General features: G+C 35.7%; 1 pseudogene; it reads left to right on the forward strand.

Annotated features, from left to right (window-relative positions):
* Positions 1–27,975: 27,975 nt before the first annotated feature.
* Positions 27,976–28,347, forward strand: LOC144283830 (large ribosomal subunit protein uL5 pseudogene; annotated as a pseudogene).
* Positions 28,348–72,089: the final 43,742 nt, after the last annotated feature.

Here is a 72,089-nt window from a genome sequence, read left to right on the forward strand (position 1 = left end):
TCATTCACGTGTCTCACATTGATTGATTTGTGAATGTTGAAAAACCTTGCATCCCTGGAAGAAATCTCACTTGGTCATGATGTATGATCTGTTTAATGTAATTCTGAATTTAATTTACTAATATTTTATTGAGGATTTTTGCATCTATGTTCATCAGGGCCTCTAAGCTAAAATTTCCTCTTTTTGTGGTGTCCTTATCTGGTTGTGGTAATAGAATAATGCAGGATTTATAAAACCAGTTTGGAAGCATTCCCTCCTCTTCAATTTTTTGGAAGTGTTTAAAAAGGATAGATACTTAATCTTCTTTAAATGTTTGGTAGAATTCACCAGTGAAGCCATCCAGTCCTGGGCGTGTGTTGAAAGGTTTTTTATTACAGATTCAATCTCCTTACTATTAATTAGTCTATTCAGATTTACTGTATTTCCATAATTCAGTCTCAGAAGATTATATGAATGTAATTCCATATAAAACATTCCTGGGAAAAACAATAAATAAAACATTCCTGGAGTCTATTCCTTTCTTCCAGGTTGTCCACATTGTTGGCATACATTGTTCCTAGGAGTTTCTTATGATCCTCTGTATTTCTGTTGTGTCAGTTGTAACTCCTCTTTCATTTTTTGTTTTATTTATTTGAGACCTCTAGGTGAGTCTAGCTAAATATTTGTCATTCTTTTTAATCTTTTCAAAGAAACAGTTCTTAATTTTATTGATTTTTTTCTATTTTATTTTTAATATCTATTTCATTTTTTTTCTGCTCAGATCTTTGTTATTTCCTTCCATCTATTAATTTAATGTTTCCTCTGCTCTTATTTTTCTAGTTTATTTGGGTATAAAATTAGATTCTTTGAGATTTTTTTTGTTTTTTGATATAGGCCCGTTTCATTACAAACTTCCCTCTTAGAACAACATTTGCTGCATTGTATATATTTTGGTATTTTGTATTTCCATTTTCATCTGTCTCAAGGTATTTTTAAACTTCTCTGTTGATTTGTTAACTTACTAGTTGTTCAGTAGCATGTTCTTTAATATCTACATATTTATGATTTTTATATATATATGTGTGTATATATATATATATATATACATATATATATACTTTTAAAGATTTTATTTATTTATTAATGAGAGACACAGAGAGAGAGACAGAGACAGAGACAGAGACAGAGACACAGGCAGAGGGAGAAGCAAGCTCCATGCAGAGAACCTGATTTGAGACTCGATCCCAGGACTCCAGGATCACACCCTAGGCCGAAGACAGGTGCTAAACTGCTGAGCCACCCAGAGATCATGACTTTTCCATATATTTTTTGAGTTTTCTTCTTATAACTGATTTCCAGTTTCATACTATTGTACTCAGAAAAGATGATTGATATGATTTCAATCTTCTTAAATTTGTTAAGACTTGCTTTGTGGCCTAACATATCTATTCTGAGAATATTCTATATACAGTTTAGAAGAACAAGTATTCTTCTCTTATTGGATAAAATTATATATACACATACACACATATAAATATTAAGCTATGTGTTTTAATGTGTCATTTAAGGCTGATGCTTTTTTATTAAATTTCTGTTTGGATGACCTATCCATTGATTCAAGTTGAGCATTAAAATATTTTACTACTATTATATTGCTGTGAATTTCTCCATTTAGTTCTGTCAATATTTGCTCTATATACTTAGGTGCTCCTATGTTGGGTGCATAAAGATTTACAATGTTGTATCCTCTTGTGAGATTGACCCCTTTATCATTATGTAATGCCCCTCTTTATTTTTTATTATACTCTGTTTCAAATTCTATTTTGTCTGATAAAAGTTTTGTTGCTCCAGATTTCATTTGGTTTCCATTTGCATAGAACATTTTTATAGCCTTTCGTTTTCAGTTGGTTTATGCTCTTAAATCTGAAGCAAATCTTTTGCAGGCAACAAATAAATGGGACTTGTTTTTTTAGTGCATTCAACTCTGTATGTCTTTTGGTTGGAGATTTTAATCTATTTACATTTATGTAATTATTTTTAAAAAGATTTTATTTATTTATTTTGCTGAAGGAGAGAGAGAGAGAGACCACATGGGCCAGAGGAAGGGCAGAGGGAGAGGGAGAGAATCCCAAGCATACTCCACACTGAGGCCACAACCTGACACAGGGCTCAATCTCATGACACTGAGATCATGACCTAAGCCAAAATCAAGAGCCAGACACTTAACCAACTGAGCCACACAGGTGATGGCATTTAAATAATTATTGATAAGTATATATTTATTGTCATTCGATTAATTGTTTACTGGTTATTTTGTAGTTCTTCTGTGTTTCTTTCTCTCACTCTTTTCCCTTATGGTATGATGACTTTCTTTAGTATTATGTTTAGATTCCTTTGCCATTTTCTTTTTGTGTATCTGTTATAGGCTTTTGCTTTGTGATTACTATAAGACTCACCTGTAGTATCCTATATATATACCAGTCTATTTTAAATTGATAGCTACTTAAATTTGAACAAATTCTAAAACTCTACATTTTTCCCACTCCCCATTTTCTATGTTTTTCTTGGCACATTTTATATATTTTTATTTTGTGTATTCCTTAATGAATTACTGTAAAGTTATTTATTCTTTTGTCTTTTACCCTACATAATAGCTTTATAGGTAATTAATCTACTATATATTTTTCCATATATTTACCATATATTTTACCATATATTTTTCTTTACCATGAATTTAGACTTTTATGTTTTCTTGTTATTTATTAGTTCCCTTCCTTTTCAGCTTAAAAGAGTCACTTTGTTATTTCTTGAAAGACTAGCTTTTGCTTGTCTAAAAAATTCTTGATCTCTTCTTGAGTTGGGAATGATAACCTTACTGAGTAAAGTATTCTTGGTTAAAAGTTTTCTCTCTTTAGCACTTTGAATATATCATGCCATTCTCTTTTGGCATGCAAAGTTTCTACTGATATTATTATAAAGGTTCCTTTGTGCATAACAAGTTTTTTTTTTCTGCTAATTTTAAGATTCTCTCATTAACTTTTGACATTTTAATTATAATACATCTTGGTGTAGATCACTTGAGCTTCATTTTTTTTTTTTTTAGTAGGGTCCATACCCAGAGTGGAGCCCAACATGGGGATTGAACTCATGACCCTGAAATAAAGATCTGACCTGAAATCAAGAGTTGGTTACTTCACTAACTGAGCCCCCCCTTCCCCCCCAGGGTTCATCTTATTTGGAACTTTCTAGGCTTCTTAGATCTTGATGTCTTCCATAGGGTAGGAATGTTTTCAACTATTACTTCTTCAAATAAGTTTTCTGACTCATTCTCTCTTCTGGGACCACCCTGATTGTGAATGTTAATCCACTTGATGTGGTTTTCCCTTAGGCTATCTTCATTCTTTTCCATTCCTTTTTCTTTTTGCTGCTCTGATTGAATTCCATTGCCTTACCTTCTAGCTCACTGATGCTTTCTTCTGCTTCATATAGTCTGCTTTTGAATCCTGTTAGTATATTCTCAGTTCAATTATTGTATTATTCAGCTCTGTGACTTCTGTGGTACTTCTTCATATTATTTATCTCTTTGTTGAAGTCTTCATTGTGTTCAATTATTCTTGTCCCAAGTTCTGTGAGTTCAATTACTTTGAATACTTTTTCAGGTAAATTACTCATCTCTTCATTCTGATTTTTTTTCCCTTGTAGTTTTATCTTGCTATTTTATTTGAGGATATTCCTCTGTTTCCTCATTTTGTTTGACTCCCTATTTCTTCATATCAGATAAAATATCTACCTCTTCCAGTTTTAAGGGGATGGACTGTGTAGGAGATGAACTCTGTTGTTGAATCTTGCTCTAGCTCTTGGTTGTCTCTTGAATCTTTGTGATTGTTCAATCAGCCTAATTTATTTTTGATAGGTCCCAGTTGTTTAGAGTGTATCAGATCTGTTCCACAGGGAGAGACCTCAGACAACTCTTAGTCTCAGGCTTATTGAGAGGCAGGCCCTTAGGCTTAAAGGCTTATATTTAAAGTATACAAATATAAATAGCCATGTGGGACCACAGTTATAAAGCATGCTGGCCTCCAGACCAGGCAATCTATCTCCTGTGCAATAGTTGCATAAGTTAGGGCTCCAGACAAAAATATAAGCTCTTTTCTGAGAGGTACTGGTGAGCTGAAGCAATGCCCAGAGAGAACACAAAAATGGCATCCCCCATGTTCCCTGAAAGCCTCTAGATGTGTGGCAAACCTGAACCTGCCCCTCATCTGAAGCTCCAGGACAAGTAAGTAGGCCTGTTTTTACAGAAGAGTGAGAGTGTGTTTCAGCCTTCTACCTGTATGATGATGCCCTGAGAATGGTAGTCTGCTAAGAACTATCTCCCTGGTTGTTACAATCCTGTAGGACTCAGAAATGCAAGCCTGCCCACCCTCCACTGGCCACCAGAGCCAGGTGATCAAGAAGAGTCCCTTGTGTGGTCTGCACATGCCTGACAGCTTTAGCAAGACAGCTGATGAGTGCAGGAAGCACACAAGTAGGCTAGCTTTAGTGGGGCAATTGGACACTAGAGCAAATATGTGCACCTACAAGCACTAGCAAGGTAGAGGAAGAGTCCAAAAATGGCGTCCAGCAGTATCTGTATCTGGGAGAGGGTCTTTGTAGGTCCCGACCCCTCCAGCAAACTTTTTAAGATTAGCAAATGGATCTCCTTCACAAATGACCTAGGCATTTTTCAAACTGCTGCTTTTGTATTGAGACTTGTGGAAAGTAAATCTGTGTGGGAGCCCTTTAAAAGTGGTATCTCAGTGCCTACAGCCCTTTGAGTCTCCTGGACATATGCTTTGTTGTTTTTCATTCCTTTTTTTCTCCCCTTTTTTTTTTAATTGAAGCATAATTAACATAAAATATTCTATTAGGGGGATCCCTGGGTGGCTCAGCAGTTTAGTGCCTGTCTTTGGCCCAGGGTGTGATCCTGGAGTCCCGGGATTAAGTACTGCATCAGGCTCCCTGCGTGGAGCCTGCTTCTCCCTCTGCCTGTGTCTCTGCCTCTCTCTCTCTTTCTGTGTCTCTCATGAATAAATAAATAAAATCTTTAAAAAATATATTCTATTAGTTTCAGGGGTATGTTACAGTGATTTAATATTTTTAGACATTACAAAATGATCCCCATGATACGTCTAGTTACCATCTGCCACCGTACAAAGTTATTATAATACCATTGACCACATTTCCTATGCCATACATCAAATCCCCATGACTTCTTTATTTTATAACTAGAAGTTTGTACATCTTAAAGTTAGATGTTTTGGGGTTCATTTTTCTGGTTTAGGTTCCAAGTATTGGGGTGCCTGCTGTGAGACACAAACTTCTCATTTGTCAGGGAGAAACTCCTGCTTTGTGAAACCTCTTCCAATTGTAGGTCACTATCCTGCACAGGTGTGGTTTTGGGAAAGAGCATATCTCTGCCTCTCCTACCTGTCTTGAAGTAGCCCTTTTATCCTTTGTTGAAGAGAAGCTCTTCAAATAGCTTTCAGGCCTTTTTCAGAAGGAGCTGTTCCATATGTAGCTGTATATTTAGTGTGTCCATGAGAGGAGGGGAGTTCTTTCTTTACTGCTCTTTTTCTAAACATTTTATTTATTTATTCATGAGAGACATGAATAATAAATTGATGACAACTTGCGGTTGGGCAAGTTGTGGGCTCAACCGCTGAGCCACCCAGGTGTCCCTCTTTACTACTATCTTGTACTTCCCATGGAAAATGCAATATAGGAGTTGGAAGCAGCACAGTATAGATGAGTGGGATGGGAGTTATGGAAAGCATGGCAATACGTGTAACAGAATGTCCATCATTATCATTATTTTTGTTGTTCTTTCTTACTTATTACTAATATGCTTGTGTTATCCCAACTACTTTCAAAGCTTTTAAGTGGAAGGCCCTTATTAAGCTAAGCACCTTAATACTTTTGGTTGTGCAATTCTGAAGCTAGGAGTTAGAAGAGACACATATATCCATATAGTACAGGGAAAAAGAGGTAAAGAGAATAGGTACACATAGTGTAAAATGTGACCACTTGTTATGACTCCAAATCTGTTGTGAATTCTACTCAACTTAGGAAGAGCTTCACAGCCTAAATGTATGGCAGAGACTACTGAGGAGACTGAGTTTTATGTCTGGACTGGTTGTAGAATATAGAAGCAGATAAAGCCATGAAAACATAATCCCTTAGAAATGAGAAGAATTATGGGAGATGCCATAGAATATCAAGGTCTTAAAAATCATATGTTATCTAGAGGCCTTATAAGAAGAGATTGCTGATATCTTATGAGTTTCCAACAGGTATGGAACTTTGTCTACCTTGTCAGCATAGCATCCTTTGTGCTGCCTGCATAGAAAGTAACCAATATGTATTTGTTACATGAATACTTCTCCTTCAATTCAAACTACATACTTATAGTAAATTTCAAAAGTAACCAGTAACCATTTCTCTCTGTCTCTTTACTAATTTTCTATATCTGTAAATCTGAGGTATTTCATCCCTTATCTTAAATGTAATGACATCTTGCCAAGTTATCTGAATGAAAAATAAATAATTCAGTCAACCAGAGGTTTACTAGTTATAAAATAAAATAAGAAGAATGCAGTGGTTTGAAAAGTATAAAGTATTTACTGTTATTAATCAATCATCAACATAGATCTATATATAATAAAACCTATTTTTAATAATTTGCCTCTTAGTGCTTTTCCAGTCTTTTGTCTCTTTTTCTGATGTCAATACTAAAGGCTCAGTAAGGCTGTTCAAATCAGTGGAGAGTTAAAGAAAAATCCATAAAAAGGAAACTAAAAACTCCCTACTCACCCACCTGTGTTTCAGCTGCAAAGCTTCCAAGAAGAAAATCAACAGAGAAAAAGAGACAAAGAGATAGAAATGGAAAAAGAAGAAAGGAGGTCTATGGAATCGTCCCTTGAATGAGAAATGAAATACCACCCTGACTCTCTCTCTCAAATTTCTGCACCAAAATTATATTGTCTCCTGGTGCAGTTTTCTTAAATGAATCAGACTGCATAATCCTAAATGAAATCACACTGGGAAAAATTAAGGATTTTAAAACTTTATCATCTAAGAAAACCACTGATGATCGAGATGAAGCCATTGGCAACTTCTACCAATACAAAGATTGTTTAACATATTACCTCTGTCAAATCAGTGGACTTTCTAGTCTGTTAAACCATACACTTCTTCAAAATGAATTATAATGAAATAATACCACGGAAAAGAATATTAACATTTGAGCAATGCAATTTCTTAACCCAGATGGGAAACCACTTAAGCTTAAAATATAATGAATAAGGAAAAAAAGATGTAAAACTCTGCATTTCACTTAATTCATAACCCAACTTTCCTAATGTGCTTCCTTAGACTGTTTCCAAGTCTCAGGATTTGCTTAAGATATATTTTAGAACTATGTGGACATCCATTAATTCACATGCAAATACACAGGTCATAGAGCTGTGAAGTTATTTCCTAAATCTTCTCTGTAGGAAAAAGGGAACATGCAAGAATACTCTAATTTGTCCCCAAAAATTAAAGCCTCAGTCCTCCCAATACAGCTGATTATCTACCTTGGTCTTCAAGTTCTTCAAGAACATTGATTTCACAAGCTCTTGATCACCTATTCGATGTTCATTCTGCTTTGTTTGTTGTTTAGAATTCTTTTTTTATACACTTTCAATTATTATATTTTAAGTTGGACTATTACCCTGTATCCATTCCTTAGGTTGCTGGCAGCCCAGAAGAATCTATCCCTAGATTTATAAATTGTCTGCTCATATCCATATCTGTTTTTTTTTTTTTTCAAAATGAATGTTAACTTAAAAACTATTGGTTTTTGGAGATAATGAGATAATTTTTGACTTTCTTTTTAGAGTTGTAGAAAGCTGCCAAAATAGTATGGAAAATTCTCAGATACACTTCACCAAAGCTGTTCCTTTTGTTAGTAACTTACATAACGACAGAAATTTAATAAAAACTAAGAAATTAACCTTGGTACAAATATAGTAACTGAAGTACAGAATTTATTTGGATTTCATGAGTTTTTCCACTGATGTTTTTTTTCTGTTCTATAATCTAAGATTCCCATTATATTTAGTGATCATGTAACTTACATGCCTCCATTCTTTGACAGACTTTTAGTCCTGGCTTACATAACCTTGATATATTTTCTGAGTATGGGTCAGCTATTTTGTAAACAGTCCTTCAAATAGATAGGTCTGAGTTGGTTTTATCTTCATTATATCATACATACTCTCAAGACATCACATCAGGGTATCTATATCTATAAGTGGTGAGGTTAACCCTGATCCCTCAGTTAAGTGATTTCAGCCACAGGTCTTTATTGTAAAGTTACTATTTGACTCTCTGTAAATAGTGCTTTGGGGTAGATAATTTGAGACTGCAAATATATTGTTTCTGCTTAAATTTTAGCCCACTAATTTTAGCATTTATCAGTGGACCTTGCCTATAGAAATTATTATTGTACTTTTTAAAAATTGAAGTATACTTGAAACACAATATTACATTAGTTTCAGGTGTACAACATAATGACTCAACAAGTTGGTGTATTATGCCATGTATGCTCACCACAAGTGAAACTACCATCTGTCACCACCAACACTATTTTAATACATTGACTACATTCTCTATGCTGTACCTTTTACCCAGTGACTTACTCATTTTATAACTCAAAGTCTGTGTCCCCCACTTCCTTTCAACCATTTTGCCCATTGTCCTTCATCCTCCCGTCTGGCAACCACCAGTTTATTCTCTGTATTTATGGGTCTGTTTCTGCTTTTTGTTTGTTTATTCATGGCTTGTTTTTTAGATTCTGCTTATAAATGAACTCATGTGGTAGTTATCTTTCTCTGTCTGACTTATTTCTTAGCATAATACCCTCTAGGTCTATTGTGGCATTTTTAATAGTGATTTTCTATTTCCCTCATTCTTTCCATGTCCTTCAAATTCTTCTGTAAGAGAGAATAATCTCTTCTTGTTTGTCTTAGCATGGATGCTTTGTTTTATTTTTTGCTATAAACCGATATCATTATTTGCATTTTTACAAAAGTCGCTCTTTGTCTATTGGAAGTGCTTTCTGGTTTACCTTTATGCACTTTTGACATGCTTCCATCCTTTAAACCTTCCTCCCTTGTTCTCCTTCTTTCTCTACTGTCCTCTCCCTCTCTCTCTCTTTTTTCTTTTTTGTATTTCCATACTTAATGGCACCACGAGATACTCTAGATTTATCTTATTTTCCCTAGCCCAAATCCGGAATCAACCCATTCCCCAAAGAACCCAGACTTCTTTTATTTGAGAAAGTCATTTACAAACCAAGATCTGGATACTAGATAGGGCTCACTGCTAGTGGTGTCATGACCTCTAGTCTCTCTCAGTGGATAGAGCTAAACCCAAACTATTAAAACAAATCTATGACTCCATATTGGTACAATTCTTGTTCAGAAACATGGATCATTCCAATCTTCATCCTTCTCTTACGAAACTTCCTTCTCCAAAAGTCAGTCATCTGGTTTTTATTATCAACAATATACGTACTACTTCTTAAACCCTAGGATACATATAAAATAATTTTGGAATTTCTGGGCTCATACCTCTGTGAGCAACAAATTTACCAACTACAATATAGGATTTGTGTGTAGTACTTTTCCTCTTCAGTCTTCTATCTAAAGCAATATTGGTCGGTTCCATTTTTCCCCATCCCCTCAGGATTGCTATGAATTTTTTTATTTTTTTATTTTATTTTTTTTATGAATTTTTTTAAATACAATCAAGTTTATTTGTCAGATCTATGCTAAACATTCTGCCTATACTTATGAATTAACTTCTTTGGCTATTTTTATGTGCATAAAGTAAAATTCCATCTTTGCAGTATGGAATTATGTAGTGTAATGGCTGAATTGTGACCCCCACCTCCATATATTGAAGACCTAATACACAGTATCTTAGAATGTGACTGCATTTGGAGAAGAGGCTTTGAAAGAGGTGATTAAGTTAAAATAGGGTCATTAGGGTGGAGCTTAAATCATTTTGACTGGTATCCTTATAATAAGAGGAAATTAGAACACACAGAAAAGCACTAGGGGTGTAGGTGCAGGGGAAAGACCATGTGAAGACACAGGGGAAATGTGGCAATCTGCAAGCCAAAGAAAGAAGCCTCAGAAGAAAACAAACCTGCTAACACCTTGATCTTGGACTTCTATACTGTGAGAAATAAAGTTCATGTTGAAGCAACCCAGCCTGTGCTATTTTGTTACCCCTAGCTATCTAATATGTATGGGTTTTGACAAATATAGTCATCTAGCTGTTACTACAGTTCCACAGAACAACAATTCCATGACCTCAAGTTTCCTTCACGCTGACACTTTGTTGTTAAATTCTCTCTGCATCTCAAAATCAACCAACTATTTTCCATTTCCATAATTTTTATTATTCTAAAGTGTCATATAAGTAGAATCACATTACGTAACCCTCTTTCACTTACCAAAATGCATTTAAAGTTCATCCACATTCCTGCATAAACCAATAGTCTTTTCCTTTTTATTGCTGAATAATGCTCCATTTTATGAACGTATAGCCATTTTTAAGTCCATTCACTAGTGAAGGACATCTTGACTGTTTCCAAGTTATAGTCTGAAGACTAGAAATAAAGTGGCTATACACATTCACATATAAATTTTTTTTGGTGAACATGAGTTTTTATTTCCCTTGAGCAGATACCTAGAAGTGGAATTGATGAATCATGTGACATGTAGATATTTAATGTTTTAAGAAACCATCAAAGTGGGGCACCTGGGTGGCTCAGTCAGTTAAGCTTCTAACTCTTGGTTTCAGCTCAGGTATGATCTCGGGGTCTAAAGATTGAGCTGCAAGTCAGGCTCTGCACTCTGTAGGGGGTCTGCTTGGGAATCTCTCCCTCTGCCCCTCCCCACACTCTCTCAAATTAATTAATTAATTAATCTTTAAAAAAAGAAAAACTGTCAAACTGTTTTCCAAATTGTAGGTACTATTTTTTATTTCCATCAATAATGTGTGAAAATGCCACTTGCTTGTCAGCACTTAATGTCAATTTTTCTTATCTTTTTCCTTTTTGCCATTCTATTAGAATTATTTGCAATGCTCTTTAATATCCTTTTAATATCTGTGGTGAGATCCTCTCTTCTGTTCCTGATATTGTTAATTTGTGTCTTGTCCCTTTTTTCTTGGTCAGTTTGGCTAGAAGTTTTAAATTTTATTGATCTTTTGAAAGAATCAGCTTTTGGTCTCACAGATTTTTTTATTATTGTTCTGTTTTAACCTCATTGATTTCTACTTTTATCTCTATTTCTTCCTTCTGCCTGTTTTGGGTTTAGTTTGTTCTTCCTTTTCAAAAGTCTTACATTAATGATTTGAAATCTTTGTTCCTATCTATTATAAGAAATTAGTGTAAATTTCCTTCTAAACACTGCTTTAGCTACACCTACAAATTTTAATATGTTGTGCTTTCAAGTTACTTTAGTACAATATATTTTTCAATTTCCTTTAAGAATTCCCTTTTTATCCATGAATACTTAAAAGTGCGCCGTTTATTTTCCAAATATTTGAGGATTTATGAACTATTTTTCTGTTCTTGATTTCTAGTTAAATCTCATTATGGTCCAACCAGCCATGTTTCTTATGTTTTCATCTTCTTTTAATTTTTTTGATGTTTATTTTATAGCCTAGAAAATGCTGTCTCTTGATAAATGTTCCATTTATAATTGAATGTACATGCAAGAATTTATACTTTTGTCCAGGTCTTCCAGATTCTTATTGATTACTTGTTCTACTGATTATTAAGAAAAGAGAGTTGAAATTTCCAACTGTTGCTGTGGAGTTCTCTATTTTTCCTTTCACTTCAATGAACTTTTGCCTCATATATTTTGATGTTCTGCTGTTCCTTGCATATACACTGAGGATGTTATGTATGATTGGAGAATTGACTCATTTTTATGATGTAACATCCTCTTTGTGATAATGTTCTTTCTTCTAAAGATTATATTTATCTCATAGTAATACAGCCACTCCAAATTTCTTTTGTTTGTTTGCATGGTATACTTTCTTGCATCCTTTCGATTTAATCTATTTGTGTCTTTTATTTAAAGTAGGCCTATTGCAGATAAAATTTAACTGAGTGTTGCTCTTTCATTCAGTCCTGACAATCTTTGTCTTGTAATGGATGTTTTTTAAAGCTACTTATATTTCGTCTGATTATAGATATGCTTGGTATTTGTTTTCTCTGTTATCTGTTTTTGCCCTATTTTTTTGTCATTTTGAGTGTTTTTCCATGAGTTCACCTTATTATCTCTATTAACTTACTATTTAAATCTCTTTTAAAAAATTTTTACTGGTTTTCCTAGGGTTTGTAAGTAAATATCTCTAAATAATCATAGTCTACCTTTAAATAATATGTTGTTTTACATACAGTTTATGATCTCTGACAATATATTTCCAGTTCTTCTCTCCCATCTTTTTTAACCCAATTAAAATTTACATATACATAAATAAAAATGCTTTGGTACTATTTTTATTTTAGAAGTTATCTTAATTGAAAATCAAGAAAATGAGTTTTATCTCCTTTTGTTTCTCTTCTAGCATTCTCCTTTTCACTATTTAGATCCAGATTTCTCTGATATAATTTTCCTTTAGCCTAAAGAATTTCCTTTCATATTTTTTTTTTGGAGTTTTTTTGGTCTTCTTGCTATGAATTCCTTCAGGTTTAGTTTATCTAAGAAAGTATATGCCCTTCATTTTGGAAAGATAACTTTTTTTCTGAATATAGAATTCCAACTTGTTAATTTTTTCTTTACCATTCAATTGTCTTCTGACATAGAGTCTGCCCTAATTCTCATTCTTCTACCTGTTATGTCTGTTTCTCCTCTGTCTACCTTCAAGATTACTATTTGTTTTTTGTTCTCAACATTTTACATATGGTATGCCAAGGGCTCTTTTTTCTTCTTTTTAGATGTATGGCTTGCTGTCATTAATTTTGGGAAATTCTTTCATGTATTTCTTTTCTTTCGTTCTTTTTTTATTCATAGAGACAGAGAGAGACAGACAGGCAGAGGGAGAAGCAGGCTCCACACAGGGAGCCCGACACGGGACTCGATCCCAGGTCTCCAGGATCACACCCCTGGCTGCAGGCAGTGCTAAACCGCTGCACCACCGGGCCGCCCTCTTTTATGTATTTCTTCTGCCTTATTCTCTTTCTCTTCTCCTTCTGAGATTCCAACCACACATATGTTAGAACATTTGATATGATTGCTTTTAGATGTTCTGTTTGTTTGTTTTCTCTATTTTTTCTTTGTATGTTTCAGTTTGGTTTATTTCTTTTGACTAATCTTCAAGTTCACTCTTTTTCTTTCCTTTGATTGGGCAAAGTCTAAAGATGAGTTCATTAAAGATATTCTTCACTTATGTTACCTTTTTTAGCTTTCACTTTTCAATATTTCCATTTCATTTATTTTTATAGTTTCCATCTCTCCTCTGAAATTATTTACCTTGTTGTCTGCCTTTTACTTTAGAGCCTTTAATCTTTTATGTATAGTTACTTAAAATTCCCTGCAAGATATTTCTAATGAATATTAGACATTCTAATGTCTAGTGACATATCTAAATCTGATTCTGATCTTCTGATCCATGCTTTGATTCTTGGGAGCATTTTTTTCTCTTTTCATACACCTTATAAGTTTTTGTAGAAAGTTAGTCATTGTGTAGAGGACACTAGAGAATAAGGTTGATCTTATTCTTGAAAATGAGAGGACACCTTTCCTTGTTCAAGGTCTATATTATATGGGTTTGGGTTAATCTAGGTATTAGGATTGTTATGTCTAGAGTAACACTCATAGGACTGTAGTGATATTCAGTGTTTATAGTGGAAGTTGGTTGGCCACACAATATCTGTACTGCCCCCTGCTTTAGGCCTTTCTTTTGCACTGTGTCTCAGAGAGGATTTCTTTGTATGTTTTTGTTGCTCTTTTTCCTCTCCCAGCAGTAGTCTATGGTTACTTGATATTAGTATTTGTTAGCTTGGTGTTGTAGGGTGGTGATGGAGGGGAAAGAAAATTCTCATTTTCTGCTTAAATTCTGCCTCACTCAGGCTCCATTGTTCCAAGTTTCAAGTTATGGGTCTTCTTGGTGTGCCTATTCCCCAACTTCACATAGTTCTGAGCCCAATATTTATTCCTACCCCTCCTCCAGGACCAAGTTGTTTCTTCTGTTCTCTTTTCCTGATTGTAATGAGTTTTGGTCAGTGTCCTAAAGATGAGGTTGCTTGTTGCTCTTCTAACTGAAGAATAGGCATTTTATTTCATAAAGTGAGGCAAGAAAGAAGAATCTTACTGAGTTTCTTGCCTATCCTGCATGACTGCCATTCTTATCCCTGACTTTTAGACCATAATGAACACTTTCTTAGGTCCCTTTTGATATTTTCTGTGAGCTCTTGTGGGTTTATGGAGAAAGAGCCTGTAAGAAGGCATGGCCTCCACCAATTTCCGAAGTATCGGGGGTTCACACTCCAGCCAGCCCACCTTCAGTCTTTGTCAAATATCTGATTATATTGATTCTAGGTATATGTGTTCAAGGACTTGTCTCTCCTTAGATTTTGATCTAGTTGTTTGCTTGCCACCTCAGTCCTCTATGAGATCAAAAAGAGTTGTGCATTTGAAGTTAATTTGGCTCTTACTCATTATAAAGTTGGGAAAGACACTGTTCCAGCTTATCACATCCTGGAGTAGAACTCTTTTTATTAAATAATCACATATTAATATACTTATTCTAATTGGTTTTTCTTTAATTAGAAAAATCATTTACATTTACTTCGAAATCAAAACGTACATATTTATATTTTTAAAAATGGAAGAAAAACAGTTACAGATGCTGAAGCTCAGTAATTCTGCACATCTGGGCGAAAAAAATCAATTTATTTTGGCTTAATCTGGACTTAACTGTAATTTAAGTATAAAGCAGAGTGAGAGGAATATTCGTAATGCTAGAACTAGAGCTAAGAATGAGATAAGGGTGATTTTAGAATGAGGGTGAGCAGATGCTATTTTGTCACATGAGACTAAGATTGAATTCCCAATAGCTTCTCAGTCCCTACTCTATCATATTTAATAACATACAATGGCTGGGGATAGGCAAGACATTTTATTATTCCCAAGTATCTTCTCTTTCCTCTTTAGGAGAGTACATTTTCTAGATAATATATTCATTTATTTTTTAAAGAAGATTTATTTTCTACCTAATGACACATACTATATTTAATGTTGGGAATGCACAATAAATAGTTTCCTAAAGCAACTCAGAGAATAGAATCAAGGGGAACATAAACATAAGTTATGTGATAAGTGATATAATAGAGTTGTGTACAACAAGATTTAATATGGCCAAAGAAAACTGACATATTATAATGGGTAAGAGAATGAACGCTGGAGTTAGGCTCTGTCATTTACTAATTGTATACCTTGAGCAAGTTAATTAACTTCCTCAGTGTCCTCTCCTTAAAGTGGGACTAAAAGCAGTGTCGCCTGATAGAGATGTTGTGAAAACTCAATGTGTTAGATTGAACTATATGAATTTGTCAAGAATTAACTCTCTTTGATACACAAAAATGGCATTTTTATATGGTTTGACCTTATGTATTAGAAGTGCTCAACACACTGCTAGAAGGTATTGTAGTGTGTTCATTTTTCTGCTCCCACACCAAATATACATTTAAGTCTGAACTCCTGATACTTGTGCATGAAGCCATATTTGGAAATAAGGTATTGCAGATGTAATCGACTTAACCAAATCACACTGGATAGTCTGGGACCTAAATGCAATGGCTATTATCTTTATAAAATAAAAGGGAGGGAGATATGAGTGCAGAGACACAGAAGAGACACGCAGGGAGAAAAGCCATGTGAAAATGGAGGCAGATATTGAAGTGATGCATCTGTAAGACTAGGAACACCAAGGATTGCTAGCAACCACCAGAAGCTTCCAAGAAGCGATGAAAGATTCTTCTCCAGAGCCTTCAGGGGGAGTATGGCTCTGCAGACATTAGTACAAGCTCCTAGACAGAATAAATTTCTTTCCTGTAAAGCCATCAAGTTTGTGGTACTTTGTTTCATCAGCCCTAGGAAACTAATATAGGTAGTGTCTGCTCAGTAAATCTTATCTACACTTTATCATTGAAACACAGAAGGGAAATAATTCATTTGGTCAGAGGGGGAGCTGCTAAAGAAAGCCTTCAGTGATGATCATCCAGGAAGAAGAAGGGAATGGCAATTCAGATGAGGGGAAATGTCATAAACAAATGTATTGAGAAATACATGCCTACTACCAATTTCATTGGAATGTGTAAGAGGAATAGAAGAAGGTGATTGTAGACATGAATGGTCTTTGGTGGACTTCTTAAGCTATGCTAGAAATATAGTGTCTGTACTACTGATAATAAAATTTCAGAACCACTTTTTAAATGTAAGAGTTACATGATTTAACTAATATTTTATAACTCTGACAGTTTTGGAAGGCTTTTGAAGTTGTCATAGCTTACTTAGGATGATGCAGCCCTGTAAGGAGAACAGGCAAAGAAGACAAGGGGTATATTACATGTAGAATTTATATAATTATAGGTTACTTGGAGTGACTTGGAAGACTGAAACTATGATTATTTCCAGATTTCTGATTTAGGATATAAGTAAAGTAACATTTACAAAGAGATAGAATTCAACAAAAAGAATTGCTCTAGTGAGAATAGAGAAAAACTTGAGTTGAAGAAAATTTCCAGGTGAAAACAGTATTATCTATATAACATTTGGACACATAGATTTGAGTATTTGGGGAGAAGATTTTATTGGAGTTACAGACATTAGAGTTATAAAGTTTAGATAGAAGTTGAAGAATCAGTGGTAGATGTGTTGACCTGGGTGATTGAACAAAAGGAAAAAAATAAGAAGAATGAACTGAAAAAGAGGAACCTATTATGAAGACTAAGAATTAGGAATCAGGATGCCCGGGTGGCTCAGTGGTTGAGCATCTGCCTTTGGCTCAGGGGCCCGGGGATTGAGACCCACACCGGGGTCCCTGTGGGGAGCCTGCTTCTGCCTCTGCCTGTGTCTTTGCTCCTCTCTGTGTCTCTCATGAATAAATAAATAAAACCTTAAAAAAAAGAATTAGGAATAAAATTTATAGCCCGAGAATGGGGAGATAATGGAATGATAAAACTCAAAGGAGAAATTTCAAGGAGAAGATTATGTGACCTTCTATAAAGTGTCTGCACCAGTCAGGATGAGACGAATTATGCTGTGGTAACAAACAAGTCAAAACTCTTAATGCCTTAACACAGCAAAAACTGATTTCTTCTTCATGTAAAGCACAGATCACTGGGAGGACAGAAATTATCCATGTCCCTCAGGAACAGAGCTTATGAAAGCTCCATCCTGACACATACTTTAGTGGTCACCAAAACAAGGAAAAAGTGAACCACACACTGGCTCTTAAAACTTCCCTCTATAGTGATGTGTTACTTCCACTCACAGTTCCTTTACCTCCCAAGTCAAACCCTAATTGTCTAAATGGCAAACTTACCAAGAGAATAGCAAAGGACAATTTTACCGCAGAAGCTTTTCCTGTTACAGTGAGTTTGAACTTGGCTCTTCCTTCTGTCTGAATCACTTTCCCCAGTGGGTTCTCAAGTGGTCTCACAAGTGGCACCTTTTCAGAACATTACCCTTTGGTCAGCCCACGTATAATAGGAATCCTCCTAGTCCTTTCTAACGATGATTTTACCTTCTTTATTTGCTTTATAGTTCTAGATGCAAATGATCTAATATTACATTATTTCCTTTTGCTTTTTGTTGTCGTTGTTTTCTGTCTCACCCAAATAGAATGTAAGGTCCATGAGATAATAAAGTTTTCCTGTCTTATCCATAATACCATATCCCAGTATTTAAAACAGTGCATGGTAACTGCTTACCAAATACTAGCTGAATGATTAAAACTCTGTGTGCTTTTTATCCTCCTTATCCACTCCAATGCTCAACATACTTATATTTCATGGCTACTCAATAAATATCTATTTGCTCAAGTTATAGCTATTGAACATTTCATATGCAAAGCTTTGTGTAAGGCACTGATTGTATGCTGGTGGAGAAGAATGAGAATTAGAACTCTTGTTTCCTTCCAGTTGTGCTGCAAAATATTTAGGAAAATTCTTTACCTACCCTCTGGTAAGGTGAAGGACCTTGATTTTTGCTGATTTCCAAAGTGTGAATGTAGTTCAAACCCAGAACAGCCTTAATTTTTATGCTTAAAATACATGTACTTCTTTTTTTTTTCAATGTCAAATGAATCACTACGTTTTCAACACTTGATGATCCTTATTATCGTGAAATATTCTGCAATTAACAAAAATATTTAGACAACATTCATTTGTAGAATCATAATATAAAGTATTCTCTGTTTGAAAATGAAATCTTGCCTAAGGCTAGTTCTTACCAGGAGTTCTGTGCTTCCACATTACATATGCATTAATAGTTTGCCTGAACTCGACAACAATTTTTAATTTTTCATTGAAATGCAAGTGTTTCTCTTACATTCATGAATCTCAATGATCTTTTCTGGTTGCTGATCTTAAGTCCACAGACTCTTATCTCTTCTGAACACTGCTTTTTGTTACAACTCCTGTTAACTCCTATCTCTAAGAGAGTTGGGTTTTTTTTCAACTAACTGCTCTTTTCCAATGAAGATCACTTTCTGGGCAGCCCAGGTGGCTCAGCAGTTTAGCGCCACCTTCAGCCCCCGGGCGTGATCCTGGTTAGACCTGGGAATCCGCTCCCTGCAGGGAGCCTGCTTCTCCCTCTGCCTGTGTCTCTGCCTCTCTCTGTGTATCTCTCATGAATAAATAAATAAAATCTTAAAAAAAAAAAAAAAAAACACTTTTCTCAGAGAAAAGTAGGAACTATATATGGAACAAGCAATAGTGCTAATTTGTTTTCAAATAATCCAATGATTGAGATATGAATATAAATGATAGTAGAAAACTGAAGAAATATACTGAGAGGGAAGTAATCTCATTTTATTATTCTTGTCCCTCAGAGACAGTATTATCTACAGCTCGGTATTTTAAAAAAAAACTGACTACATTGAATCAAAAGTTATATCTATAAGTCAATTCAGAGGATTCTTGAAGAGTCAACTTAAGATGATGTATATTCAAGGGTGGAGTGATATTTGGGTTATACATAAATAAAATAATTATTTATAATACAAAAAGCAAAAAGAGAACAGATTTATAGTGGTGATTAATAATGAAAAATGACAGAAATATCATGAAAAAAAATCACAACTATTCAAGAAAAAAATCAGAGCAAATACTAAGAAAACTAGTTGTCCTGAAGATCTGCAAATAATTGGAGAGAAAGTTGGAAAGCTACAGACATAAGCATTAGAAATAGCAGTCTCAAAGGCACCAGAAGTCTTTGCAGACAGTGAACAAAAGAGCTTTGGATGATTGGAGGGAAGTTTATTAACTCAGCGGTTAGATAAGTGAATTTGACAATGACATTGAGGATGAACAACTTTCAGATAATTGTGGAATGTGGTTATTTGGAAAGAATAAAGCAATTATAAGTTTTCCAAACTAAATCACTTGAAGTTGTAGGAAAAGTAGCAGAGCAGGATATTGGATTTAGATTCAGTGTAGATTTGAATTTGTAAACTCCTACTCTTCCTTCAAGACCCAGCTCAGATATGTCATCTCCTTTGAAACTTTTTGTGATAGATTGGACTGTTGCTCCTGGCTCTGTAATCAAATATCCATTATAGAATTTACACTCATGAATGGCTCATGTAACTTTGCTCATGTGACTCCTCACTGGCTTGGGTGGGCTATATTTCCTTGTCCCATTAATGTTGAGCTTGACCTTAGATTTCCTTGGCCAATGGATTGTTAATGGGTGGATGGGATGTAAGCAGCATCTTTAAACACACTTCTATGATTTGGCTTAGCCTATTGCGTGTGTGTGATTTTCCATGAGAAGAGCACACTTCAGTCATCAATCTTCAGCCAGGTCTAAGATGAACACATATGGGACAGACATGACAGGAAGCCTGAAGTAAGCCTGGCCCAGACATAACAAGCCAAGATCAGCTAAACCACAGTTAACTTGTAGAACCATGAGCATGAAAGTTATTGTTTGCTTTTGGAAGCCACTAAAATTTAAATTTTTTTTATTATGTGAAAAAATTAACTACTTCATCTTTTCAACATTCTCACATATAGAATTTTTGTTCTCTATAATATTTCCCATGGTACTCTGAATCTATATCCATTATAGTATCATACAGTGATGAACTCTTGCATTCAAATACCTGTGTCTCCTAAAGCACTGTAGTGACCTTACCATAAAGATCTGTCTTTTTGGTGTTTTTATTTCATTGCCCTCAAACTAACTGGCCAAAGCAGACAATTTTGTGTTTGCAATACTACTTGTGAATATTCAAAGGGAAGAACAGCAAACATATTTGTAAGACAAATCCAGTCTGAGATGTTTTGAAGCATCCATATCTTATCAATCACATATTTTATTCTAGGCTTTTTAAAACCTCCATTTTAAAGAGAGAAAAAGAAAACCTGTAGAGAAAAGTTAAATAAATCATGTGGTATTACAAAAAAATATTTGCATAGCATACATAAAATTAGCACTGTCAGTTTAAATGCTAAGTTAATCCTAACTCATTCTCATTTATTGGAGCCTATTAAAAAGCTACCGATTACTTTATTCTGGCTCTATTTTGGCATAACATATTTTTATGTTGCTGAGTAAATTCTATTTAGACATTAGTTCATATGAGCTATTTTTGAAAAGATAAAAAGCAGTGAAACCAGTTCTCAACTCAGAAGCTTAAATTACCCACACAACCGAGTAGCTGTGGATGTAAATATATGTTAAAATGAAAATGTGGAATTTGTCTATACCATTTAGAAACCAAATTTTAGACTGATCCTGAATGTATTGTTAAAAAATTATATTAGAATTTGATTTATAACAAAGTGAACAAACTGAAAGTCACAAACTCTTAGGCCTCAAATTGTCAAGTACGGTAATTTCCAGTTTTAAACAACATGAGTCTATTAGGCTAGCAGACAGGGCTCCTGTTTTGTTAGCACTGTAAGACAATATAACACTTACATATATATAGGATAGTTACAATATACCACGTAAAGAGGCACCCTTACTTTTTTGTTAAATGGTAATGGGCACTGTGCTATACCAAGATGTCCCTGTAGAACTGTAAGCTTTTCCTCTAGGACTTGCCCTCAGCTGAAGAAGACCTCCTGATTCAAGATCACATACCCCTTCCCTCTGGCAGCATACATCCACTGACTGGCACATGCTGGCATATAAAATTGGACCCATAACCTCAAACTGGGACAACTGTAAAGGGCTATCTCAGCTTTAGAGTTCCAGTGTAGTCAGTTGGAAATCTCCATTGGGATTGTATCAGAGCTCAACCACTCCCTCTGCCTAATGGTGCTGTCTTCACCCTCTCATGGTTACTGATTCCAAGTGCACTTCCTCATAAACTTCTCTGTGTCTCTTTCCTGGAAACCGGACTACAACACAAACCATGTCTAATAGATGCAACTCAACATTCATGGAAGTGAACGGAATCAACCTTAATTGAACTTGGAGTTTGAAAAAAGCCCTCCAGGAACTCATAGTTCTAATGAAGAAACAGATATATAAACACATAGCTATCATAAAATGAGGCAAGAATTAGATAAGAGATGAATTAATCACTACCTCATTTTAATAGTTACCTGTGGAAGCACTCTCAATGGTCCCATATATGATTTGTTACAAAGCCATATTACAAGTCCTGGCTAATGAAATGAAAGCAGAAATGACATGTTCCAGGTCTAGACAGAAGCATTTTTGAACTAAAGGATCATTCTCTACCTCTCTTTCTCTGTTATGGCAAATTGAAGGCTCAAGTTGAGATTTTTGGCATAATGAGATAGAGGTAGTCTGATCATTCGCACCACCAGAACTGTCTTACAATGGCCTTTAGGTAGAATGAAAAAAAACAAAAACAAAAACAAAAACAAAAACAAAAACAAAAACAAAAAAACCTGATGTGTGAAGCCTCAAGTTCAAGGAATTTGAGAGGGTAGCATAACCTAGCCTATTCTAAATAACACATGGCTGTTTATCTGTATGCATTTGACAAGGAAGATAAAAATTAGAGGAAATTTCCCAGATCTATGATAATTAACCTGAGCACTGAATAATTGGTAATTGGTTTCTATGTGGCGAAAAGAATTGATCTTTTTTTTTCTTTCTTTTTTTTTTCATAAAGAGGAAATACATCGAAGACCTAATCAGGTGGGTCAGGAAGCAGCAAGTTGCCATGGGCTTTTAGAGTCTTAACCCAGGCTGGAAGATTTCCATCTGTCAAATGTATGCAGTTTTTCTGTGCAGGCACACTTTTCTGGGAAGAGTGAACCCAGAGTTTAGAGCATAGGTTAGGTGAAATCCAAAGGCAACGGATGGAAGGGTGGGTGGGGAAAGTGAAAAATGGCTTGAAATGAGGTCAGGAGGCTGAAATGTATATAGGGCTTCACAAGTCCACTAAAGGAGTTTGGATTTATTTTAACCTAGGCAGTTTATTAAACTGAAGGTAGTACTGTGCAATTTCTTCTTAGTTCATTTTTTTTTAATTTACTGATCATTCCAAAGTAGGAAAAATATCTCCTATGACACTCTTAGGACAAAGTCTAATTTTAACTTGGACCTTGAGACTTTCTAGGATCTGGGTCTTGCTAACTTCTCCAATTACAGTAGTTGGTACCTGAACCTTGAAGATATACTAAGTGAATTTGAATCTTTGCCCTACCAATAGCTGGCTGTGCATCACTATCATTATCTGTGAAATAAGGATAATAACACTACTTACTTGGAAGGTTTGTAAGGAAAAGTAAATGATCAAATCGATGTAAACCATTTGTATTTTAAACAGTGCTTGCCACATAGTACAATCTCAAAATGTTGAGTGTTTTCTATGCTGATCCGTCCCCTTCAACCATCCAGTCTCTGGAATAATGCCTATTCCATCTTTAAATTCACAGAGTGGATGTTACTTTTTTCTTAGAAGGTCCTCCAAAACTAAGTTGGTTGATTGCTGGTGCCTTTCTACAATATCTTGGATTTTTTAACAGACTGTCTTAAAATGTAATCATATCTTTACTTATGTATATCTATACACAGACTTTGTGAAGAAGGACATTATTGAAGAATTTTTAATAGAGAAGTTACAAGATATGCATGTGTCTAAGGAATCATTCTGGCTGCTGTATTGAGAATAGATTCCCTAGGAGCAAGTCACTAGAGCTGGCATTACCTGTCAGGAAGCAACTGTAGAGATCTAAGGTGAGAGAGGATGAAAATGTGGATTGGGGTAGCAGTGGTATAATTCTGATATATGGTTAACTTCTGAATATATTTTGAAACTGAAGCCACAGTTTTCTGATGGGTTGGATGTAGTAGGTAAGAGAAATAGGAGTCAAAAATGATTCCAAGTTTTTTCCTTGGACATATGGAAGGATGGATTTGCCATCTATTGATATAAGAAAGACTATGGTTGAACAGCTTTTAGTAAAAAGAAAAAAATAAGAGTTTAGATACAGACTGTCGTATTTGGGACATTTATTGGACATTCAGTTGGAGATGACGAGTAGTCAGTTGGATATATGAGACTGGATTTCAATAGAGAAGTAGCTGGGAGATGTAAATTTGGAAGTTATCCCCACAAAGATAATCTTCAAAGCTTAAAGACCAGATGAAAGTATCAGGACAGAGAGTATAGGACAGAGGACCAAAGCCCAAACTTTGTAGACCTCTGACACTTAAGTGGTCAGGGAGACAGAGCAATAAGCAAAGGGAGAAAACAGCATATGGTGATCTGAAAATCAGGTAAAGAGAATTTTGAGGAGGAGGCGGTTTCTTTCTTTTTTTTTTTTCTTTTTCTTTTCTTTTCTTTTTTTTTTTTTTTTTTTAAGATTGGAGAATCAGCAATAGTCCAGTAAAAAGCAAGGATTAATGATGCCAGAAATAAGATGAGAGTTGTTGCAATGTTTCCCAATGGGTAGGCAAGATGAACTATGACACACAGTGGCATGACTGAATTTAGACAAGAGTATGGAAAGTTCACCTCTGTTGATAACACAGGAAAGCTTAATCAAAGGATATGAGGCTGGTAGGTAAGAAAGGTCAGGGGTAGGTGAAGGGTGTGGGGTATCTGAAATTTCCTCTCTTTACTTCTTTCAGGTTTTTATTCATCAGCCGAGCCTCAGTTTCATACTGCGTAAAACTAAGATATTAGATTTAGCATATTTCCATGATTCTGTAAATGGGTAATAATTTCAAAAGCACACACTCAAAAAGATTCAAGAGCTGACTATCAACTCTGCATATTTGATTAGTAAGAACGAGCTTTTAAAGCACAGTTATTACTATTATTATATTCTCAGAAAATGAAAAATGTCCCATGTTTTATTACATTTTGCTAGCATGACATCCCCACAGTTTCTGGCACATTTATGATTTCTATAGGAACAAGTGCAGAAACTGTCTTGGAGATTGACATAGCCCATCTGCTTTAAAATAGCTTGTGTTATAAAATGCCATATTTTCTCTGAACATCCTCTTACACTGAAGCAGATTTTATAAGTTAGTATTATTAAGAAATGATCTTTTAAAGTATTCACCTATGTAGAATCATGAGAAGCTTTCTTTAAACAAAATAATTTTGATTGTAGAAAGTTGGTTAGTTCAAATTTTCTCTCCTAATGCAGGATCATTAATGCTTAGCTAATGATGCATACCTATTTTGCCTTTAATAATGAACTAAAAAGTTAATTTATAGTAACACAAGAAAATAAAAATGAATGCACCCTCTATTCCAAGAGGATATGCTTTCTATTTCAAAATGCTGGTGTTCCAGACACAAGTTCCAATTAGGAACTGAAGCAACTAGAGACGAATACAAGGGATTTAAAAAAATTATCATACGCATAGCATATGAGGGAAAAAATGCTTTAAAATGTAGTGGGTTTTTATAGTCATTGAAGTGTTGATATTCAGTATTTTTAATCTTCCAGGTAAGAGAGTCTCATGACTTCTATGCAGATGAACTGTCTGCATTTCAATTTAAAGTAATGATGTGAGCAATTTCACGTCATTACTTCCAGCTTCAATATGTTCATGGTGTCCATGTTAATGCCTACCAACAAAACATGAAAAGAACAAAAGCTTCTAATTTGTATAATGGGCTTGAGTGAGATGGTAGTTTTCACCTCATGGATGAACACACTAAGTGATTTAAAAAAATGGAACCCAGAGTCATCATCACATGCCACTCTCAGGCAAACACACTGAAGAGAAGCAAAATCCTTTTTCATTATACAATGAGTGTCTTGTCAATATGCAGTTACTAGAAAAACCCACTCATGTTACATATTTGCTATGTCAATAGGTCACATATTTCTGTGTTTCTGAGTCTCACTATCTTTTCATATGAATGTACTATGCAGCAGCAAAGTTGAAATTTCTAATCTTTCAAAACCAATTTGTGTCTTTCTCTAAATAATATCAATTGAATCTGTTCAGGTTAAATGCTACAATGAGATGTGTGAAGGGAGATAAGTAGACCAAATGCCTGCAATTGGTAGAATAGTATATAGATTCATACAGTGTAATCTGCTAAGGCATTATACTAAGTATTGGGTAGAGTATTCAAATGTGCATTCTAGCACATGAACAAAACATAGATGACTGCCCGTGTTGTTTTCTGATCTCATTGTATATTTATTTTCCACGAAGATAAGTCTGCTATTTGAATTCACAGTATATTTGTATTTGTTCATTCCTATCAAAAGTATGTTCTCTTTTCTCTCTCCAGATTTAGAAATTGTAGCATGTTTTGTAAAATACTTTACACAGGATGATTCAAGGTTTGTTGTAGGTAATTTCAGCCATCACCTAAAACATGCAAGTGTATCAGAATAAACAACAACAGCAAGACCATATTTACTAGGAAGCTGGTTCAGGTAAATATTTCTTTCAATAACCTTCATGCTAACCAGATCATGTTTCTAAATATTTCCTTTGTTTGAAGAATATAATAGACATGACTTAAATATTGTGCATACCTATTAAATAAGTTGTGTCTTTATGAACACACACACAAAGATATAAAAAGTTCTTTTTTGAAGATTTTATTTATTTATTCATGAGAGACACAGAGAGAGAGAGAGAGAGAGGCAGAGACAGGCAGAGGGAGAAGCAGGCTCCCTGTAGGGAGCCCAATGTGGGACTTGATCCCAGGACTCCAGGATCATGCCCTGGGCCGAAGGCAGTGCTAAACCACTGACCCACCCAGGGATTCCCAAAAGAAAAGTTCTGTTCAAGCCCATAGTCTTTTTAAAAAAGATCTGAGAGAGAAAGAGATACAGAGAGCAAGCATGGGGTGATGTGGGGGGAAAGAGAGGGTAAAAGGAGAGGAGGGGGAGGGAGAAACAGATTCCTGGCTGAGTAGAGAGCCTGATGTAGGGCTCATCCCAGGACCCTGAGATCATGACCTGAGCTGAAGGCAGATACTTAACCAACTGAGCCACCCAAGGCCCCTAAGCTCATTATTTTTCAGTTGCATAGTTAAATTAGATCTCATTGGGCATAGTTTATTTATTTATTTATTTATTTATTTATTTATTTGAGAGCTTGAGTACAGGAGTGGGAACAGATAGAGGGAGACAGAATTTCAAGCAGGCTCTAGGCCCAGTATGGGGCTCAATGTGGGGCTCCATCCCACACTAAGATCATGACATGAATGGAAATCAGAGTCTGATGCTCTACTGACTGAGCCACTCAAGAACCCCAGAGCACTGCCTATTTAAAACCAATACTGTCCTTATCTCCCTTAAATAGCATTTGTTAACTTGGAAACAATCTGATAAGTTGCTGATGGTGGTGTTTCAACAGGATGTCAGAACATCTGTATATAAGTGAAAAAATTGGTAAATTTGTCGAACGATTTCTCCACTCGACTCATGCAATCACTATTTCACTTTTGGATTCATTCATTCATTCATTCATTCATCTATTCAACCAACATTTATTGAGTGGTCATCATTCTCTATGATTAAAAATAGAGAATGCAACAAAATACAGTCTGGCCTTGTGGAGTTCACATGAAAGGAGACTGGAGAAAGCACAAAGTTTATAAATATCAAAGGTAGTTATGATTGCAAGAGGCATTATTAACCAAAATACTAAGTTAGTGTGTGAGTGGCAAGGAAGAGCAAGTAGCAAAATCACAAATCCTCCTTTTGTGTACACTAAGACAGAAAGCCAATGATGTGCTTGATCAGTACATTTTATTTTTTTAGTAAGGCTTCCTTTTTAAAAAATAGTATGTAAAAGTATTTTTAAAACTAAAATATGCAAAGAACTATAATTCAATTATAAGTAAACATGCAGCACAGAGGAAGTGAAATGGACAAAATATTTGAATAGACATTTTATCAAAATAAGGTACATAGATGACAAATAAGCATATGAAAGGATTGCCAATATTATTTGTCATTAGAAATACAAATTTAAACAAGATACAAGTTACCCATCCCCTGCCCACCTCCCTTTCGCTATCCTTTGTTCATTTCCCAGAGTTACGGGCACTGAGGGGGGCACTTGATGGGATGAGCACTGGGTGTTATACTATATGTTGGCAAATTGAACTTCAATTAAAAAATAAATAAAAATAAACAAGATACAAGTACACCCCTATTAGAAAAAAAAAGGGTCATACATTGACCCGCGCGGCCAAGGTGCTGGAGCAGCTTGTTCAGTGTTCTCCAAAGCTAGGTACATGGTTAGATCCTTTGGTATCAGGAGAAATGAAAAGATTGCTGTCCACTGCACAGTCCGTGGGGCCAAAGCAGAAGAAATCCTGAAGAAAGGTCTAAAGGTGCGAGAGTATGAGTTAAGAAAAAATAACTTCTCCGATACTGGAAACTTTGGTTTTGGGATCCAGGAGCACATCGATCTGGGGATCAAATATGACCCAAGCATTGGTATCTACGGCCTGGACTTCTATGTGGTGCTGGGTAGGCCAGGTTTCAGCATCGCAGACAAGACCCGCAGGACAGGCTGCGTTGGGGCCAAACACAGAATCAGCAAAGAGGAAGCCATGCGCTGGTTCCAGCAGAAGTATGATGGGATCATCCTTCCTAGCAAATAAATTCCCGTTTCTATCCAAAAGGCCAATAAAAACTTTTCAGTGAAAAAAAAAATTAGAAGGGCTAAAATCTAAGAAAAAGTGACTGTACCAATTGATGGTGAGGAGGTGGAGCAACAGAGACTCTCTCATTCACTGCTGCTGGGAGTGCAAAATGGTATAGTCACTTTGGATGACAGGCAGCTTCCTCCTAAAAGCCTGCATATGGATATTTAGATCAGGTTTATTCATAATCACAAAAAAATAGACAATCAAGATGTCCTTGAATAGGTGAATGGATAAAAAAAACTTGTATATCCTGACAATGGAATATTTTTCTGTGATAAGCAAAGAGTGAGCTATCAAGTCATTTAAAAAATACTGATAATCTCAAGTGTATCTTCTAAGTGAAAGAAGCCAGTCTGAAAAGGCTACATATGATTCTATATGATATTCTGGCAAGGCCAAATTAGACATATGATGAAAAGGTCAGTGGTTGCAAGGCATTCAGCAAGTGGAGAGAAACTTGATCAGGTAAAGCAGAAGGGATTTTGTCAAGGCAATAAAATCATTCTGTATGGTCCTGTATCCATTTGTCAAAATCTGGAGACCTTTATAGCACAAAGAGTGAACCTTAATGTATACAAATTTAAAACATAATTTAAGAGGCTGGGGGATTCAAAAATAGAATGCAGAATGTAGCAAAATAACCCAACTGTATTACAAATGACTGAAATGATCTCTTTGAAAGGGGTGATAGAACGAGGTCCTGACCTAAATAACTTCAGAAATGAGTGGAATAAGATTCAAATTGCTAAATTTGGTCCCAATAGAGTATGAGCTTAAAAATTCTGAAAACATTACAAATGTATATTGGAATCGAACCATTAGGTAGATGGATGGCAGAGAATGGGAGCCAGAGAGGTTTCTCACTGTTGGGAACAGAGAGGGAGTTTTGGCATATGAGGGGAGAAGGCTGGAATGATCCATTTGGTGACAGATTAGAATTGGAAACATTAAAATGAAACACGCATTTATCTTTATATAGATACAGATGGCTACATGTGAAATGTTTATAAAGGTGTTAGGCACAGGTTAACACGCGCCCATATATTATGTTGCTCTATGAACTGAGAGGACTTTGTACCAAGAATATTTCAGTAGCAATTGAACCTATTTCTCAGATCTTAGTTTCTAATACCATTCTCAAATAAAAGGAAGCAGGGGATCCTTAGAGAAATAATTGCATCTAGGACTGATAAAGGAAGTATTCAAGGTAAACCTAAAATATTTGTACTACCAGAAGCTAAGGAAGTGCTCAATTTTTTTTCCTCCTAATTGATAGAGCTATGTCAAAGGGATAGAGCCTTCTAAAAGAGTTTCCAATGGCCAGAGCAGGAAAAATTTGAGCAACAATATAAATAAAATAATATGGGATTATAAATTGAAGTATTAAATAATCAATATAAAGATATGAACAAGTTACTGAATAAATAAATGAAAGGGGAATAGACAAATATTCCTTATAGAATAATTCCAAATAATTTATGTAGATACCCCACCCTTAAGAAGGTGGAATATGACTTGACTCTCCTTACATGTAAGCTACACGTAGTAACCTCCCTCCAAAGAGTAAAATATGGAAAAGAGGAAATGGAAAAACAAATATCTGTTTACTTCTTTATTGTCTATCTTCCCCATTTAAATGTAGTCACGCCTTTCCTGTTCCTTGCTCTAAATACCATGCTAACAGCAGTGCCCAGTCAGTGAATATTTGTTGAATAAATGAAGATTTAACTTTCTAGGGTCAGGGTCTTCCTGTATGTTTCTGAAAAACTTTTAGAGATCACTTCGTTTTGCCTAATCAACTTCCTCAATTCTCACAGTAGTTGCAACTATTGATAAATAAATAATAAACCCTGACTGAAGATCTGTAATGATCTCAGATGAGGAATTATCTGAACTGTGTGCAAGGACTTTATGACATCAATGTTGGCCACTCAAGGCCTTAAATTTTTCTTGGCCATATTCTGGAGATTTTATGTAAGGTTGCCAAATTGTTATGCTATGAATATAAGAATGGTTAGCTGTTACTTTAATCCTGAACAAAATATGTGCAGTACAGGAAGTATTCTTGGAAGAAAAAAAATGCAATACATTCCCAAACCAAATATTAGCTATTTAAAAATTTTAAGTATTCTCTTAAAAAAAATCACATATCCATGCCACTCCTCTTTAGAGAGTGTAATCAAGAGAAGATTGGATTAATATTGACAAATGCCACTAATTTTATTTCCCGCAAACATCTTCAAATCATGAGTAATATGCTGCTATCTACAGGAACCACAAGATAACAGATTTTTTTCTCGAGGCCACATTGCCCCTACAAAAATAATTTTAACAGGCTAAACTGTCATTCAATTTAGAGTAGTGCAAAATGCATTTCCCTTTGGCAATAAGCAATTTTTTCATTAATAGCCAAGACTGATCGTTGTAAAGTTCCTTTATCTTTTTATACAGTACTGTGCAGCTCAAGGTAGTATCACAAGGTCAGAATGAATATAAAACCCATCTTTATTCAAAATACATTAACAAAGACAGTAGGAACATTCTGTGCATAGCCCAACAATGAAACACACCAAAATGTCAGAACTGCTTTAATTATGTGAGAGTACCAATTGTTCTTAACACAAATCAAATGTGTAACAAAAGAAATAAAATTACTTTTAGCTTCTTCACACACCTACTTATCTTACAAAATTTAAATTTTCAGGGGGCTTGAACTCCCAGTTTTATCTTCTCCTTTCCCGTCTAGGTTCGAAAACAGTTTTTCTCACATCTTTCCTTTTGGAAGGGCCCTCATTTGGCAATTCTCATGAATGTTAGTTACTCCATTCTCATCACAAGGGGTCATATAAACAATGAATATTTCCTTAGCTGAATTCCTTCTTCTTGTATTGTCTCTATAATAGAAAAATGATAATAAAAAATCAAATTTATCCAGACAGCATCCTCTTTAACTTCAGTTGCTCAGTCTGTCCTATGGGAATGAAGTGACCCAGGATGGCAGTGTGCCTATTGATTAATTACTTACTGGAGTCATCTTCACATAGTCAAATTCAGAATGGGGGGGGGGGTGTCTCATGAAGTCTAAGAAGGTTTATAAGCACACCAACAGTATAAATTCTAGCTCATACATATGGGAAGTAGAAAATGATGTAAATGGTCATATAGAAATATACATGAGCACAAAAATATGAAATGCACATAACTAGGGTTAATATCTGAAGCAGAATTATACTGTGAGAATTAATTTTTATTTAGGATTTGTTGTCCATTGTCACAGAAGTAGTTTACTGTTCACACAAATTTATGCTACACTGCCATGTTAATTGAGAGATAGCTGCCCAGACAGGACCATTATTAGTGGGCTTCCCCTCCCCTCATACCATATTCTCAAAGAGATGATGGTCATGTCACTATTTTCCAAAAATGGAAGAAGAAGTAATATGGACCTCTTCCAGGTCAGAGGTTTTCAGAAGCAGGTAGACCTTCTGTTCACTGGCTATATACAGACATATCTCATTTTACTGTGCTTTGCAGATGCTGTATTGTTATTGTTGTTGTTTTAGTAAATTGAAGGTTTGTGGCAACCCTGCATTGAACAAGTCTAGTAGAGAAATGATCACTCACTCCATGCCTCTGTGTCACATTTTGGCAATTCTTGCAATATTTCTAACTTTTTCATCATTACTTTATTCCTTATAGTAATCTTTGGTGTTACCATTGTAACTGTTTTGAGGCACCATGAACTATCTCCATTATAAGATGGCAAACTTAAAGGATAAATGTCATATGTATCTGACTGTTATGTATCTGATTGTTTGACCAGCTGATGGTCCCCTCCCCCTCCTCAGGCCTTCCTATTCGCGGAGACACAACAATATTGAAATTAGGCCAATTAATAACCCAATAACAGCTGTAAGTGTTCAAGGGAAAGAGTCACATATCTCTCATTTTAAATAAAAAGCTAAAAATGATTAAACTTAATGAGGAAGGTATATCAAAAGCCAAGACAAGCTGAAAGCTAAGCCTCTTACATGAAACAGCCAAATTGTGAATGTAAAAGGAAAGTGCTTGCAGGAAATTAGAAGTGGTAATCCAGTGAACACACAAATGATAAGATAGTAAAACAGCATTATTGCTGATTGGAGAAAGTTTTAATGGTCTGGAAGATCAAACCAGCCATAACATTCCCTTAAAGCAAACCTTAATCTAGAACAAGGCCCTAACTCATTCAGTTTGATGAAGGCTGAGAGAGGTGAGGAAGCTGCAGGAGAAAAGTTGGAAGCCAGTAAAGGTTGGTTCATGAGGCTTAAGGAAAGAAGTCATCTTCATACCATAAAAGTGCAAAGTGAAGCAGCAAGTGCTGATGTAAACTGCAGCAAGTTATTCAAAAGATCTAGCTAAGATAATGAAGGTGGCTACACTAAACCGTCATTTTCAGTGTAGACAAAAGTCTTATATTAGAAAAAGATGCCATGTGGGCCTTTCATAGCTAAAGAGGAGAAGTCAATGCCTGCATTCAAAACCTCAAAGGACAGGCTGACTCTCTTGCTGGGAACCAAGGCAGTTGATGACTTTGGCTTGAAGCCAATGCTCATTTCCCTTTCCAGAAATCCTAAGGCCCTCAAGAATTATGTCAAATCTACTCTTCCTGTGCTCTATACATGGGAAACAAAACCTGTGTGACAGCACATCGTTTATAACATGATTGACTGAAACCATGTAAGCCCACTGTTTAGACCTGCTGCTCAGGAAAAAAAAAAAAAAAAATCCTTTCAAAATACTACTACTCCTTGACAACACACCTGGTTACCCAAGGGCTCTAATGGAAGTATACAACGAGATAAATGTTGGTTTCATGCTTGCTAAGACAACAAACCATTCTGCAGCCAATGAATCAAGGAGAAATTTCAACTTTCAAGTCTTATTATTTAAAAGTTATATTTCATAAGGCTATAGCTGCCATAGATAGTGATTCCTCTGATGAATCTGGGCAAAATAAATTGAAAACCTTCTGGTCAAGAGTTGTCCTACTAGATGACATTAAGAACATTCATGAGTCATGACATTAAGAACATTCATGAGTCATAAAAAAATCAAAATATGAGCATTAATAAGAGTTTGGAAGAAGTTGATTCCAATCCTTATGGATGATTTTGACTTTGACCAGACTTCAGTGGAAGAAGTAACTGGGGAATGTGGTTGAAACAGCAAGAGAATAGAATTGGAAGAGGAGTCTGAAGATGGAACCAAATTGCTGCAGTCTTGTTACAAAACCTCAATGGGTGAGGATTTGCTTCTTTTGTATGAGCAAAGAAAGTTGCTTCATGAGGTGATCTACTCTTGGTGAAGATGCTGTGAAGATTGTTGAAACAACAACAAAGGATTTAGAATATTACGTAAACAGTTGATAAAGTAGCAGCAGAGTTTGAGAATATTGACTCCAATTTTGAAACAACTTCTACTGCGCCTATAATGCTTTTCTTTTTTTTTTTTTTAAGATTTTATTTATTTATTCATGATAGTCACAGAGAGAGAGAGAGAGAGAGGCAGAGACACAGGCAGAGGGAGAAGCGGGCTCCATGCACCGGGAGCCCGACGTGGGATTCGATCCCGGGTCTCCAGGATCGCGCCTGGGCCAAAGGCAGGCGCCAAACCGCTGCGCCACCCAGGGATCCCTATAATGCTTTTCAACAAAATCACAATCTACAGAGAAATCGTTCATGAAAGGAAAAGTCAATTGACATGGCAAACTTTGACTGTTGTCATATTGTAAGAAATTGCCATAGTTATCTCAGCCTTCAACAACCACCACCCTGATCAGACAGCAGCCATCCACATCAAGCAAGACTCCCCACCAGCAAAAAGATTTTGACTCACTGAAAGCTCAAAAGATCATTAGCATTTTTTAGCAGTAAAGTATTTTTAAGATACGTGCATTTTTAAGGCATAATTCTATTATATACTTAATAGACTACAGTATAATGTAAACACAACTTTTATATGCACCAGAAAACCAAAAAATTCATTTGATTTGCTTTATTGTGATAGGTGCTTTATTGTGGTGGTCTAGTACTGAGCCTGCAATATCCACAAGGTATGTCTGTATAAAACATGATAAAGTCCTGAGGAATGATGGGATTATAAAATGGATAGGCCCCTGAACCACCATGTGAAGAACTGCTAGCCAACCAGAAATACCTTCAGTAGATCATTACCTCAAAGGAATAATTCACTTCTACTGTTTAAGCCACTGTAATCTGGGGTTTGGCTTCTTACAAACTTTAATACTTACTAGTATTAAAATGCACCCTTCTTTCTATATGGTTTAGGATTTCATCCCTGGCTCAGATCTCATCCTTTCTGTTTCTACTATATTCAGGTCTCCTTTCTTCAAAGGAGAATTATCTGGCAAGTCCAACCTCTAGGATTTTCCTTCCCTGATTTCCCATATCTTGTCTATGCCATATAGTAATGGTTCCCAAACCTGGAAGGATATTGAAATGTTGGGGAGTTTTTACAGAAACCCTTATGCTCCAGTAGACCTCATGATTTAGATTCTCTGATGGTGCATCCTGGGAATATGCACTTTTAAAAGCTCTCTGTATAATACTGATATATATCCAGATTTGGGAACTACTGACATGAGAAATTTAAAGGTTTTTGTATTTCATTATTTCTGTTCTCAATGTTGTTTAGGAGAGTCAAGGATTTTAAATGAATAAAGCTCTAGTCTTATTCACACTTTTGCACAGGTACAAAGAGTTGCCTAAGTGTGAGACAGCTTCACTTCAAATCAATACTTGCAAAAGCTCCTTTTATTTTTTTCTTTAGAGAGAGATTGGGCATGAGCAAAACAGGGGAGGGGCAGAGGAAAAGGAAAAGAGAGAATCTTTTTTATTTATTTATTCATTAGACACACACACACACACAGATGCAGAGACACAGGCAGAGGTAGAAGCAGGCTCCATGCAGGGAACCCGACGTGGGACTTGATCCCGGGACTCCAGGATCACGCCCTGGGCCGAAGGCAGGCGCTAAATTGCTGAGCCACCCAGGGATCCCCGGAAAAGAGAGAATCTTAAGCAGGCTCTATGCCCAGCACTGAGCCTGATATGGGGCTCTATCTCATGACCCTGAGATCATGACCTGAGCTGAAATCAAGAGTTGGACGCTTACCCAACTGAGCCACCCAAGTGCCCTAATGCTTGCAAAAACTATTGAGGATTACTGCCTGCCTCATCCATGCACCCCTCATTAGGTTCCCAAAGGTGAATTTCACACATATTTCCTTCTTAAGACAAATCCCCTTAAACATACTTTCAAATCTAGTAATAAATAGCAAATACCCAAAACATAATTTTATTAATTAAAAGATGAATTGAGCTTATTCTCATGTTTTCATGTTTATCTTCTTCTAGTAAGTAATAATCTCCTTAAAGACAGGATTCTATGTTAAACTTTCTAATTTAATTTGGGTCCCCCAGCTTTCCAAGTTTATGGGACTATAGTAGTCACGTTACTTCTCCCTTCTCTTCTCCTCACTTTTAATGCAAAACATCGAGCTTCACACAAAATGTCACCCATTAATTTCCAAGTCTGTCATGTTGTGTTTTGCATTTCCTTGAGAACTCAAGTTACCAAGGTACCGAAGAGTTGAAGGAAGAATCTCTTCTTGGGAACCACTGTGGCATTATGTTTCATGACAGTATATTCTGGAGATCTTCATGATAACAGCTCTTCTCTTTCTATAAGTTAATGCTAGGGCTCTTAAAAGTAGACCAGAAGATCAATATTTGAGAGAAAGCTCAGCATCCTCTCTATTTACTTCCCTACAGGCAATGAACTCTCTCCTAGATCCTTTTGCTTCTACTGTCAAAACTACATATGCAAATAAACTTCTTTCTAACTATAGAAAGAGATATAAGAAGCACTATTTAATGTGGCACACACAGAATGCTAATACATAAATTTATCTTGTTAATACTAGTAATTTTAGTATTGTTATATTTCCAAGTTATTTATATCATAAACTATTTTTAAAAAATTACACATGTTTTATGGTAAAAATATAGGTTTATTTATTTAATATGTCTGCTATAAGATATGGGTTTAATTTTATAAAATATTAGCTCCTCTATTAAATATAAATAGAATCCTGTTCACAAATCTAATCCTTGCATTTCTCTATTGGCCATAACCCATATACAACATATGTATACACTCTTTGGGACAGTCATAACAAGGTTACATTTACTTTTTATTACATTCAAGTGGGCTATATGTTTAAAGCTATCTTTAAAATATTAATAATTTGATATTTTAATATCAGAGCTTCAATTTTTCTTTGCTCTATGTCCAAATGAGTTGCATTCCATACTGAATTTCTTTGGAGAGTTTCCTATGTCCACTAGACTTATCCTTATTTTCATCAGCTTTATAAGGCTTGAGATAAATTCAAAGCTGCAATGATTGAAACATAATTTAGAATTAGGTTAGTTGGTTTCTCATTATAAGTCCCAGAGTCTTCCAATGTCAAATAACAATAAAGTTGGCTTCCTTTTCTAAGTTATCATACCTGCCAGATATCTGATATTTTTTCATAAATTCCTCTTTTAGGGAAAAGATTCCTGTTTTGGTAGGTTAAAAAAAAGGTCAAAACAGAAACCACTATTTTTGCCAAAGATAATGAAAGAAGAGGCTCATTTCTAGGCTTCTGATTACTAGACATTTGCCCCACTATTTTAGTAGGCTATGTTACACAGGTATTGGCATACATATCCCAATTATTTGCATTTATTCAATTAGGAAATAGATATTGGTTCAATGAAGGAGTCTCCTTTGACCAGAAACAACATTTCATCAAGGATCATTTTAAATATTATCAGCTCCTTTTTATAATGTGGCCATTTACGGATATGTGGCATTTGGCTATAGCTAAATATTTCCATTTCCTCATCTCATATTTACAATGATTCTTAAAGTTAGGAATAATTTTAATAAAAGGTGTAAAGCACCTGTCACACAGTCGGATTACAAGATTCTCAATACATATTAGTTATTATTGCCTATTTCCACATTCTAAGAAAGTAAATTACACAATTTTATAACTAAAATGTCTAGATTTTATAACTAAAGTTCAGATCCATTAAAATAGACATTATTTATGCAACTGCACCTGTTGGATTTAAAGCTTTTTAGCACATTTTCTACCAGTTTATTTAACTGTTGCTCAGCAATTTACTACTTTCTCAGTCCTTTATCTGATAGTAGAATAGAGAAATCTTCCACTTTGTGTTAAACCTATGGAAACTTTCCTTCGTGGTTTAAGATAGCTGACATATGGGCTATTTTTAAGTGCTCATGTTAGTTATGATCTGCTCTGGAACGTATTGAATTAAAAACATAGCTCTGAAGAGAAAACAACTTAGCAGTTATATCTCATGACAGTGAGGTTTAGTGGTAGCCACACATTTTAGTGGAAGTGAAAATAATTAAAATCTTCCTCCAAAATGGAGGGACTTATCCTGAACATGCTGCAGTAGATACGCATAAAACCAAAGAATCAATTTCTTCTAAGAAACCTAGAGAATACTTCCAAATGGACAGAGAAAAATATAAAGCTATGAATGGATGTTATAATGAGTCTCATGTTCACCAATAGGTCATCATGGGAATAAAGGGGTAGGAGGAAATAATAAAATGTCAGTTCCTTTTATGGCCTGCCCCCCAAATTTATCTCTTATACAGAGCTATCATACAGTATTATACAAAACTCACATTAGGGGGATCCCTGGGTGGCTCAGCGGTTTAGCGCCTGTCTTTGGCTCAGGGTGTGATCCTGGCACGGCAGGATCGAGATCCACATCAGGCTCCCTGCATAGAGCCTGTTTCTCCCTCTGCCTGTGTCTCTGCCTCTCTCTCTCTCTCTGTCTCTCATGAATAAATAAATAAAATCTTTAAAAAAAAACTCGCATTAGCCAATTCATGTGAAAGTTCTGCAAACTGTCTTCCATATGATTAATTGTTCATAGGACATGGGAAGTTGAAAGGTGAGTAAAGACTTTGGTCCTTAAAAATCTGTATAACTTTGAGTAAACATATAAGACTCTTTGACTATTGATTCTAAACAAAAGTCTCAAGTTTCATTCAGAATTGTACATTGTTTCCGTCACAAGCAGTAATTTCCAATAATCTATTCTTCTTCCCTCTGTGCTTAACACACACACACACACACACGCAGATATGCACATAAAGTCATTATTATTTTTTATGTTGTACTTTGGAGTAGGATCAATAACAGCCTTCCTATTCCTTGCCTGCCTTTAAAATTCTGCTGGCAGCCAACTGCTGCTATCGTCAAAGCAATGGGACAGTTCGAGTGTTTGCAACAGCACAGTATTTTGTTATGCAATTGAAAGATAAATATGTCTTTATCTTTCCAACTATCCAGTTTAGTTCTGCCAAAGCGTGGTAAAAGTGAAAAGGAAAATATGGGTGAAAAATACTGGGAAATGTAGCAGATACAGAGGGTATTGCTTAAGTTAGAGATTTCCTAATTTGGAAATTTTATTAAGGTAGGTTGGCTGGCCATCTAAGTGATACCTTATGAAAATGATCATTCCATTTTTTTTAAAGATTTTATTTATTTATTTGGGAGAGAGCGAGAGAGAGAGAGAGAGAGCACAAGCAAGAGGGAGTGGCAAAGGGAGAAGCAGGCTCCCTGCTCAGTAGGGCTGATCCCAGAACCCCGGGACCATGACCTGAGCCAAATGCAGACGCTTAATGGCCTGAGCCACCCAGGCACCCTGCTCATTCCATTTGGCAAAGGTACCCTTAGTTTTGCAGCCCTAAAAATAATGATTTTGTCATTGCCACTCCAAGGAATTAACTTCTGGGGACTGATTCCTGCTAAGTAAGCATAGCTATCAAATTCTGAATGGTTCAGAATGTCACTGAATTTTTTACAAAGAATAGTATGAGTATTAAGATCTGTTTAGCAGTTATTTCAGTTTCTCAATATATTGCTCCCTTCTGGAAGCAAATCTGCAAGAAGAGTTAAATTATACTAGAAAGTTATGTATTGGGCATGAGAAAGAACAAGCGAAGCTCAGTTCAGTCTAACTCTGGCTCTTACTATCTTCCAGATATTGCTGCGCACTAGGTATACAAAGATGAATAAGACAAGAGTCCACCCTCAGAATTTCAATGAGGCAGGGAACCAAAACATAAACACATTATATCAGCCAGTGTTCTTAGCTGGAAACCAACTATAACTATTTCATGCAGAATAGTTCATTAAAACAATAATGAGCTGCTATAAGGAATTGCTAGAAAGTGATGTTAGGTACATATAAAAAGGAATAATGCCCCAAGTAACATAGGAAAATCAGTATGGTAAGGACAACACGACCACCATCTCTAACCAGAAAATACTATATCTTGCTTCAGACTCACTGGCACAGTACATTGCCACTGCCCCACTAATGACCACTCCTCTGCCATTGTGACTCCCAGGAGTTTGCGACGATGTTTTCTAGCAATGAGTAACTAGTAACTCTCTCAAAATGAGAGTTACTCATGCTCCCTGAAACTATTGGGTTGGTACAACTAATAGGTAGAACCTAGGTCACAAGCTTGCACATTTTCTCCAAGAGAGCCTGAGTAAGCTAACACGGCACTTCCAATTTCTATACATAAGGCTCTGGTTCCTTTAATATGTTTGTATTTTCTAAGCAGGAGAAGAAAGTTGAATTTTGGGCAGCCATCAATAATGATGAATGTCTTCTAGAATTGACCAATGTCAATATAGTAAGTAAAGTATAAGAGTAGAATTAGGCTTTGGTTTCTAGATGGAGACAGAGTATACGTATCAAGGAATTGGCAAGATTATTTTCATAGTCATGGCTAAAAGCTATGATAATCTTATACGTCTATCTCCATTAAAGTCAAGACAGGCAACAGCAAGAACTCACATCAATCTAGTGTACATGTAGTTCAAGATGTTCTTGCAAGGAAGAAATTATTCTATTTTGTAGAGGTAAATGCCAAAATTTGGTCAGATTAAGCAATCATGCCCAGATTCCTAACTGACAAGTAAAAGAAAACGGTGCCATGCCAGGTATGTCTGATTGTAACAAATCTACTTTTTATAGTAAATCAAACGCATCCTCAGCTATATTTGGTCTTGGTTATTCCATCCAGAATTGACCAGAGTGAGGGAGGACTGTCTCATGATACTATACACATAAAACAAATCAACAATTTTGAGTGCCAAATATTGCAGATTAAGTACTTAGTCAATATGCCCTCTTCTCCGGCTAGTGTTGAATATCCAGTGACAAAATCTTATAATTCTTCCCAGGATATCATATAGATAACCCTTTCTTACTAGCACAATCTTTATTTATACACATAAATACTAACTAGATGAATCTTTTCTTTCAAAGCCCATCACATTTCAGTCAAGAGATATAACCTTAATTAAACTTGAGTGTTTCCCAATTCTCCTCTGACCCACATTTACAAAACTTATCAGAGGGCAGGTGTTTTTCTTACATATGGCTAAATCACAGTACTTTTTGTTCCAGAAAATAAGTGTACTTTTGTTTCCTACAAGTACATCACTTGCACTTCACTGTGTATAAACTTGAGACATACACATTTGCATAAACATCAACAAAACCATGCTCCAGAATAAAAGCACATCAACTTTGCCAACAATCAACAAGATTATCTGCCTGTGGAATCTCAGGTCCCTCCCTGTTTCTTCCTTCACTGTTCTTCTGTACCAGAGGTGAATGACTCCTTATGAATTATACTTCTCAGGTTCTCCTTCCCTGTGGCTTCTTTTGGTTCTGATGATGGCACACACTGAAAAGAATTAGGAAGGTAGGGAAAGGGAAGAAGGAAGAATATTTCTTTTCTGACTCTCTTGGATTTGCATCCAGGGATCCCAGACTCTACTAAGACTGATAAAACCTCTCTTCCTTTTGTTGCCTCAGCTCATGGAATTTTAGTGGCTTTTAGATGTTGTTGATCTCTGGACTGCTTCATTGTCCCCTATTTGCCCTAATGGTTCTCCATTGTCTTTGTAACTAATCTCCATATTATATACTCTCAATTCAGCTATTTGGTATGGATCCTCTTTTCCTGACTGGACTTTGACTGATATTTAAATATTATTGCAAGTGAAAAGAAATACATGAATATTGAAATAGAAATAAATGGAAAAAATTAAACAATGATGGAATAAGAAGTGTCGAAAGTTCATGTAAGAAAGAAGGACAATTATAAATGACAGAGCATGAATCACTTAAGCCTTGGAAAGTCCTCTTCCTATGCATCTAACAATAATAAGCTTGAGAAAAAGTAATAGGAAAAAACAGAGAAAAAAAATTGTTTGATTGGCTCAAGATTAGCATCAATTAATTCAGGAAGCATATAGAAATTTGAAAATATAAAGCCTGATAGAGGAAAAAAAAAAGCCCGATAGAGGAAGAAGTCCTTCTGGTCCACTTACCATCAGGAACCTTATAGTGTTCCTCAAGCTGAAGACCACAAGTCAGCAGTCATCAAAATAAGTGGCAAAGTGGCAAGAGATGATGCTGCAGTTGCTGAAGCCCTTCCTATACATTTCCAGAGACCACCAAAGAGAGAAGTCACCTGCTCCAATAGATGTGCAATGTAGAAAAATCTGAGTTAAGAATGATGCCCAATAATACACAAATAAGCAAGGTGGAGGATGAAACACTCATCTTTAAATTTTATATAAATGGCCTGAGGGAATTGACTGTAAGATTGGATTCTTCTTGACAACTTTGGTCTTAAAAAGAAAAGCATTCATAGGGTGCCTGGGTGGCTCAGCGGTTGAGCGTCTGCCTTCAGCTCGGGGCATGATCCTGGGGTCCGGGATCAAGTCCCATGTAGGGCTCCCTGCATGGAGCCTGCTTATCCCTCTGCCTGTCTCTGCCTCTCTCAATGTGTGTCTCTCATGAATAAATAAAATATGTTTTAAAAAGCATTCATCAAAAAGTACCCTAAAGGTACTTCACTCTTCTTTTAGAGGAAAGTCGCATGATAAAATAGCCAGCAATAAAAAATAAAATAAAAATCCACCTTAAACATGTTTACCCATTTTTAAAAACCAGTAAATTGTTGGGGATCTGTGGACTTACCTTTCATGTTAATTACTGTTTAAGAGCAATTTGGAAGCGCTACAGCATACAAGAATCTGAGAAATGTGAATGTAAATCAGCTACTCAGCACCCATCCTTAGTTGCAACTTGGTCAGTTCCCTCCTCCTATCCATGAATAGAATAATACCCTTGAAGTAATAATTTAAAAAACAAATATACAAGATCCATCTACACAAAAGGTAAAATTTCAGTTAGTTTTTTTTTTTTTTTAATTATAAGCAGTAGAGGATACACACAGGAAACATGTGACCTTTCCAGATGTGATTCAGGAAAAAGCCATGAACCTCTCCAATAGTTCTAGAATATGAAGATTCAAGAAGGTATCGGGGGAAAAATACTTAAAAAACTAGATCAGGATGTTTCCTTCACTGACATCAGTAGCCTAAAGAAATTTCTTTTGATATGATTAAGAATAGCAATAGAATTGAATCCTAGATACAAAAAAAAAAAAAAAATCTGAATATTGAAATTCTTATACTAGACAGAGGTGACTTCTTAATCACAAGATACTTACTTTACTCATCTGATTCATGTAACTCATTTGTTTCCTTTTAGCCAGACAACGGCATTTTCTCAATAACTATATGAAAATAATGAATTGTTCAGCTCCAGTTGGCTCTAACTTAAAAACCTATGAAGTTAATGTAAAAGAAATTTGCTAGAAGCCAGTAGACAAACTAAAGGTTTTCAAAACAAAAGAATTATTTCTCATTTCTTTATTAAAAACTCCTTGCCCTTCCAACATTGTATAGTTCTAAAATACACTTCTAGGTTAAATAGCACAATGTATTGAAATGCAGTATATCTGGACTCATAGAGTATATCAGAGCATTATACACAGTGAGTGCAATGAAAGAGGATAATTACCTTTGGGATTGCGACTATTTTGACGCTACCTACGTCAGGCAAAAACACTGCTGTTACAGCCACACATACTGTGGCTATTGTTAGAAATTCTGACTGTCTGCATTTAGCAACTGGGAATATGAAAACAAACATCGTTCCAACTAAAACAATAGTCAAAGTAACCTTTTCAATTGAATTGTTTCTTGCAATAATGAAATTGTAGTACATGCCACTTAGTTTATTTGCAATCATTTCAGCATGCATTTTTCTCACTGAAGCCACTTTAGACATCTTTAATAGGAATCTTTTTTTTTAATCAGACTACTTGGCAGTCTTCACAGTTCCCTGAGTCCTTTTATTTATCTTGAATGCTGTATCTATAATTGACGCAAGAAAGCAAAAGCTAAGAGAATATTGCTAAAAAAATCAGAAGGTAAAGGGATCGCCTGCATTCAGGTGCAGTAGTCTCCCTAGTGTGATGTTCCTTTGGTCCACTGACTACACCTGACTGGAACATTCTGGACTATTATCAAAATTCATAGTGATATCCTTATGTTTCCAAGCCAACCTTTCACAAAGACTTGGGTGGTGAGCTTAACAGCAAACCTGGCTTAGCTTTGCTGGCACTTGCTATTTTGAGAAAATACTCAAAGGTCCTTCCTGTCATAAAACACTGGATAGAGGAAAGCTAGGAAAAGTCCAACTTTAATTTCATGAATTTGCACTTGCAAAAACACATATCTTCACCAAAATTAAGAAGACTTGAGAATTTGGCTCCAAGCAAAATTCCACTCCTGAGACAGCAGGATTGAATGCAGATTTCTGCTGTGGGCAAAACCTCACTATTATTTCTAGACAATAGGGCTTTCTGTAGTGAAAATGGTGGCGCTCTGCACATAGAATGGCCACGAGCCAGTTCCCAGTTTTCTCCAGTGGATTTGCCAGATTGGCTAAGGGAGAGAATATTTTCACACAGACTGGTAATATGTCTGATGAAGCTTGGGGGAAATTAATCCAGTTAACTTTTTTTTTTTAAATAAGGGTCTAAAAGCTCAGAGAAAGTAATTAAATCACTTCCAAGGAATACAGTAGAAATCCAACTTTATAATCTGCAAGGGACTACCCTCAAATAAGCTCTACATTTGTTTAATGTCTTCAGTGTGATATCGATCAGTGTTTCTCTCACTTTATTGCTCATATGAGTCACCTGAGGGTCCTGTCCAACTGCACATTCTAATTCTGGAGGTTGGGAGGAACCTGAGAGCCCCAATTTTAACAAGTCCCACATGATGTTGAGGCTACTAATCTGCCCACCACACTTTGAATAACAAGGATGTAGATAAACATATATTTCACCTAGGCAACTAGTTCACAAATACTCAATACACTTAATTAGTTAAAAAGTATAATTAACTGAAGAATAGTGTGACTGAAAAAGTCACCCATGTACCTTACACGACTGAGCAATAAAAAGGAGTGAACGATTGATACACACAAATTGAATAGATCTCTGGGACTTAAACTGAGTGGAAAAAATAAAAAACAACATTCTTAAACATTACATACTATGGTTCCATTTATATAACATTTTGAAATAACAAAATTTTAGAGTACAAATTAGTGGTTTTCAGAGATTAAGGATGATGATGGGGGAATGGGAGGAAGGTAGGTGTGATCATAGGCAGTTATTGAATTATAAGCTAACGGTATACAGATGAACAAGGAGATCAGTCTAATATGATGTCCCAGCCTTATAGATAGATGAAAAAAGTATAGTTCAGACTCTTGCCCCTGTTAAACAACTAAATTCGCAATTAACTTTATTTCCAACTGATTCCTTTCTACTAGTTAATACAATCCACATAATTGAGATTTATTGCAATGCAAAGCATTTTCAAATTTCAAATTTTACAAAATTTGCTTAAGACAGATGAAAATGTACTCACCTGAAACATCAACTCTTTCAGTCTAGCAAATATTTTAAATTTATACAAGCATATGCTAACCAAGAAATAATTAGGTTTATAATCCCATATAAAATCCTCCTTAGACAATTACATCAAGTAAGTCACTGTCTCCCATCATCTCTTGAAAGGGAGTTGTGATAAATTTCCCATCTTAATCCATTTCTAAACTGTCTCAAAGGTCACAGACTGTATTGGCTGCTTGCACCACAGATACTTCCCTTCTTCCTTTCAGCAATACCTCTGTTCTGGCAGCTATGTGTCCATATCCAGATTAATCCAGGCAAGGCAACTTTGTACTGAAGTTTCCATCTACCTATCCAAATCCCTAGTTCTTCACACTTGTTCTCTACTCCCACAAGGTTGATCTCTATGAACAATATTGATGGACTCATGTGTCATCTGAATTTGAGTTGGATTTAGCCAATGAACTAGCTAGTGGTCGAAACAAAGAGAAATGATTAAGGCTGGAGTATTTTCTTTTCCAGTTCCTTCCTCATGAAGTCATTGTGTGCTGGCTATATTATGTGAGCAAAGACTATAACTCCAACCAGTTGTTCTTTTCCACACAACTCTCATTGTCTCCAGCTTCAGTAGCCACTTCTTCTATGTGTCCCTTCAGGGCAAGGTGAGAATGTCCTCTTAACAGCTGTCCTCTTAACAGCTCCCACTCAATGCACTATCTCTGTGGTTTCTCTACTCTTCCATCATCTCTTTGTAAAGAGCTTTTGTTAAATTCTCTTTAAATTATGTATTTTGAGTGTGCTACTTTTTCCTGTGTGATGCATAGTTTTTCTGTTTGTGTTTTTCCTTACCAGATGTTCTTTTCCTCAGCTTCCCTTCCAGCTGGGAGTGGGTAGGTGATCTGATTCTCTCCAGTAAAATGTAAGGGGAAATCAGATACAGAATTTGGGAATGGCTTTTCTCCCTGATAAAAGACATAGCAGCTTGCCCATTTCTCTCTCTTATTAATTTAGATGTTTGAGGTAAGTACATGATAGATGAAGTGACCAACCTGTGACCATGAAACATCAACCTGAGGATAAAAGCCAGTACACAGAAGAAGGTGAACGGGGAGAATGATGTCAATAGTTTGGGATTTGAAGACAGTACTGCCTTACACTGACTGCATTTAGACTTCTTATAAGGTATGCAATATGTGCCCTTAAGGTTTAAACTTCTATTAATCAGCTTTTCTTTGTCTGCAATCAAGTCAGTCATTCCTGACTGATGGGGTAGTCTATCTTTATCAAAAATATGACCTTGCCATTCCCCTTCTTAACATAGTCTAGTTGTCATTATCATCCACAGAATAACCTCCCAGCAAAATATGCAATATCCTCATGCTTTTATCCTTGACAGCTTATCTACCTTGGCATGTTGCACTTTATCTGGTACACTGTTAATTCCAATCTCCTGTGGTACCTCACAGCATGGCATTTCTAGCCTCTGTATCTTTGTATTGAGCTTTCTTCCAGAAACATCTTACTTACCTTCTTTCTCTAGTTTACCCATCTTTCAAGAATACAGTAAGCAGCAGCATTTCTTATTGAGTACCAAAATCTACTCAGGATTATTCAAGAAGTGAGACTGACAGAACCAACTCTGGGTAGTTCACAGAAAGCTGTGAGACTAGACTTAGAAAACAAGCAAGAAGAAGAGAAACTAACAGACAGAAACAGAACAAAACTCTGGTGAAAAATGAGTCCAGCAAGTCCTGCTGCAGACTTTCTAAGGAATAGGCATCTCAGCTTACTCAACAGCCAGCTATAGACAACGGAAAACTCAAGTGTTGCTGTGGCTGTCTTCTGATACCAGAATGAAGATCTCATGATACAGGTTTCTTTGCCTCACCAACTTCAAGTTCCAAATCTAGGGAAGGTGTATCTAATTGGCTGAGCCTACATCAACCGCTGATTCCCTAACCAAGAAAGGATCTAGTAACTGCACTTGCTTTGGAGAGAGGTCTCAAATTAAAACTATGTATCAATAAATTTACCTACTATAAGAAAAATGTTCAGATGATGGATTACCAAAAAGCATTATACACATCCAGCATAATTTCAATAAAATGTGCTAAGTGTAATAGTGGCTCTATAAATCAATTATAATAAAAATACAGAATAACTAGTTCTGGTAAAGTTTTCAAGTCTAGTTTTCTGGTAAAAATACAGAATAACTAGTTACCTCCAGACCAATCTGTACAGAGAAATAGTAAGAAATAGATCTAACTTTCTATTTTCAAATTGCTGCATTAATAAGCACACAGAAATAGTTAAAATTAATTTTAATAATATATTTAACCTAACACATAAATATAGTACTTTGACATTTAATCAATATAAAGTTATTAATGAGAAATTCTTACATTATGCTTCAGTATTAAGTCTTTGGATTTTGGTGTGTACTTTGTTCTTTCAGCACATCCCAAAATGGCTATTAGCCACATTTCAAGTGCTCAGTGACTACATGTGGCTAGCTGCTATTATGTTGGATAGTACATATCTACATAAATATAGCAATTAGGAGAGGAACAGTGACATGGATCATCTGCCCAGTGAGTAACTGTGAATTATATATATTTGACTTCAGAATGCCAAGCAGACCTTGCTAATTATTGTTTTACCCTGGCTTAGAAAATCATCTAACATGATTTACTTAGCCCTCTGAGCTATGAGAGATAAAGAACATATATAAGGTCAGGGTAACTGAAATGGAGAGCAAGAGTAGGATTCCTGGTAGCTTTGTCATTTAAATTGTTGAGTTTCAGGTGCCTCGTGACAACTGACAGAGTTGTCAGAATGCTAAATTTAAGTTTTGAAGCTGTTTGTTTGCATTTAGGTTGAGGCCATGGGAGCAAATGAAACCTATTAATGAGAGACTGTAGAGGCATAAAAAAAGGTCAAGGATGAGTCCCTAGGGCATGTCAACATTAGAGACAAGAAGACTGAGAATAGTGCTCATACTGGTAAAAGAACCCAGAATAACTAGCTTCTCAGAAACCAAGCGTCTCAGTTGCAAAATTATTTTCTCCTTGGGAAGCCGACTGAATTTGGAGTCATTTCCCAATGTATGTACATATGTTCCACTAAAAATTCACTATTAACAAATAACGTTAATTAGGTGCTTACAATAACCTACTTCTTCCCAGTCAATACTCATTCACATTTCACAGAATCTCTTCTGAACCTGTCATGTCCCTTTAGCCTCCTACCACTGCTTTCCTCCTGCCCCATCCTCCTGCTGATCTTGCCTCCCACTACAAAGGAAAGGTAGAAAATTTCAGGCTGGAACTCTGCTCTTTCCCAACACCTTCCCTTCCACACACAAATTATTTCACTCATAGTCATCCTTTTTTTCCTGGAGTTTGGATGTGCCTAACAAATGATACCACTGGTCTCCCACTGCCTAGACTCCACCATAGTTTGGAACTAATTGAGACAAAGATATAGAAGTAAGGTAGAGTGCAAAAATGATTTAAATGAGTGCTTACACTGTTAGGGAATGTGGTTTAGGACTGTGGCCAGTTGGGCTTCTATCTAACTATCAGATTATCATTTTCATTTGTAGTCAAGTTTCTAAAAACCACCTCTATTTTCTCAACCTTCATACAACTCTCAATTCAAGGCAATGTGGCTTCTGATCCAATTATTCTGGTAACACTTTTCTTACAGATGTTCTTAATTCCCTCATTGCTCAACCCCAGGGAGACCTGCCAGTCCTTATCTCATTTGACCACTGAAGCTTTCATATTCCTGGCCACTCCTTCCTTTGTGCAACTCCCTTCTAGTTTTTTCTTCATATTCTCTTGGCTGTTTTTCCCCAGCTTCCTTGGGTTCCCCTTTCTGTAGCTAGCTGGTAAATAGTTGCATTTCTTGGGGATTTATCTTCTGCTCTTTTCTATTTTATTCATTCCTTTATTCACATATTTTCCCTGAGTCATCTTATCTAATCCTGAGATTTCAGTCACTACCTGCTACCTTGTCTCCCAGGCTTTTTAGTACTGCCTGTTCTGAATACATTCTTCGCTGTGACCTTTCTGCAAACCAGTTGTGATCTTGCCTAAAACTTTTCTTTGGCTCCTCCTGCAAATACGTGTTTTCTTGTGGCAGGACGTAAACCAGTGTAACACTTCTGGCTAATCTCTGCCCCCTCTCTCACTACAAAGAGAGGAAGGGTGATTCACTTATCTCTCTGCTGAACTTTGACAAAGAAACTGGTCTTGAAAGAGGAGGATTCAGATTCAGACTCCGGAGAGGGTACGTTCTGACCTGCTATTCCGCCTTGTGGTAAGGCACTGGCCCAGTGAGGTAGTGCAGTTTGGGAGAGAGTTTAGGGTAGGAGAGTATTTAAGACCACAAGTCTAAATTGTTCTGCAGACTAGCTTTTGTCGATAACAAAGATAACAATATCATTGCCATTGTCCTGACTCCTCTTAATAGGCGGATTGCTTTGATAAGGAAGCCAAAGTTCTATCCACAGAAAACAAAAACAAAGGGAGAACATTGAGGGAAATTCTTTTTTCCCATTACTCAGGTTTCCAAGTTTAGAAACCTCCTTTAAATATTACTTCCAAACTTTCTCCACATCCTTTTCTCCAGGGAAGGAACACTGATTTACTTATTTAGTAGGTGAGTTTGGTAGGAGAGACTGGACACAGATGGCATTGCCCCTTCTGGGACTTCAGGTTCCACCTACCTGCAGAGGAGGAATCTCTGGCCTGCAGAAAGAGGCTTGCCCCCCTGGAAGTGAACTACAATTTGGGGCATAAGTCTACATTAGTATAGTGTTAGCAAATGCACTTAGTCACAGAAGTAATCTTTTTATAAGAAAAAAATAATTTTCTCAATAAGAAGACTGATATTTTTATATCTATCTAATTCCTGTATATGTCTTTCAATTGGTTCCAAATTCAGCCAGAAAATGAATGTTACTTATTGGATTGTTTCAAATATCTGAAATTTCTCATACATTTTCATTTCTTAACATGAAGTATGAAATTATCTTCTCTTCCCCTCATGATCTATGACATAGGTTAACAAATAATTCAACAAATGCTTGCTGAGCACCTACTAATATACCACTATGCCTGGCTTTAGAGACAGAAAATAAATGAGAGGTGATCCATGCCTTCCAAAAGTTCATAGCCCTGCAGTATAAGTTCATATTTCCTACGACGTGTTTGGGGTATAGTTCCATGTGCATTTTTTTAAAAAGAAGACTGAAACTATAAAAGAAAACCCATCAAAAGCATGACTCATGGGTAGCTTATTTGGTTAAGTGTTCGCCTTCAGCTCAGGTCATATTCTCAGGGTCCTGGGATCCAGGCCCATGTCAGGGTCCCTGCACAGCAGGAGCCTGCTTCTCCCTCTCCCTCTGCCTGATGCTCCCCTGATTGTGCTCACTTTCTCTATATCAAATAAATAAATGTTATTATTTATAACTCATGTTATTATAATCATTGCCATGGCATCTAACTTGATCCTGAGGGTTTTCCTTTCCCTTGTCCTTGATAAGCAAGGGCTGGGATGAACTCCAAAGTTATAGGGCCAGGAAGCGGTGGATAAAGGAGGTAGAGAAAATGAGAATAAGATTTCTTTGGTAGAGCACATCATATCTAGTTAACACTAGAAATAAGATGATAAAAATGCATAACCACTTGCAAGTGAGCGCTGATGAAAAGCATATAAACATTCATATTCAGTACAGGCTTGTAATATAATCAAGAGAATCACAGCAAACTTATAGACTGACAAGATGAGGTCATCTTGATTATTTTAGCCATTACTAAGGACATTTTATATAGGCTACAGAAATATATGTGTCCTGATATGGCACAGAAAAAGACATAGAAAGCCTGGAGAAATTGTCATACAAAACAAATAAGTGTTGGTAATTTCACCTAAAATTTTATCCTGCTATTAAAACTTGGTCTCAAATAAAATGGTGCTTCTAAGATCTGAGACATCCTATGCTATACACTTACAGTAGTGTGAAACAGTGGATATCACATGGCTTAAACTTATCTTTGGGCTTCAAAACCAAAGACACTTTAAAGAAAAGTCATAGGACTCTGGAAAATGTGAAAAGGACTATTGCATTAATTTAGATAGTTAATTCTTTTAATTCTCTTTGTACCTCATTTTCACAAATTCTAACTTCACTCGTAAAAAAAATAACAATCAAAACAGGTGATATGATTTTTTTCTATGTTTTAAATTTTAAAAGTCCCATCTGTCACTAATTACACATTTATTTCATTATGCAGCACTATGAAAATAATTACTTGAGGTTTTTTGTTGACAATTTTGAGTTTAAAGTAAATACTAATTATTTTTGTTATAACTATGTATTAAATTAAAAAATTCACTGCTAGACATTTTTTTGGGCTTCAAATAATTTTATTAGAACCACATAAGACAGCAATTATATAATTAGTGACACATCTGCCAATCTTTTAAGTCCATGTTATAAAATTTGAAGACATTTTTTCTTTTTATTTGTCCTTTTTTAGAAGCACAGACAGATACTTCGTGTGCACATTCCAGCATTTTATAATGATGCATGTGGCCTGTCCAGCCAGCTGGTTTGCTCAGTCACTCTATCAAAGTAGCAATGATTTTAAGCAATTAACGTACTCTCACAAGTATCCTGGCCTTGAGTTGAAAAAAAAATATATATATCTAGATAACTGCAGTGATTTCTACTGTAAGTAAATTCTTTAAGATATTAAAATATTTTTCTCAAACTCCAACCAGAAGTTGCTGTGAGTTCCATTTGGAACTTGTGCTAATAATAATATTTTCTGGAATAATAACAACAGGTTTGGATTTAATTAAATATGTTGCTCACTGAAGCATCTGTTTTAAACATTAATGAATGGCAGCTCCTATGGGATATCCAAATGGAAGTGTTTTCACTCCGTAACACTATCCTAAAGTGTGTTTTGGAATCTTCGAATAATTAGTTGGTCTTTGTTTTGAGAGATTTATCCAGAATAAAAAAAGCAACCCTTTCCTCAATCGTATTGATAGATGGAAGCCATTTAGGGAGAGACAATCAATCATAAAAGCAGTCTCTGAAAAGCTGTTATGCAATCCACAGTATTAAGAGTCAAGTTTTTCTTCATGTTCACACATAACTCCCATTATCATTCATGAGAGTTATTCCCTTATCAAAAAAAGAACACATCCCTTCCCAATTAGGCTAAGCTGCTTTGGGAAGAAAGCCATTAAAAATAGCAGACATGAAGCTCCAAAGACTACAACTAACCTTGCAAGAATTGGAAGCCACTTTTGAAATAACTATTATTAACTTGGTTTGATTAGAAACATTATGTGAATAGAAAATTTCTGAATTCATGGCTTATTCGACACTGAAAAGAAATCATATGGGTAAGACTTGTTTGTAAAATGGCACTATTCTTATAAGGCTTTATTAAAAATAAGTTGCTAGACTTAAGTTTCATAGAAACAGTGATTAAGTATTTCTTATCAACCAATGTATCCTTCCTACATAGACTAGGACTAAGCATAATAGGTACATACAGATATTTGTTGAATGAATGACTGAATAAGACTATTTTATTCTGTTCAATTCAGGAAGCATTTAGTGAAAACCTATTCGATGCTAGATCCCATTAGGGACTAGGGATACAAAGATTTCATTTACTGAATATGTATAAAATATAGGAAGAAAGAGAGAGAGAGATTCTTCTGTCAATGGTACATAACCTCCCAAATGAACCTAAGACATGCTATTTGTTATAGTGTTGTCCATATAATGATAGAGGAATCCATAAGGTGGTATATGAACAAAGCATTTATGTAAGGTTATGGAAGGTATGGTACATGATATCTTAAATAATTTGGCCTGCAAATAAATGCTAAGGTCTGGCTAAAATTTACACCATTCAGACAATTTTAATTAACAGAAAATATAAAATATTCTTAAATATGATCATAAGAATTAACACCTTAGTTTTGGAAAACACATTTTCAAAGAAATGAATGGGGCCTTTAACTATGTAATTGGCCAAAAAAAACCCTATTAAATTATTATGAACTCCTTGGGAACATGATGAGTTGACACTTTGAAGATAGAATAAAGAATGGTTACACTAGAATGTTTAACTGAGGAAAGCCACATGGTTATGTGCAGATTTCCTTAGACTTGGGAAATGTTTATAATTTATAACATGTCCTCACAGAAGAGATAATGATGTGTCAAATTCGATCTCAGAGCATTCAAAGCATTGGATGCTGGCCTCATGTTCACGATTTTAGCCAATGGCAAGGTAAGCCATACTAGAAGATCTAGGCAAGTAGACATTTAGTAAGGTATTATGCATTGAGCTCTGACAAATTCTCACAGGGAGAACTCAGTGGATTTCCTCTAACCCAATCTAACCTCACACACTGGTAAGTTCACAGTGGGAAAATGGTCCAGAAGGTTCATTGAAGCAAATACTCATGTGTACATAATCTTAGTTTCATAATCTATAAAATGAAAGAGTTGGATTTAATTATCTATAAGGTTACTGTGTCTTTGTTGCTTCCCTTTCTTCTCCTCAAATTTCTAGGATCAACAGGTTTGGGTTTATTGAGTCTACTTTCCTTATGTCTTCATGATCCTTTTTCTTTTCCTTCCCATCATCCTGAACACTGTGGCATGCCTTCAGGCCAGAGACTGCTATCCTATTAATCTTTGTATCTCTGCATCTAGTAACAGATTCTGGTATATAATAGATGCCCAGTGAGTACTAACTAAATGAAGGAAGAAATTGGTAACATCTAATAGCAAAGAAACTTCATGGGTTTCTTTGAGTGATTCCAAAGCAATATAAGATACATCTTCTATGTCTAAGGACCAATCATCTGCTCTACTCAGGAGACAAGGCCTTTTCACGTGTAACAGTAAAGAATATAAATTTGTCATTTAATCCTCATAAGAACTATGATGCCATAAAAATAATAACAATAGCATCTGGCATTTATTGAGGGTTTATCATATTCCCAGCATATTAATTGGATTATTTCATTTAATCCTCACAATTGTGATGTAGATACTAAACTGTATCCATTCTATAAATGCAGAAATGTGGACTTAACAGTGTTAAACTGCTCCTCCTAAGTCTCACAGCTATACCAAGATTCGGTGTATTGTTCCAGACCCATACTTTTTTAACCTTTTGTTTAAAAAGAGAGAGAGAGAAGAATAAAAAAGGTCTATTTGGCTCTAAGTGTCAAACACACACAAACATACACACACACAAAGTCCCTACTAGGTAAGCTCACTCAGTGGCATGTTTTGTAACTCTTGGCACTTCCTCATCTGCCAAGGTTATTATACTAGCAGTTAGATGCCTGATTCAAGAGAAGCCAACACAATTTGGCCAGCAACTACTGAAATTGCCTGGTACCAGATCGCTGACCTCAATAGCCAATATTGATCAATTAAATCAATGAAATTCTCTCATTTGGTGACAGCCATATGGACAGAGATAGTACTACTGGTAGGGATGGGCAAAAATTGAGAACACACTAAGAAAAGCAGACAGCAAAGGCCTATAGCCAACAAGATCAGTAAGTAACTAGAGGAAAGGGTGAGGAAAGGGTGAGGTAGCTGGTTGGCACTGGGATTAGAATTAGAAAGACACAGAGAGAAAAGCAGAAACACAGAAAGGCTGACTCGTATTATTGAAAAACTGCAAGAGGAAGTATCAACAAAACCCTCTTATAGGAAAAGTTAGAGATAAACTGAAACCTAGAGCAAGATGGATCTCAAAGGATGTTTTAGTCAATGAAGAAACTGTTCCACATTCAAGCCCCGAAGAGACTGGTCTTCCTGTGAAGCTGGGTTATACCAGTATTCTTGGGTTTCTATAATGCTTGGATATATGACTTAGATACCTGTAGTCTTATTACTACCTGTGTTAATTTCCTATTGCTACTGTAAAAAATTACCGCCAACTTAGTGGCTCAACATAACACAAATTTATCATCTTACAGTCCTGGAGGTCAAAGGTCCAAAATGAGTCTCAGTGGAGTAAAATCAAGGTGTTAGCAGAGCTGTGTTCCTTCCATAGGTTCTAGGGAAATATTTGTTTTCTTGACATCCCCAGCTTCTAGAGACAGCTCACGTTCCTTAGCTTACAGACCCTTCCTACTTCTTCAAAGCCAGCAGTGAAGCATTCACATCTCTGACTCTGACACTGACTCTTCCGCCTTGCTCTTTTGCTTTTAAGGACCCTGTGAGTACATGGAGCCCATGAAGAAAATCCAGAGCCAACTCTCCACTCAAGATCAACTGATTAGCAACCCTACTCCAGTTAACTATTCTTTAATTGCCCTAGTTAATGTGGCAGCCTTAATTTCCCTTTGCCATGCAGTATCGCATGTTCAATGTGTTTAGGATGTGAACATCTAAGGAGGGGCCATTATTGTGCCTACATACCACCTACCTCAGAATAATCCTGATCATTTAAGTACTTGACACAACTTGAGTGAGTCTCTGCTTTTTGCAACCTCAGGATGATATTTTGTCAGGCTGAGTAAGGCTTCTGTTGCAACTTAAAGTCTTGCCTTTAGGATTTAAATTCCACATAATAATTCATGTAATTGTCCTACCTTATTTGCCTTTTCTTCCTCCTGCCTATTCCTTTCTCAGTCTCCTAATTCTCTATTGTGAAAATCCATCTCACGCAGGGCAAATACTATTATACAAGGCAGCACTAAATAGATGGTAAATGAGATCAGCAATAGAAGCAACATGCTAGGGAAGCACAAGAAAACTACTTCTATAGTATAGGATGATCTTGGAAGATTTCACAAATGAAAAGAGAGCTTTTAAACTAGAAGATGCTGGTGGGCCATCCATATGGGGAAGACTCATGTAAGATAGGTAAATTAATGATAGAGCCAGGTACTGCACTCAGTCTTCTGATTTTTATTCTATTGTTCTTCATAAGTGTTTCTGTATTGTGATGTGACATCAGCACATATTTGTTGAGTGAACAGAGTAAATAAAAGAAGAATTCAATAAATGGATGAGTGAATGAATAGAATATGATGGAAGACTCAAAGTGGATGTAAAATATGGATTAAAACAGGTTCGCTCTAACAAAAAGTGAGAGAAGGATATGGATTTGCAAATAATATTCAGCCATGGAATAAATTTCCTATACGTGGGTATTTTTTTGTATATTTTTTTTTACTGGAATTCGACTTATATACATATACAACATGTAGTATACATATAGTATACATATAGTATAATATCTGGTGCTCATCCTGCCAAATGCTCCCTTCAGTGCTCGTCACCCAGTCACCCCATTCCCCTGCCCACCTCCCCTTCCACTATCCCTTGTTCATTTCCCAGAGTTAGGTGTCTCTCATGTTCTGTCACCCTCTCTGATTTTTCCCACTCATTTTCTCTCCTTTCCTCTATGATCCCTTTACCTATTTTTTATATTTCCCATATGAGTGAAATCATATGATGATTGTCCTTCTCCGATTGACTTACTTCACTCAGCATAATACCCTTCAGTTCCATCCACGTCGAAGCAAATGGTGGGTATTTGTCTTTTCTAATTGCTGAGTAATATTCCATTGTATATATATAGACCACATCTTCTTTATCCATTCATCTTTCAATGGACACCGAGGCTCCTTCCACAGTTTGGCTATTGTGGACATTGCTGCTATAAACATTGGGGTGCAGGTGTCTCGGCTTTTCACTACATCTGTATCTTTGGGGTAAATCCCCAGCAGTGCAATTGCTGGGTCATAGGGTAGCTCTATTTTTAACTCTTTGAGGAACCTCCATGCAGTTTTCCAGAGTGGCTGTACCAGTTCACATTCTACATGGGTATTTTAATTAATCTCTTGTGCCTCATCTTTTACCTACCAATGAGGGTAACTATCACCTACTAATCTTATTGCATTATATGAAGTACAGAATGATGCACTACAAGAAAATGCTTTTATTTATTTATTTATTTTTATTTTTATTTTTATTTTTTTATTTTTATTTTTTATTTATTTATTTATTTATTTTACATTTTTATTTATTTATGATAGTCACAGAGAGAGAGAGAGAGGCAGAGACACAGGCAGAGGGGGAAGCAGGCTCCATGCACCGGGAGCCTGACGTGGGACTCGATCCCGGATCTCCAGGATCGCGCCCTGGGCCAAAGGCAGGCGCCAAACCGCTGCGCCACCCAGGGATCCCTATTTTTATTTTTTTTTTAGAAAATGCTTTTAAAGATGAAAAAAATGATAAAGAGGTTGGTAAGTAGATGATTAGATTATAGATAGATAATAGGTAGGTTTTAGAATGTTTCCTAATTATTAACATTGCTTGAATAGTGATTTATATTTGTCCTTTATGTCATTAAAAGCGCTTTCCCATGTATTCCTTCAATTCATTAAAGATATCAGAAAGGGAGACAGAACATGAAGACTCCTAACTCTGGGAAATGAACTAGAGGTGGTGGGAGGGGAGGAGGGCGGGGGGTGGGGGTGAATGGGTGACGGGCACTGAGGGGGACACTTGACGGGATGAGCAACGGGTGTTATTCTGTATGTTGGCAAATTGAACACCAATAAAAAATTAATTTATTAAAAAAAACCATAGACACCTTAAAAAAATAAAATAAAGATAAATAGAAACAAATATGGAAATTAAGAATGTGAAAATATTGTTAATTACTATCATGGAAATTGAGGCAGATTCCCCAAGGTATATGAGGTAAGTTTAAGAGATAACTTGAAGATCTTTAAAAAATTTATCATTTATGATTCACAGAAGTTTTTTATAGAACTTATTATTTTCTATTAAGATCCATTATTGTTAATATTATGCCTACCCTGATATCACAATAAATACCAATAGCAACATTGATTAAACACTTTCTATATGCCCTGCACAATGCTAACTGCTGTATAATTAAGTCACATAATCTTTGCAAAAATCCTGTGAAGTATGGGCTATTTCTACCACTTTAAAGATGATCGATAAGTGGCCACAATGAAAGACTGTACCACTAGAATCCATTCTCCTAGTCACATTTCTGCTGAGGTAAAATTATTATTGCCATTATCATTGTCATCATCATAGTTTTCACAAAAATAAGAATTAATTATATTGCCATTCACTGTACACATACTCTCTCTAATCCTCACAAGTACCTGTGAAAGTTGTCATCCTATTTTATAATTTAGAAGTTCAAAGAGCTTAAATTAATTATCCAAAGGCTCACAACCCACAGTAGATTCAGGAGCAAAACTAGGCCTATCGTTTCATCAGGTCAAGATGTTTCTCAATGTTCCATGTTGTTTTATTAGTTTCGGCAAATTTGTTTATTGGTTTTAGCAAAGAACAGAATGTCAAATCTTTTGGCCAGAGATCTGTCAATCTGGCTTTATGACTCTATTCCAGTGAATTTTGAAATAATTATTTTCTGAATACTTCAGAACTTTACTCAAAATACTTAGTTCAAACTTTAAGTGACATGTTAAAATTAATTATTAGTGAATAATCATAAACCATAACAATGAGTATTGATCTAATCAAAGGGTAGCCAAGATAATACATTGATTTTATGTCCTAATTTTTTTTACAAGTTGTAACGTAGAATCTGCAACTGACATCAATCAAGTTTTCTTTATGTATTGAAATAGTTGATGGTTGTACCCCTCTAGTCAGAATTACCATGAAAATCCTTCTTTATTATGAAATAAATTTTTTTTATTTTTTTATAAATTAGTTACTATGTTTATCTTCATAACTCTAAGCTAAAAAATTATAAGTAAGTGACACAGTACCTTTTTGTAGTGTGATATCTGTAACAATTTAATAGTAAGGAGGATGGGTTTTGGTGTTAACCAAATATAAATGGAATCTTTCTCGGGCAAAAATTTTTACAACTCTAAATCCTGATGTCCTCTTTTATAAAATGAGCACCATCAAACTCATAGAATTATTGACACTGCTGAAAAATATGGATGCAAAATGCTCACTACAGTACATGATGAGTGGTACATAGCCTAATCACTAAAATCACTATATGTAAGTTAATTTCTTGATCTTTCTTTAGCTTTACTAAGTTATTTTTTACCTTCCCTAGTATTAAAGTCTTCTTCCTTAATCTTCGCATCTCATTAAATGGCGTCACCATCCACCAGAGAATGTTTAAGCTAGCACCTAAATAGTCATTCTTTATAAACCCTCTCTATCAGCTCCTTCTAGATATAATCCATTGCAAAATCTTATAATTCTGTCTCCAAAACATAACTGATTCCATTTATACATTTCCATCGCCATCACTAAATAAAATACCAATATTTCATAACAACGTTTTTATAAAACATTCAAAGTTGATAATATAAAAACTATACAATTTGCCTAATATATACTATTTTTTTCTAAATATTCAGAGATCTGTGTGGTAATCTCCTATAATTTCAAGAGAAGTATTTCAAAATGCAAACTTCAGGAGATATGTATATGTAAAGTTAAACCTCTGAGTTCATTGTGGTAAACAAACATTAGACACATAAAATCTTGATTGTCATATACCCTTTATTTCATCCCACTTAAATGTAACTGTATAGTATATTCATTTTTTTTAAGTAATTGACCTTAAATAAAGCAAGAGTATTAGACTGAATTGTTTTCAGTAGCTATGCTATTTGCCTTTAAGTATCTTTCACAAATGCATTTAATTACTATAACATGGGCTATATGTATATAAATATTCAAAATAATTTGTAGGTTTTAGAACAGAGGCATCCACAATCCTACAACCTAAAGAAACCAGCCCCAACAGATGATTCATCTTTGATTCCAATCCCCAGTTCTACAATTTTCTTATTTTCAATAAAAAGTAGAATTTTCTAAGGTAGCCAAAGTATTTTTTACTGTTTTACTTTGTTCCTGAACTCTCATAAATGCTTATTATCTTGAGCTTATTTCTAGATATGAAAATGGAATTCAAATACTTTGAAACAACCATATGGAACTTGTATGAACACAGATCTTATAAACACAGCACTTTGGAACTTGTGACATTGGTCTTTCTGGAAGTTATAAGCCTAGAATAGTTAAGTGGTAAAAAAAAAAAAAAAAGAAAGAAAGAAAAGTTCTGTAACTAGAACAAAGTGATATTATAATAGATTTTGGGAGAAGCTTTATTATATAGAACTCTTCCTAGTAATGGAAGAGTTATGGTTTCCCATCAAATTCTCCCACAAAAAAATCTTCAAAGAAGTCTTTGTTGATTTAGTTACAATACAGTCTTTATGTGGGATAATCTAGTATAACAAAAGCCTTAAACTAACTGAGTCACTGGAGTGTTTAAGCTTTTAGAGGAGACAAAATTACACCTAATTTGGATCCTAAAAGTTGCTGACTGAAACATGGATGGGCACCCTAAAGACTTGGACTGAGTTTGTTTTTGACAGAACAAGTTAGTTTAGAAAACTGGTAGGAAATGATAGCAGGACAGAGAATAGGAAGAGGAACTGGAGAGAAAGTTACTCTGGAAGAAGTGTTGTGACAATATATGTGCATGTAGATATGTGTAAACATTTTAATAAGTGCCATTAAAATTGACATTATCACCAATGACACTCAATTTAGTCAGGGTAAGGGAAGAAGGGCTTCATAGTTAAAAAATTATTTGGAGGGGAGTTTCCCAAATGTTTCTATCCCTCAGGGATTAGGATGTACCTTCTGGGGAACATGCCAGAATGCTGGTGATGGGGGAGAGGGAGAAAGTAGGAAAATGGGCATTTTTGAGTTAGGAAATTACATAAGTGATTCTTATAACTTCCTCTTGTTAATTCTGGTAGATATTTTTATGAAGACTCACTAATAAATCCATTAATCAGTCAAACAGTTCAAACTCTCAAACACTATACAAAACTGAAGGAGATTTGATAATGACAATCTGATTATATCATCTTACCACTTAGGGATAGCACACACTCCCAGTTAATGGGTGTGGTCCATTTGTAAGTAAAGCAAATCCAATGCGTGATATAGATGAATACATCTTTGCTAAAGAATTTTTTAATTCAGCAATCACTTAGGCTGAGCCCTGGAAGAGAGTCCCACCCATTTTAGTAAGATTTGTGGATTTCAGCTTCCTGATTTATAACCACAGATCCAATTAGCTGAAAGTGATGTTCACCTTTTCAATCATTTACTTGTCAACATTGTAAGGCAAGTCCTGGCAATTAAATATTGTGCAAATGTCTCAGCCATCTAGGGCTGGTGGGCCGTTAATTCAACATTTATGGGCAGGAGATGAGTCCAATTACAACTGCAAGAATGCAGGCGAGATGTGGTAATGGCATGGGCAAAGCTGGTTGGTGAGGGAAGGGTGACAGAAATACTCAAATATTTTGAAAATTGAGACAACAGATTTGCTGATGGCTCAGATGTGGCATGTGAAAAACAAATGTTAAAGATGACTCCGAAGAAATTGAAAAGATGAAGGAGCAGATTTAAAGAATTCAGGTGGACCAGGGGCTCAGTCTTAGACAAGTGTATTTTAAAATGTTTATTAGACATTAAAGTTAGAGACGTCGGATGTCCATAGTTGGTTACAACAAATATGTGGAGTGAAGGAGAGAGGTCTGAATTGGACATATTCATTTGAAAGTCGTCAAATATAGACCAGTATTTAAAACCATAGAATTGGATAATGGAGATGTGATCTGCTATGACAGCAAAAATCTACCACAATTCAACCTTTTTTTCTGATTACAACTAAAAACTCCAGAAAAAATGCTATAAACTGCCACCTGAGGACAATAAAATGTACACAAAAGCAGGCAGCATATGAAAAGGACTCAAAAGTTGGAGAAGCAAAATGTGTGGAGGTAAACAAAAGTAAACAAAGCCCAAGGGATCTATGTGATAATATTTACTGATTTAACAGGAGTGATTCAGTCCCATAAAGAAAGGAGAAAGAAATGGAGAAAAAATATTTGAAGAAATAATCGCTGAAAACTCCCCAAGTTTGGTAAAACACACATATACAGACTCATAAACTGTAGCAAATATCTAACAGTATAAATTCAAAGAAAGCTATGGTTAGATACATTAAACTGTTGAAAATCAAAGATAAAGAAATAAATGCTGAAAGCAGCTAAGGAAAAATGCCACACTACATTCAAGTACAAAAATTGAAATGACTGTAATCACGTAGAATCTATTCCAGGAATGCAAGATTGTTTCATATTTGAGAATCAATTGATGTAATTTACCATATCGAGAAAATAAAGGGCAAATAAATTTTTTTCAATAGATGTAGAAAAAGCAGTCAACAAAATTCAGCATTCATTCATGAACAAACTCTAAGCAAACTAGGAATACCAGGGAAAATTCTCTAAATAAAGAGAAGCTACAAATAATATACAGCACTACATAGCTGATGATAAAATATTGAATATTTTCCTCTCTAATATCAAGAACAAGGCAGAGATGCCGACTTTATCACTTCTACCCAACACTGTACTGGCAGACCTAACCAGTACAAAAAAAATGAGAAAAGGAAATTCAAATGATGAAGATCAGAAATTAAAAGTAAAACTTTATCTGCAGATGATATGATTTTTTAGATAGAAAATCCCAAGTAAATCCTAGAACTAGTCTCCTGAAGCCAATATTGCACTGCATGTTTAAACTAACTAGAATTTAAATAAAGTTTTGAGAAAAATAAAAACAAAACCAAAACTAGAATTAGTAAGGGGACAAAGTTCATAAGAGACAAGGTTAATCTGCAAAAATAAATTATATTCTCACATACTAGCAATAAACAACCAAAACATGAAATTTCAAAATTATACAATTTACAGCAATGCCAAAAAATACTCTTATGCTGTCTACTTAGCATTAAGCTAATAAAAATCTCCATGATCTTTACATTAAACAAACAAAAGAGAAATGCTGCTGGGATAAATTAAAGATGGCCTAAGTAAATGGAAATATTTACAGTGTTTATGAATTAGAAGATTCAAAATTAAGATGGTAATTCCTCCAAAATCTGAATGTGGAGTCAACATAATACCATCCAGAACCTCAGCATGATTTTTTTAAATAAAAAAATTATAAAATTTTCCAAAATATATATGGAAATCCAAAGGATATAGAATAGTAAAGCAATTTGAGAGAAAAAGGAACAATAACATTTGATTTCAAGGCTTATTATGAAATTACCATAATCAGGACAGCTTGGCAACGATCAAGAGGTAGACATATATATCAATGGAATGGATACCGTAAAAAAAAAGACATAGATGAATGGACCTAAAGTAAAGCCTAAACAAATAAAACAAATAGACTAAAACATAGGATATAATCTTTGAAACTTTAGCATAGTCAAAGACGTTTTAGATAGAAAATTAAAAAAAAAAAAACATTAACCATAAAAAAGAAAATTAATAAATTGGACTTCCTTAAAATTAAAAGCTTTATCCTATGAAAAATGTAACTAAGGAAATTAAAATACAAGCCACCAAATGGGGGGAAATTTCACATTATATATATAAGACAAAGGACTTGTTTCACAAGTACACAGGAAACTCTTGCACTTCAATAAGAAGCACAACAGAATGAAGTGACAAAAAGAATGCAAATGGAAAAAAATTTAAAAAGATTCACAAAAGGAAATAAGTGAATGGCAAACAAGCACATAGAAAGATGTTCAATCTCATTAGTCATCAAGAAAATACAAATTAAAACCACAATTAAAAACCACTATAACCCATTAGAATAGTTAAAAAAAAAAAAGACCATATAAAGCAGGGGTCAGCAAACTTATTCTGTATAAAGATCGCAGATATTTTAGGCTTCACTGGCCATATGTTCTTTGTCAAAACTTCAACTCTGCGTCATAATATGAAAGCAACCATAGATGATAACGGAATAGATAGGCATGGCTTTATTATTTAAAAAAACAAGTGGCAAGCCAGATTTAGATCTCAGGGCATAGGCTGCCTTAGTATAAAATCTTGGCATGGACATAAGTAACTGAAGGAGTTCTTATACACAGCTAATGGGAATATAAAATGGTACTATCATTTTTAAAACAGTTGGGCAGTTTCTTAAAAAGTTAAGCATACATCTAACATAAAACCCAATCATTTCACTTCTAGGAATTTACTTGAGAGAAATGAAAACATAGGTTCAAACAAAGACTACACAAATGTTCATAACAGCTTTATTCGTAATGGTGCCAAATCAGAAACAAGCGAAAGATCTAGCAACAGTTAAATGGATAAATTATGGCATATCCATACAATGGAATAACAGTTGGCAGTAAAAGGCAACAAGCTATTGAAAAACACAACATTGGTGAATCCCAAAATCATTGTATTAAATGAAAGAAGTCAGGCTTTAAAAAAAAAAAAAAAGAAGCACATATCATATGATTCCTTTTATATAAAAACCAAAAAATGTCAACTAATCTCTAGTGACAGTTATCAAACGAATGGTTACCTGTGGATTACAGTGAAAGACAATAAGATTACAAAGGGAAATGAAATATTTGCGGGAAGATGGAAATGTTTGTAATCTGGATTGTAATGATAATCATTTTACAGTGTATACATACGTCAAAACTGATCAAAATTGTACACTTTAAACATACGCAGTTTACTTTATTTCAATTGAACTCCAAAAGAGTTTAAAAAGAAATGGATGAGATCACCAAGGAAATACCAAGAACAAAAGTCCAAGACTGGTCCCAGGTGCACTCCAATATTTAGAGATGGGGAGATGAGGACCGAGGACCAAAGGGGACTAAAAGGGAACACCCAATGAGGTAAGAGGAAATCCAGCGATGAATAAGGGGTTTATAATCCAAAGATAGGAATCCTATCACGGCAATAAGCATGATTAACTGAGTTAAATACTGATGTTAAGTCAAGTAAGGACTGAAAATTATCATATGAATTCACAAGATGAAAATCACTACAATGAGAAGAATAATTCTCATATAGAGGTAAGAAAGAGATTTGTGGTAAGGAGAGCAGAGAAATAGGATGCAAACTGGGAGATGGAGAGTCAAGAGAGTTTTAGTTCACTTATTATTTTTCCAAATAGTAGAAAACATAGCATATTTGCATATTAATAAGAATGCGGGAGTGTGGATAGATATTGAGGTGCTGTCCATGAGTAGATGAGGGAGGATGAATCTTGTGTATAAGTGGAAGGGCTGGCCTCAACCATGAGAACAGAGGTCATCTAAGGAGCAGCAGAGCATGTGAGAATAGATGTAGACAGGTAGATAAAGATGGTGATGGGCATTTGTAGAACAGTGGTTCTCACCTATATGATATTCTAAAATATTAATGCCTAGTTTCTCCTCTACTCAGCACCCTGAGTTTATTACTTAATTGGTCTGGATTCCAGACTAAGCTATTGCTCCCTTTTGTTTCTATTCTTTAAGTATGGAGCAGATTTGAGGTGTATTTAGATTGAGAACCACTGTTACAGAGAAGCCCTTCTATGACTGCTTCAATGCTTTTCAATAAAATAGGAAACAAAGTCTTCAGCTATGAGAAAGTATGGTAGCTGTGGGTGATATATAAAAGACTCTAACCTAATTTCAACTGGGAAACCAAGAATGATAGAATATCCTTGATGTAATGAGAGAAGATAGATTAGGGAATAATTGAATCAGAACAAGTCTCTAGAATGATGAGGGGAAGGGAAGAGAAAGGTTAATGCAGCATCCATAACAGAAACACAGTAAGGAGTAAAAAAAACAAAGGGGATATTTGGCAAAGATATCTGGAGTTTCTATGGAAGGCTTAGCAAGAATGTGGTGTGGCAGAAGGAGTCAGGGAAACTGGGTTATTACCCTGGTTTCATCACTTGAGCACTTCCCTGCTGGAGTTTAATTTATTATATGTATGGTAACGATTGTAGTTAAATTTTATAATATCTAATAAAATATCTGCCACCAGAGGTGAGGCTGGAGAGGGGTAAAACATTTTGGGGGAAATTATACAAGTTTTATGTGCCAATCTAAGACAACTGGTTTTTTCCTTGAGGGAAGTAACCAGTTGAGGGCATTTGAGTAGAAACTTGACATGATCGAAATGATGTTTTAAGAGGACTCATCTGGAGGTGGCATGAAGGAAAAGACTGGGATAAGTAAGGAAATTATTGTTTATCTAAAAGTGAGGCAATGAGTTTGCAGTAAAGTGGTGGCAGTGGAAATGGAAAGGAAATGATGGATGCAAGATAAATTTTAGAGTAAAATTCAACGAATTGGATGACTAATTGAATGGAGAGTGCAAAGGCTCAGGGATGACTCAGCTTCACGCTCAGTTGACTGGGCAAAGGGTAGCAGAGTGAATAAGAATCAGGGATCAGGATAGAAGTTGGGAGGAGGAGCTGAATTTAGACGGAAAGATGATGAATTTGTTTTTTGACACAGTTGTGGTTTGGTTGGCAACAGACCTGCCAATGAAACGCCCACCAGGCAGACAGTTAGATATTCAGAGCTGGGCTCTAAGCTCAGAAGACATGACCAGAAGATGAGAATTGATGATTAGCCACCAAAGATGTGATTGTCATAGCCATGGTAATAAAGTCTCCCATCAGGGCCCACAGTGAGAAAATCTGAGTGAGAAGGACTCTGTTATGCCTGGCATAGACCCTTACTTGCTGGAGTGTGGGTTGGAAAGCGGCCTGAGAGATTCCAGGGAAGAGGCTGGTGTGGAAACAGGGTGCTCACAGAGCTCCAGGAAGTGGCTATTTAGCAACTTGATTGGAAATATTTTTAATAGCTTGTTTAGCTATATTTGTGCATGAAGGCTGAATGTCAATCCCAAGTGTAAAACAAGATCAAGTATTGGTTGATATCAGGTAAATGAGCAGCTGCATCTTTCTCTCTGGGCTTTCTACAGCTGTGTGCCAACACAGCTGCATTGAAGACAGCAGTTACGGACCTGTAATGTAGTACTGGGATACAGTGAGGATCAAGAATTTGCTTTTCCAACAAGCGCCCCAGATGATTCTGAAACACGGTGGCATATCAGCAACAACAGGGAAAGTTAGTTGAGTGCTGCTTTCACCTATAAGAGCAGAATGAGGATCACCCTTCCAATGCCAATAAAACATCTGAACTCAGGTTGATCCACAAGTAGTATTTACTTCTACACCACAAGCCCCAGAGTCTGGGGCTACCTTACTAGGACCATAAATGGCATGAGTTTCACAGTCAATCTATCTGATTGGTGGGATCTGAGGAGCCCATTTTTTGTGAGATAAACATTATGAGCTGTTGCAAATACAAGCCAGGGAAATAGCAGTAGATCAAGCTGCCTTTGTTCCCAGGTTAATCTTTTTACCAGTTGGATCCATTAAATTTCCCACAGGCCATTTTTGTTCTTGTGGGTGGTAAAGGGAAAGGAGGCCATTCTGGAGACTGGAGCCACATTTATATGGGATATAATTAAAACACAAATTAAATTTAGGTCCTAAAAATAAAGGAAAAATATTCTTCATATCAAAAGTGTGCAGATGTACTATAGCTTTATGTAGTCTGAGTCAATGTCAGTGGAAATAAAAACACTAGAGTGTCATAGAAATAACATTTGCTAAAGGAAAATTGAGCTGGCAGGACTGATCTAATTCTGATAAAAAAAAAATACTGGTTTGAATTTAGAGGCTAAGATGGTTATAAACCACTCTGTGATCTGCTGTATTTTGCCTCAGTTTTAGTTTTCTAAGTTAGAGACTCAACCCTGTGACTGAATAAATAGTCTGAATCACTTAGCAGGTCAAAGCTAAGCCGTGTTGGCAGAACCAGCTCTGCAGTGGCATACATGGGCCCTATCAGTGCTGCGCACTCACAAACATGACCTGAGAATTTAACAGCAGCACATCCCGCAACATGTCTAGAAATGCCAAGGAAGCCTGTGAGAATCACTCAATACCACCTAAAAGGGAGGCCACACTTCTAAAGGAATTAGGATTTTCGGACTGCTGTTCCCAAGGTGCCAATAGCTTATTGGCTCCATCTGAATTAAGCATAATGGCCAACCTTCCTGCTGACCTTAGCACTGTTTCCGATCTGCTGAGATACAAGTGTGCTGCACAATATTGGAAACATAAACCTCTCCCCGAACACACAACCAATGGCCTGATCACTTGCGTCTATTATAAGAAATGAAAATATGGAAAACCTTTTTCTCCCTCTACCATCTTGTTCCACGTGACAACTGAAGAAAATCAGTTTTGTTCATCCTGGCAAAAACAAAAAACAGAAAATGCATTATAAGAAAGCAGGTTTCGACAGACTTGGACAACTAGCCTGGAGCCTTGAAATTCTGCTGAAATGAGGTTGGAGCCCTGGGAATGTGCTATAAACCAATGGGTGTTACATTAATATACTCCTGGAACTGGTAGCACAGAACAGAATCGTATGCCCCCTTGCACAGTCAAGTAGAAAGTAGGTTTCTACAGTCGAGAGGGTTTCTTAGAAAGAGACCTCTGTTCCAGTAATATGTAAACATGACGGAATCTTATAGGGAGAAGGAAATTGAACTAATACCTGTATAAACCTTTAGGATCAACATACATCTATAATCAGTGGTATTCATTTAATCAGATGAGAGGCTATCCTAAGAACAGCAAAATCTGAAGAGTATAGGCCCAGCAAGGTGGGAAAACAACCCAGCAACTGCAAATGTTTTTCATGTGGGCCACCCTTCCCCCGTAGAGGACGCCATCAACTGATCATGGCACTCTTTCTCACCAAATTTGGATGAGTTGTGGAGTTTTTCTCAACATCATGTCCAAGAACGTCACTATTAATCAGCTTTGGAAAATGAAATGAAACTCGTGTTTATCTTTAATTTAGCATATTTTGTAAATGACCTTTAGGGAAGACATTTTCCAAGCATCATCTCATAATTCTTTTCCATATGGATCTTGCAAAAACAAAAGAATACTTATATGTAGTTCATTTACTCATTTCCTAAACCTACATTTTTTGGGCACCTACTATGTGCCAGGCACTGTAGTTTGGAGGAGATGTGGGAGTAGCAAAGCAGGCGAAAATTCCTACCCTGTAAGAGCTTGCGTTCTAATGCTTATGGATTTAGGAACGTTGAGCCAACTAATATTTGTATTCGTCTCTTCCAATTTATTAAAGTGGCCATCTGTTAACAGAGCTACTCAAAGAGGAACTATGAAGGCAGAGCACACACACGTGAACAATTGTTATTTCATATCTGAATATAACCTACAACAAAGCCAGTCAGAAACATGGTTTTTATACCCTTAGTATTACACAGCATGAAAATAAAGGACAGCCAACAAGCCCCTCATGTACTTGACTATGATCAGCATTGTACTGATAGCAAATCCAAGCTTCTCCTGTGGTCGGTTTGTTGGGGGTGGGGTGTCATTGGGTGGTGGGGAGGAATGCAGAATAAATCCAGAATAAGTTATAAATGGAATTATTCAGATACTCTACACTTGAAACTTATGACCAGGAAATAAATTTAGGAAATTCATGAATATTTGACTCTCTAATAGCATTTTTTAAATTCTTACCAGGTTAATATATGACAGGTTCCCAAAGTCTCTCTGCCCATTCAATACATTTGTACCTCAGTGAGGCGACACTCCCTTGCAGGAAAGCCAAGCCTTCCAGAGTTTTATTCTATGTAACTGTGCAGCCCAACACAAGAGGCCCTAATGTATAGGCAGTATACCAGCTAGACAGATTACAACCATGTATTGCTGTTGAATATTTAAATTTCTGCACAGCAAGGTTGCCTTTTCATCTTTCTCATATATCACATTGCTGTTTTAAGGTAAAATCTTTGACAGTTTTATCCAAAAAAAGGCTGACAGTCCTAAATCAAGAATTTTACGTTTTAATGTAGTTCTACATTCCTTAGGTGGGAGGGGTAGATTTTTTTTCCAGCATAAAGATATAGTCAAACAGGAAAAATGCTACTGACGGGTTCATATAGTCAAAATTGTTCCTTTGAAGCTCTGAATGTGTATGCAAAAGGAATCCCATATAAAGAAAAGTGGTTTCCTTTAGAAAATTAACCCATCTTGCAAGCTGAATGCTTTGAGTTTGGCTAACTTAGAGAAACTTCCTTTGTTTGAAGTCATTTAAATCTGGATATTTTTTTTCCCATGGAGTAAAAGATCTCTCTCTAAATTTTCTTTATGAGTAAGTTATTGTCTAAGACAGGATTTTGTGTGTTCCAGGGTAACCACATCCTTACAGAGTAAAAATATTTTTATTTTCTAGCAGCAACATGCTACTTCATATTTGTTGAAATTGTTCTAACATTGTTTAAAATGCATTATGGGAGGATTTATTTTCTTTTAGTTCCACATAACTTGTGGAACTTTGAATACAGTAAGTTGAGCACTTGGCCAGTATGAAATAAATTTGTGTTTTTAAATATATGTCCCACTTGTTTAATAACAAAACATGAAATGTTGAAAACTAGGTTAATCCAAGGCTGTGTGATCCAATTAACTCTAACATAATATAGATAGGTTACTGTCAATAAACTTTCCTTTTTCAGATGGGAATTTAAAATTTAATTATTATAAAATAAATAAATAAAATTTTAATTATGATTTTGTCCAATACATACTTAATAGTTTCTCTATCTGGTATTTCTACAGAAACTTGTGGCTACATTATGAAGGATGTAGCTTGAGTTTCCAGGTTGAGAGGAAGGGTTGACCCTCTGGCTTCTCTACTTGAAGTCTTGTGATGGCACAGATCACCTTCTCATCTTCACAAATTCCCATATGTGCCCCCACATATCTGGCATCATGCTGGGGGCTCAGCATTTGACAAAGAACAGATATTTTTGCTGCATGGTCTCCACATATATATGGAACCAAAAAGAAGGAATAGAAAAAAGGAAACTTAAGGTACAAATCAGTGGTCTCTCTCACAGCATTTCAGCCCTTAGCCTTTCTCTCTGCCCAACCCTTTTTCAGACAGCATCTCACTGAGGTCCATGCATCAAGAACTAGTGATCTAGAATAATTGCATGGAGTCAGGGTAACTCTGGCATGTGAGACAGCAGAATAAAGGTACGAGGTGACCTTGGTAGCTATGTTCACCACCTCAAACCAGTTGGAGTTCAAGGCAGTCATATGGGCTTTATAATCACTAATACCAATAAATCTCATTTTTATTTTAATGACTTTTATGTTGGGATCTTTTCCATCACCAGAGAAAGAGTCCAAACATAACTTCAATGGTTGATCTTGGGTTTTTTCTTATTGTTTGTTTCTGAAACAGCCAGGATTCTTAAAATACAATCTCTCTTCTGGAGTATTTATACAATAGAATTATCTACTGATAAATGTAAACTCTGCACTTTTTTTCTAAAACTTCATGCTTTTAATTTCTTATTTTGTTTTGGTTAGCATTTCTGTTTGATAAAACTTGAAGCTAGATCTAGAGAAATAAATGAACAAGAGAAAAATAAAACTGTGGGCTGGAGTATGATAAAGTCAGTCCTGGACTACTTCATAAAGGAATTTCATAATAATGAAGGAATGACTCCTTCATGAATGGTATGATAATACCTAATTAAAATAATAAAAAGTGATTGATGAAATTATTTCATAAATACCCAACCAGAGTACTGTTTCTACTTATAGAATTCTGCAT

Source organism: Canis aureus, chromosome 14 (genome assembly GCF_053574225.1).
Source record: "Canis aureus isolate CA01 chromosome 14, VMU_Caureus_v.1.0, whole genome shotgun sequence".
Classification (NCBI taxonomy): domain Eukaryota; kingdom Metazoa; phylum Chordata; class Mammalia; order Carnivora; family Canidae; genus Canis; species Canis aureus.